Source organism: Rana temporaria, chromosome 1 (genome assembly GCF_905171775.1).
Source record: "Rana temporaria chromosome 1, aRanTem1.1, whole genome shotgun sequence".
Taxonomy (NCBI): domain Eukaryota; kingdom Metazoa; phylum Chordata; class Amphibia; order Anura; family Ranidae; genus Rana; species Rana temporaria.
This window is the reverse complement of record NC_053489.1, coordinates 385,140,750-385,212,838: the sequence shown is the minus strand read 5'-3', so window position 1 is coordinate 385,212,838 and position 72,089 is coordinate 385,140,750.

Genomic DNA, 72,089 nt, shown 5'->3' with positions numbered 1-72,089 from the left:
TGTGGGGCTTCTGACTCCACTAGCAGACTATACATACATGACAATCCATGTCTCATTGGTTCGCCCTTTAAACATACTTCCTCGAAATCCGATAGCCTTCGAATCGCTCCCTCTTGCGGTTTCATTGATCGGTTAGCGGCTTTCAATTGCATTTGTCTCATTGGATCTAGTTCCCTCCCGAATGTCTCCTCTATTTCCCCGCTAGTCATTACTTGGTTATCTCTTGAGAAGTGTATTAGCCTACTAATTCCCTGGCGTCTTAAATGATTAAAATGCAAATCTGTAGGGCCTATCCCAAACCTCGGGTTACCAAGGACCGGGATCAAAGGACTTGGGTATTTCGAGATCTTAGTTTTCCTGAGTATCATTTTTATCGCTCGCATCGTGGCACCCACTGTGGGGTGTTTCTTTACCCCTTGTGAAATATCCGCGTCTAAGAGCCATGCCATTCCTTCCAGAGGAATGTTCGTCATTTTTTGTTCCAAATGTATCCAAGGCTTGTCCTTCTGATGAGCACACCACTCTACCACCCGTGCCATATGAGAAGCATCATGAAAACCCATCGGGTCTAGAAATCTCACACCTCCTCTCTCTTTCGGTAGGGTCAAAATGTCCCTCCGTATTCTCGCTGGTTTCCCTGCCCAGATAAACTTTACAAATCTAGATCTCAGATCTCTCAAGAATCCTAGGGGGATCTTTACAGGTAAGGTCTGGAGCAAATAAAGCAGTCTCGGCATTACGTTCATTTTAATAATATTGGGCCAGATTCTCGTAGAGCGGCGCATATTTAGTTCGGCGTAACGCATGTCTATTACGTTACGGCGGCTCAATTTTGTGACGTAAGTCCCGTATCCACAGAGTATTTGCGCCCAAATTTGCGCCAGCGTAACGTAAATTCTTAGTGAGATACGCCCTGTGTATAAATAGGCCCAGACAAACGCCCTTCCATTGCAAATGTACATCCCTGTGTTCCCCTTCCTGAAAGCGAGGTGCTTTTGTTCTGTTGTCTGTGGCTGTGTGTTGGTTTGTGTAGGAGTGTTGTAGGAAAGATTTATTGGAGAGTGTTAGAGGAGTTTGTATTAGGTGTTTTTTTTTGCTGAGTGTTTTTTGTGTCTGTTTTTTCTGTGTGGTTTTTGGAGTCTGTATTAGCTGTCTGTTTGTGGTTTTTGTTTTTTTGCTGTCAGATTTTTGTCTCTGTTTGTTTTGTTTCTTTTTGTGTCTGTTTGTTCTGTGTGATTTTTGTGTCTGTTTGGTGCTGAGTGCTGTGTGGTGATATGGCACCAAAGAGGAGAAAGCTCAACTTCTCGGTGCGTGAAAAGCAAATCCTTGCTAGGGCCATCACCCGATATGGGCGTTTTTTACATGGCCCTGAGAGCCGGGACACCACCCCGGCCAGGAAGAAGGCAATCCTTCAGGAGATTACTGATGAGATCAATGCGGGGGGGGGGGAGAGGAGGACCCCCAGTGGGATCGCAAAGAAGATCAATGATCTGAGGACCCTGGTCCGTGATGAGCTGGCCAAGGTTACAGCACATGCCAGGGGCACTGGCGGGGGCCCACCTTGCACCATCAGGTGGACTGAGGAGGAGCGTGCGGTGGCCCAGTGCTTCCACAGCCAGCAAGTGGTGGGCCTGCCTGGCTTTGACTCCGATGAGGCCGTGAGGACAGGTAAGTTAATTTTTTTTTCTATCTGGCGAGTAGCATGTGTCGGGGGGGGGAGGGAATATGTGCCAAGTGTGTGGATCCTCCAACCTGTGTATGTTTTGTGTCATCCACAGATGGCCAGGAGAGTGCTGGGCCATCTGGCCAGTCTGCTCCATCCCCCGGACAACAGGCTGCTGAAGAGCCCCAAGAAAGGCAGGAGTCTTCAGGGCAGGGGAGTGGCCACACCTCACCTCATGAGGAGGTTGAGGGGGGAGGAGGAAGAGGGGGGGAGGTTGAGGAGGATCAGCTTGACCTTGCCAGGGAAATACTTGGGCTTTTGGATGATGCTCCCCCTGAGGCTGGCAGCAGTCAGGCCTCCATCAGGGGTAGCCCCTCCCACTCCTCCCCCAACAGGGCTGCCCCCCCAGGGGGCTCCCCTCCTCCCAGGCCCCAAGCCTTATCTGCAGGCAGGAAGGCCACCCAGAAGACCAGGGGGTGGCAGACTTTCTGCCTGCAAATCTGCGGAGGGACCAGGCCTGTCAGACCCAACATCTGGGTCAGGTCACCTGGACTTTGGCCCAGATGGAGGACAGCCTGGGCTCAATAAAAGACTCTGTCAATGATGTGAGCACCAAATCATTGGCGATCATCACCTGCTTTTGTGACCTGCAGACCGCCACAGCAGGCGTGGCCCTGGAGGTGAATGCCCTGACCCAGGCTGTCCAGGACAATACCCAGGCTGTCCAGGCCAATATGGCAGCCCTCACTCTGGGCCTGAACAGAATAGCCGTGGCCTTGGAGGACAGGCCAGCAGGTGTACAGACACCAGGGGAGGCTCCTACTTCCCCTGCTCCGCCCCCCCCCATGAGTCTCCCCTGAGTGGCCGTGGCCGGCCCAGGCGTAGCTCACACCGTCGTTAATGTGGTATGTGCTTTTGATTTTTTTTTCATATTTTTTGGGGATTTGTACTGTGATTATGATTTGTTTTATGTGTGTGAATGATGTATGAATGTGGGGGTGACATTCCTGCCAGAAAAGGGGTGTCACCCTAATTTTTGGTGGAGTAGGGATCCCCAGGACCAGGGAGAAGTGATCCCAGGTCCATGTGAATGGTGTATGAATGTACAGTGACATAATTGGAGCCTTGGCGGGGCGTTGCTGCTCCCTAGTATCATGTGGTGTACTTCGGTCTAATCCAATTAGATGAGGATGTGGGGTGTGTGTGCTAGGGACCACAGTGGGTGTGCATGCATGCATTCTCATTGTGCCATGATTAATGTGTGTGTTTACTGTGCAAATATGCCTTCTGCAAGGCGTCTCCTGGCTGCTCTTCCCTCAGAAGACGGGGTACCCTCGGTTAGGGGGGGAATGTCTGGTTCGGGGGTCAGGTCCTCACGTATGTCAATCTCCAGGCCCCTTCTCACTGCGAAGTTGTGCAGCATGCAACATGCACCGATAATCTGGCACACAAAGTTTGGGGAATACAACAGGGTACCCCCAGACTTATCCAGGCATCGGAAACGGGACTTCAGGAGGCCAAAGGTGCGTTCCACCACTGCACGGGTACGTATGTGTGCAGCATTATATCTTTCCTTTCCTGGGGTTTGGGGGTTCCGGAATGGAGTCATGAGATGGGGTCCCAGTGCATATGCAGAGTCACCTGGAAGGGAAAAGACAGGAGGATGTTAGTCATGCATGTGCCCCTCGTGATGTCTGCATCATGGAGGGGGACAGTCATGCCTGACACCCATGTCACTCACCAACCAGCCAGCTGTCCTTGTACACGTTCTGTTCAAATTCTCTTGGGATGTTGCTTTTAAGGTATATGTAGCTGTCATGGCTGGATCCTGGGTGTTTGGCACGCACGTGCCATATGAGGTATTGGGCATCGACTATCACCTGTACATTGATTGAATGCCAATGCTTCCGATTGCGGTACATGTGCTCTGTCTCATGGGGGGCTGTAGTGCCACATGTGTGCAATCAATGGCCCCCACGGTGCGTGGGAATCTGGCAATTCTATAGAAATCTGTCATTGGCTTTAGCCGCAGGTCCTCCTGGGTGGGTTTGATGATTTGGTTGGCCAATGCGTCTCAGGATTGCAGGGACAACCTGGTGCACACATCTACTAATGGAGGATTGTGCCATCCCAGCCACCACTCCACTTGTGCGCTGAAAAGAGCCAGTGGCAAGGAAATGGAGTGTTGCCACGACCTTGACCAGTGGCTCCAGTGCATGTGAGCGGTGTGTTGGGCTGGTGATGTCATCTTCCAGGGTTCTGTTTAATTCCATGATAGCTTCAGGGGTGAATCTGAAGTTGCGATACACCTCAGAAGCAGCCATGCCAAAGACATCTATGCGTCTGTGGTATATCCTCTCCTGTGCCCTCCTCCTCCTCCTCCGTTCCCTCCTCCTTCTGCGTGCCTCTAAAGTCACTAGTATAGCTATGAGCATGGATGCCCCAGGCATGTTGGCATACAGATTGTTGTCCTGCAAGTGTGTGTGCTCAGCTCGTCTCTAATAGTGTTGCTTTAGCTGACCTGCACATGTCTGGTGTAAAGTTAAGGCAGCTTTTATAAGGTGTAACTTTACACCGGGAAAAAAGCAGATGCGCACACGGCGTAGCCTGCGCTGCACAAGCGTACTTTTGTGGATCGCCGTATCTCCCTCATTTGCATCTTTGCCTAGCAAATCAATGGTGCGTCTAGCGTATTTTGCGCTCCAAGATGCGCCGGTGTAATCGTTTTACGTCGGATGGAAAAAAATGGTTTTCAGGCGTATCTCGCTTTGAGGATACAACGCATAGATACGCACGGCGCATTTTTCAATTACGCCGCGCATCTCTAGATACGCCAGCGTAAGTGCTTTGAGAATCTGGCCCATTGATTCTATCGAACCATGTAAAGATCTCCCTATCCCATCGTTGAAAGTCCACTTTGATCTGTCTTACTAATGATGCAAAATTCAGTTCAAAAGTTCTATTTAGATTTTTCGGTATCTTAGTTCCCAGATAGCATATGTGAGAACCTGTCCACTTAAACGGAAAATAAGCCGCCAATTGCTGCTGCATAGGCGCATTCACCTCCACACCCATTGCCTCCGATTTACTATAATTCACCTTGAAATTGGACAGGTCTCCATATTCCCTTATCTCCTTTAACAGGGATGGTAGAGATGACGCTGGGGACGTTATCGAAAACAATAAATCGTCTGCAAATGCAGCAACTTTATATTCGTCCCCTTTTACAAGGATACCTCTAATATCCGTGTTCGCCCGAATGGTTCGAGAGTGAGAATAAAAATAATCAGGGAGAGTGGGCAACCTTGCCGTGTTCCATTCCGTATTGGGAAGGGGTCAGACATCACATCATTTATCTTCACCCTAGCCGTTGGACATGAATACAGGCTTGTGATCCAATTCTGCATCCCCTTCCCTAATCCTATATATTGTAATATGGCTCTCAGGAATCCCCAGTCCACCCTATCAAAAGCTTTCTCTGCGTCAGCCGACATTAGCACTAATGGGTTTTGTTGAAGTTGGGATAAATATATGTCACTGCGTTCTTGACAGTCGAAAGTTCAGAGAACTTTTGTGTGACCGTGTGTATGCAAACCAAGCTTGAGCGTTATACCGTCGGAAAAACCGTTCATGTGTATACGGCATAAGGCTACTTGCACACTGGAGCGGCATTGGTGGTAAAGCGCCACTTTACCGTTGTTTTTGCATCGCTTTTCGCCACTAGCGGGCGCTTTTAACACCCGCTAGTGGCCGAAAAAGGGTTAAACCCACCCGCAAAGCGCCCATGCAGCTACGGTTTGGAGGTGCAGCCCATTGATTTCAATGGTATGGGGCGCTGTTGGAGCACTGTATTCTCAGGGTGCTTTGCAGGTGCTATTTTTAGCGCTATAGCGCCTGCAAAGCGACCCAGTGTGAAACTAGCCTAATGCAGCATACACACGATCGTTTTTCGGCATGAAAAAATAGAAGTTTTTCAGCATGTCCAAAAAACGAAGTTTTTCTAACTTCATCATTAAAAACGATGTTGCCCACACACCATCGTTTTTAAAAAATGATGAACAAAGCACGGTGATGTACAACATGTACGATGGCACACTAAAGGGGAAGTTCTATTCGCCTTTGGGCTGCTTTTAGCTGATTCCTTGTTAGTAAAAGACGATTCATGCTTTTTTGTCTGTTACAGCGTGATGAATGTGCTTACTCCATTATGAATGGTAGTTTTACCTGAACGAGCGCTCCCCTCTCATAACTTGCTTTTTGGCATACGTGGGTTTAAAACGTCGTTCTTGCCCACACACGATAATTTTTTACAACCCGAAGAACGATTTTTTTTTCAGAAGCCGAAAAACGATGTGAAGCCCACACACGGTAATTTTGAATGACGTTTTTAAAAACGTTGTTTTTTTTCATGCCGAAAAATGATCATGTGTACGCGGCATAAGAAACAGGCAGTATGGATTCATGAAATACAGAAGTTGTCAAACAAATATGATTTCTTCTTATGAGGAGGCGAGCAAAACCTTGGACAGAGGGGTATCTGTGGACGTAGTATATTTTTCGATTTTTTGCCAAAGTGTTTTGACACCATTCGCCACACATGGCTAATGTATAAGATAAAGTCCACAGGCTTGGAAAAAACAGCTTGTAAATGGTTAGAGAACTGGCTAAAACACTATATTCAGAGAGTAGTGGTTAATGATTCTTACTCTGAACGGTCTAAGGTTATTTGTGGAGTAGTGTTGTTAATATATTTATAAATGATATAGGGTCTGGGATCAAAAGAACCATTTCAGTTTTTCTGGATGACACCAAGCTTTACAGTGGAATAATGGAAAATTGTATCAAATACTTACCGTAATTTTCCTTTCCTGACGCCAAGACATGGCAGAATACATATGATATAGCCCCGCTATAAAGTACAAAGATCAGAGGGAGGGTTCGTATGCTGCCATGTCTTGGCATCAGGAAAGGAAAATTACGGTAAGTATTTGATACAATTTTCCATTTTCCTGACGCCAGACATGGCAGCATACATATCATAAATGATGAGCTTTTTAGAGGGAGGGTATAATGCTGTAAACTTAATCTTTATTCAACGAAAAAGACATAGAAGCTTGGATAGACTTCCTCCCAAACTCTACTGTAGTAAGAGCTGCTAGATCCACCCTGTAGTGTTTTAAGAACATATAATGTGATGACCAGCTAGCCTCTTTGCAGACTGTCTCCAGAGACAACCCTGCCTGTGCCGTCCAAGAAGATGACATCACCCTGGTTGAGTGATGAGCGCTAACCACCTCTGGAGGATCCTTCTCGGCTCTACAAGCCCTGTGAATATTTTCACTATTCAGGCCGAGATGGTTCTGGCCGAAGCCCCTTACTCTTTAAATCTTCACGATTCAGAATGTAGAAGTAGCCCGAGATAGGCTTTGAGGACTTTTGGAATGTCCAACTTGTGCAGATCAGCATCTGATTCCGCTGGGAAGGCTGGAAGCACCCATTCACTGGAAAGATGAAATATGGATGCCACTCTTTGGAACAAAATGATCCAATAGTCTCAGCATAACCCTGTCTGGGAAGAACATGGAATAAGGTTCTGCCGCCCCAAATTTTTGGAGTCGACACACTTTCCCCTGAAATTATGGCTAATAGAAAAGCCGATTTTAAGGAGATCTCCCATAAAGAACAGTCTGTCAGAATACGATGAGGGTTTGCTAGAAAACCAAGTACCTTTCTCATGAAGAAGTGATCCATCAGCAGGTTTGCTGCCCATTTCTTTTGGGTAAAAGCCAAGATGGCTGAAATTTGCACCTTAAGCAAACTGAGCCCCAAATCCAACTCAGATTGTAGAAAAGACAGGATTTGAGATACATTTGGGTCACTAGGGTCAAACTGATGTCCAGCTGCAAAGCTTGTGAACCTAATCCATATTCTGGAGTAGATGGCATTGATTGACCCCTTCATAAAACTCTGTAAAGTTCTAATCCCCTCTGGAAAACATCCTCACTCTTGTAGCCTCTGCCTTACAATTTCCAGGCTGCTAAAGTTAGTCGTGATGGTTGCCGATGTAGTGCATCTCCCTCAGATAAGAGGAGATGAGAAGTCACCGGCAGAGTGATCGGTGTTCACACGCTGATACCCATTGCCAGAGAGACCCAAGGTCTGTGAGGCCAGTAAGGAAAACCTGTGATGACTGTCAAATCTCATCAGGAATTTCAGAATTAAAGAAATTGGAGGGAAGGTATAGGCCAGTTGCCCAACCCAAGGATTGGCAAAGGCATCTGTCCCCTCCATTAATGGATGAGGGTAGCATGAGAGGAATCAGTTCCCCTTGTAGTAGGCCGATGAGGCAAAACAGATCCAGTTGTGGGAACCCCCACTCGTGGATGATCCTTTGGAACACTTCGGGGTGAAGGGACCATTCGTTGGGATCCTTGAATTGTCCAGATAGACAATCCGCTTCCAAATTCTGATAGGCTGGGAGATATATGGCCCTCAAATCTGGGAGATATTGCTGGGCCAAAGTCATGATTGGTTCTACCTCTCTCAGGAGGGATTGGCTGTGCATGTCACCTTGTCGCTGTATATAGGACTGCTGCTGTGTGGTCCAGACGGAGTAGGACTGGCAGACCCTATATGTGTGGCAGTAAAGTGTTCAATGTCAATGCTGGTAGGAGTTCCAGAATATTGGAAACCAGGCCCCGAGTGGGAAATTCCCACCTGCCCTGGATCCTGAGATGCTCGCAGGTGGAGCCCCACCCTGCTGTGCTGGCATCTGTGGCAACAATGATCCATGGCTGCAGCCCTAACAGACCAAGCCATTTAACATTTTTTTTAAATCACCAGAACTCTGGAGCCTCCGGATGGAGATCCTGATTGGCTGGGCTAGACAAACTCTTCCATTGCATCAGGAAGCCTTGTTGGAAAACTGAGTTTCCAGTGAACCCAGAGGATCATCGGAATACAAGAAGCCATTGTCCCGAGAGGACTAATGCACTGGGATGCTGACATCACCAGTGCAGCCAACGCCTGTTGGAACATCTCCCTGACTTCAGGGAGTTTGAGGTGGCAAAGAAACTGAGGCCGCCTGAGTATTGAATCGGGCCCCTAGGTAGAGCATATTCTTCATAGGCGCCAGCTGGTTTTGGCAATGCTTGCCCCTCAACTCGAAACTGCTGGTATGACTGAAGGATCGGGACATGCTGATAGGTATATTGCAGGTCCACTGAAATCCTCTAGTAACCTGGTTGAATCACCTGGATTTATGGTATGTAGAGACTTCATCTTAAATCTATCCGTATAAATTGATTCAGCCTCTCTTGAGGTAGTTCTGGAGGCTGCCATTTGAACAACCAATAACAGCCTTGCACAAAATGAATGTGTGAAATGCGTCTATGTGACTTTGTGTTGGTGTCATCACTTTGAACAATAAAAGGCAATAGGAATGCCTGGATGTGCAGTCATTTATTTTCTTACATGGCCTTGCGCCACTGTGGACTGAAACCACCATTTTTCGGCAGTGGTTTTACCGGAACTGGGTCACTTTGAGCCACTTGGCTCCAACTGCCTTCTGGGCAGGCCTGGCATTAAAAGGGCTTCTGGATATCTTGGGAAGCCGCAAGGGTCTTGGCTCCCTGCAATCTTACGATGGTTGACTCTGTACCCCTCCAACGCCTTCTGAAGCCCTTGGATGGGTGAAAGCCTCCGAAATCCCAGTACCTGTTTGGCGCTCCTCTAGATGGTTGCCCCCTCTGGCTTGTTGATCTTGGGACAGAAGATCTGATTTTCCTCCTATGACCCTGGAGATGATAGTTTCTATTTTTTTTGTTTTTTTTTGGCAAAACAGGGCCTTCCCATCAAAAGGCAGTTTACAGCAATTCTGCTTTGAGGATGGGCCAGCCGTCCAGGATTTTAGTCGCAGTGCTCTTTTGGCTGTGACTGAGCCGAGCATGGCTCTGTATGACCATCGAATGATGTCTATAGCTACCTCACCTGTAAAGTCCACTGAGAGTTTTCTCTCATCAACCGCCAGGGTACCTCCGCTACCAGGCGCCCGATATCAGCGTACCAAGGACACCGAGGTCAATCTGGAGCGATTAGAATCATCGGGATCTCCTCAGCCTCCACTCTGTGGAGCGGCCGAGGAAGCAACAAAAAATCACCGATACAGACCCCACAGGGCCACCAGTGCGACTGACGCGTCTGTACCAGATCACTAGACCTGGCCACTAACTTTGACACCCTTGCGGCGGAGACGAGCGGCCAGGAGATCCATGCCCTGTGAGGCTCACCTCCTGCAAGGGAGCCGAAACACCCCAAGCACAAAGACCAGTCGCACTGGTCCAGCATATGGCGACTCCAGTAGTCCGCCTGCCACATACCTGATGGTAGACCGAAGCCACGGCCGTGGCGTTGTCCGGCTGGAACCAGATCGGTTGACCACAAGGAGATGCATAGCCTGATCGCCTAAAATAGTAGGACAATGAACAGTAGACAGCACCTGGTATTCCCAGGCGGTCTCCCACCAGGCACTAGCCAGGCCTGAACCTGGGTAGCTACCGAGACCAGACACATTTAGGGATGTGTGGCCGTAGGTCCACGCAAGTCCAGCGACTCAGGGCCGACTGGACCCCCCAGTTTTGTGAACCCCCCAAGTTCACAACCCGTGAGCTGGCATCTGTCGTAAACGCCGACCACTGGAAGGAAGAAACAACTTCCTGGACCGAAGAGTCAGGGATCTCTGTCACCAACTCAGAGAGACTCTGACTAGGTGGCACACAGGAATCTAATGATTTCAGAGACAAGAGATTTTTACCACCTGGACAGTATTTCCCCTGGAAAACCAGAGTGTGGAACTGGGCATACAGTACCGCCTTGAAGTAGGCTACCCACAGGCCCCGAACCAGCAGGCGCCCGGAGAGAAGACCGATTGCGTGATGCCAATACCTTCACCGCAGACTGAAGAGTCTGCAATTTCTCCAGGGGAAGAAGGACCTTTGCCACGAGGAGTCTGGATCAACACTAGATACTCCAACGCCGAGTCCGAACCTAGCATGCCCAGGATTTGAACCCTGGGTCGCACACATGGAGGGCAGGCTTGCTGCCACTGAGCTACACCTTCTGACCTAAACGTTTAACACCCTTCTATCAGTCAGATCCATACAAGCGGGGGTTCCCGCCCGGCGGTGAGGGACTACAAAAGCCCTCAGCGGCTTTTCTCATTCCGCATCTCAGAAATTATCAAAGAAGGGCACAGAAGGAAAAAACCTACACAGCGGTCTGATTTGTGTGATCCAAAAAAGACCGAGCCCTCGGCAGAAACCCAGCTGCACTATGCAGCTTAGGAGAGTCCCTTGCAGCAGTAAAAAGCGCACCCATAAATGCCTTATTCTGCTTTTTTTTTAACTAGGTACCTGGTCCATGGCTTCATAACAGAGCATTCCCCAGGGGATAACGGGGGAAGGGGGCACTCTTTTACCACCCGCCGTCCACCCCCACCCTGGCACAAACGTGTCCAGGACCAACAATAAAAACTCTGTGGGAATCCCAGGTGCTAACACCTGCTGCCACCACCAGCATGTGGGGAAGGACCCAGATACTGACTCCAATATTTACATAGTGTGTATTATAATATGCACACCTGTCCATACAAATAGACATAAGCTCCTAGAGCCCCATTAAAGGGCCTCTCATTTACTTGCTGCGCTGACCAGGGGGACCAGGGGACTCCCTCAGGAGGAGACTGCCCAGCGCTGCCTGTGAGAGGAAAAGAACCGTGAGGTAACATCTGCAGGGACCTGTCTTTAAACAGACAAAGCCTCCTAGGGCTGTTTTATTTAAGGATAAGTCACAGATACAGCATAAAAAGCAAAACCGTTACAGGTGTCACCAATCAGTCAGCGTCTGCTGAAGTATAATCATAAACATCTGTGCTCATCACAGGGCTTTTTAACAGTGAAAAACCCTCACAGGAAAGCCCAATACAAAAAAGAAAAAACAGGCCAGATAACAGTCCCCTCAGGAAGGCCCCCTCCCCCCTGACAGCGGCAATGTTGGCAATGCAGCAAGGGAGAGGAGCAGGGAAGGGAGGAGAAGGGACCCCCGAACCCCAGGAATGCCCAGCTGTACCAACCCACCGAAGCAGGAGGGACTGTACTTACCCGTCCAAGCGAGGACTCGCTGACGCATTCCTGACAGAACTACAACTGAAATGGAGGTAGCTGTCGGCCCGGTCCACTGTGAACGAGACAACACCACAGCCCAGTCATATGTGAACCTCGGAGCAAAGCTCACCGGCCCCCCCAGGAGTCATGGGGTATGGCGTGGCAGACCAAGCCTCTTTGCTAAGGTGTGCCCACGCTTGCTGGTCGGGCTGAGTAGACTAAAAGGATCTATATTATCCAGTCTGTCTCTCAGCCGAAGGTTGAAAGAAGATTTTTCAAGAAAAAGTAAAATAAAATTTCTCCTCAGGGCTCTGGGCCCAAAGGGAGCCATACGTCCTTCTCCTTGCTAGGCAGAATGAAACTGAGGCTGCAAGCTGCAGTGAGGAGGGTTATGTCTGGAGGGACCGCCCCCTGGGCGGGGCTATTCAACTCTGTTAATGTAACATGTATTTAACTATTTAACATGTTTCTGCCTAGTCCTCTCCTGTAAACAGGGAACATAACCCACTTGTCAAGATTTAAGGAGCTGTGTCCGTCCATGGACGATAAAAGAAAAAACGTTTTATAGAAATTGACAGACCTGGAAAGGGTTCCACAGAAGAGAAGGCATCATGCAGTCCCAGCTTGCTTAAATCAGACTCCATCGCAGGGAATACCAAAGGAGGACTGTCGTCTCTGATTAGAGAACACCTCAACCTCAGAAGACCACCAGAAGGGGTTCCCCACATTGTTGGTGCATTTAGCGTGCCTAAGATGTGGGACCTCGCACTGGGAGAGGCTGAACCCAGCCGGAACTTCAACATAGTGGGTAGGTAAGGGCTTATCCTAAATGTAACGGTCTGTAGGTTGATCTTTGAGGACAAAAAGGAGAATGGGGATGTAGCTCTCAGTCAGACTTTTATAAGAGAGTTAAATGTGTCCTGTGGGTGGATTTAGGGGCGGGGCTATATCATATGTATGCTGCCACGTCTGGCGTCAGGAAAACATCCTTACAGGATGTCTCCAACTTACAAGACAAGCTCAATGCACTGTTTCATTGGGCAACTGTGTGGCAAATTAAGTTTAATGTTGATAAATGTAAAGTTATTCACTTGGGGGCTAGAAACATGCACAAATTCTATATACTAGGAGTAGAACAGATGGCAGAGTCAATGGCGAAGAAGGATCTGGCTGCAGTATTCGCTGGTGAATAAGGTGCAGAAGGCAAAGTGCTGATATCCGGCAAACACACAAGGTTATTTACGAAAGACAACTCCACTTTGCACTACAAGTGCACTTGAAAGTGCACTTGTAAGTGCAGTCACTGTAGATCGCTGTAGATCTGAGGGGAATTTCTGAAATTAGGTGAAGCTCTGCTGATTTTATCATCCAATCATGTGCAAGCAAAAAATCTATTTTTTTTTCTTGCATGTTCCCCTCTTGTAGTGCAAAGTGGATTTGCCTTTCGTAAATAACCCCCACAGTGTTATGCCGCGTACACACGATCAGTCCATCCGATGAGAACGGACCGATGAACCATTTTCATCGGTTAACCAATGAAGCTGACTGATGGTCCGTCACGCCTGCACACCATCGGTTAAAAAAACGATCGTGTCAGAACGCGGTGACGTAAAACACGACGTGCTGAAAAAAACTAAGTTCAATGGTTCCAAGCATGCGTCCACTTGATTCTGAGCATGCGTGGATTTTTAACCGATGGTTGTGCCTACTAACGATCGTTTTTTTACTATCAGTTAGGAATTCATTGGTTAAATTTAAAACAAGTTGGCTTTTTTTTTAACCGATGGCGCTCACACACGATCGGTTTTGACCGATGAAAACGGTCCATCAGACCATTCTCATCGGTTTAACCGATCGTGTGTACGCAGCATTAGTGTGATGTGTAAATAAATGGTGTTCCTTCTTTGGTGTGATCACACCTCAGAGTGAAATGGCTCCTTACCATATCACTGTAAGGTTACAGTGTAAAATTAGCCAGTGGTACTCCGGGGTACTGTAAAAGGTCACCCTAGGTCTGTCCTATAGATGGTGGTGTCCTGGTATTTGCTCCTCACTGGGATACATCCCCTTTATATAGATCAGGTGGCAATGGATATCCTCCCCAGATAAGCACATCAAATCATATAAAGGGAAAGAGCGGGGGATCCAATAGTGAAGTATGCAACATTAATAGTTTATTTAAATCTCAGCCAAAACTTCCGGTACCTGTGTATTCTGACACGTATTGTCAGTCACGTGACTTCATCAGGGAATAGTTACTAACACTGGAAATGTCCTTAAATAGGTTTAGTATTGTATCCTAACGAGCGGCCTTTTTCCTTTAGATCTATGGCAAAACATAGTATAGCGGTCATTTACTAGTAGATGTTGCTGGACAGACCACAACCGCGCCCATTAACTTGTAGTCTACAGTTAGTAAACAAAGTGCAGCCATTTTCTGGCTGATCTTGCAATATAGTAAATGTCAGAGAGTGTGAATACACAGTCCAACACAAGGCTCATGGATAATGGATTAAAAATAAATTTGAGTGTAAATGACACGCATAATAGATAATAAAATAACAAATGTTTAAGACAATTTAAAAAGATTAAAAAAAAAATCGAGATATAGCTAATGTTGAACAAACAAGTGTGGGAAACAAAGGAAATTATGTCGGAGGCTGTATATAATATCAACAGTATAGTGTGTGTATATATATATATATATATATATATATATAAATAAATAAATATAATCTTAATAAAATTTAAAAGCTAATCAGTATAATTAAAACCAAAAAAACTGGAGAAATATTAGAATTATCTTATCCACAGAAGAGTAAGTTTAGTTAAATTGTACTGGTGAGACAAAAATGTATAAGACAAGAAGGGTGAAGTAAAATATTTGGGCTTGTTAACCACTTACCCCCCGGACCATATTGCTGCCTAAAGACCAGTGTACTTTTTGCGATTCGGGACTGCGTCGCTTTAACAGACAATTGCGCGGTCGTGCGACGTGGCTCCCAAACAAAATTGGCGTCCTTTTTTTCCCACAAATAGAGCTTTCTTTTGGTGGTATTTGATCACCTCTGCGTTTTTATTTTTTGCGCTATAAACAAAAATAGAGCGACAATTTTGAAAAAAATGAATATTTTTTACTTTTTGCTGTAATAAATATCCCCCAAAAATATATAAAAAAACATTTTTTTCCCTCAGTTTAGGCCGATACGTATTCTTCTACATATTTTTCGTAAAAAAAAATCGCAATAAGCGTTTATTGATTGGTTTGCGCAAAAGTTATAGCGTTTACAAAATAGGGGGTATTTTTATGTCATTTTTATTAATATATATTTTTTACTAGTAATGGCGGCGATCAGCGATTTTTTTTCGGTACTGCGACATTATGGCGGACACTTCGGACACATTTTTGGGACCATTGGCATTTTTATAGCGATCAGTGCTATAAAAATGCATTGGATTACTATAAAAATGCCACTGGCAGTGAAGGGGTTAACACTAGGGGGCGGGGAAGGGGTTAAGTATGCCTCGGTGTGTTCTTACTGTGGGGGGTGGCCTCACTAGGAACACTGATCCTCGGTTCATACATTGTATGAACAGAAGATCAGCATTTCCCCTGCTGACAGGACCGAGAGCTGTGTGTTTACACACACAGCTCCCGGTCCCCGCTCTGTACCGAGCGATCGCGTGTGCCCGGCGGCGATCGCGCGGCCGCCAGGCACACGCACGGGAGTCGCCCTAGTGGCGGCTGAGAGAGAGGACGTTATACTACGTGCTCTCGCCCAGCCGAGCCGACCTGCCGACGTAGAACGGCGGTGCGCGGTCGGCTAGTGGTTAAACTGCCTAAAAATCACTGAGAAAACAATTCAGATCGCATTCGATGTTCAATTCCCAGGGTGCAAATCTAATCTAATATAAAAATCCATTTGGACTCTAGTTGGCTGAGGGTCGTTACTTTATGGCTACCCCGCCAATGTTTTTATATGGTTCTATCCCCCGAAATCTCAAATGGGTGGGATCTTTCTTGCGGTGAATAAAAAGAGAAAAGGAGAAGGGAACTTTCATTTAAGTGGCATACCACTGACACAAGAAGAAATTGTAGGTCTGGACAAAATATGTACTGATTAAAAATTTGGATTAATTCCATACGTACATAGGGATCCAAAAATACATCAGAAAACTGAATATTAAAAAATACCAATCCAGTTAAAGTCAGACCCGCAGGAGAAAATCAGGAGACCATACAGTACAAAGTGAACTTAGAAACAAATCAATCTTCAATCCCCCTATCAATAATAATAAACACATCGATGTGTTCAAGATAGTAGTATTACAAGACTTGAAGATAAAGAAAAAAGAAGAACCTAACTACGGTATATAAAAAGTGGCATAAAAAAACTCATAAAAAGGAAAGATGTGGTCATCCAGTGGATAAAGGAGGGGTATTGTGTTCCTCTCCAAAGATCAGTATAATGAGAGCATGCTTAAACTTTTAGAGAATAAAACTACCTATAGCTGATTACCTAGTAACCCCATGTTCAAATGATGATTAGAATTGCCATATCCCTCATTCTGCTTCGAGAGTCTTGGGCCTCGTACACACCACCGGATCTATCCGCTGGAATTGATCCACGGATCAGTTCCAGCAGATAAATCCGGTCGTCTGTACGGCCTAGCGGATATTTATCCGCGGAGATTTGTCGGCCGGATCGATTTCAAGCGGATATAAATTTCTTAGCATGCTAAGAAATCTATCCGCTTGAATCGGGTCCAGCGGATTGATCCCGTGGTCTGTACAGACTCACCGGATCAATCCGTCCGCTCCCCTCCCTCGCATGCGTCGTAATGATTCGACGCATGCGTGGAAGTACTTACCTTCCAGCGTCGCGCACGTCGCCGCGTCATCATCGTGGCGACGGCGCGACACGTCACCGCGGAAGAATTCCGCGCGGATTTTGATCCGATGGGGAGTACAAGCCATCGGATCCAAATCCGGAGGAGGAATCTCCGCTGGAAACGGTACGCCGGACCGTTTCCAGCGGAGATCCCCTCGTGTGTACGGGGCCTTGGAGTTTGTACTCTATTTCTGTCTATCGGATCATTGTGTTGATGAGATCTATTAGGTATATTGCAATCAGATTCTTTGTTTACATATTGAGGAAGGACTCTAATGCCGCGTACACACGATCAGTCCATCCGATGAGAACGGACCGATGGACCATTTTCATTGGTTAACCGATAAAGCTGACTGATGGTCCGTCGCGCCTACACACCATCGGTTAAACGATCGTGTCAGAACGCGGTGACGTAAAACACAACGACGTGCTGAAAAAAACGAAGTTCAATGCTTCCAAGCACGCGTCGACTTGATTCTGAGCATGCGTGGATTTTTAACCGATGGTCGTGCCTACTAACAATCGGGTTTGTCCTATCGGTTAGGAATCCATCGGTTAATTTTAAAACAAGTTGACTTTTTTTTAACCGATGGTTAACTTAGCAATGGCGCCCACACACGATCGGTTTTGACCGATGAAAATGGTCCATCAGACCTTTCTCATCGGTTTACCGATCGTGTGTACGCGGCATAACAGTTTTTTCTGGTGGAGATGGGATCCAGATGTCCCAATTGGCTATGCCATTTGAACACTTGGTCATTGGTAAAAAATCTATTTAAAATCAGTGGGGTAGATTCAGGTATCTCCGCCTAAAGTTACGGCGGCGCAGCATAGTGTATTTACGCTACGCCTCCGCAACTTACAGGAGCAAGTGCTGTATTCAGAAAGCACTTGCTCGGTAATTTGCGGCGGCTAAGCGCAAAAGGGGTCGGGGTAAGTGTGCGTAATTCAAATGATCCGGTAAGGGGCGTGGATCATTTAAATTAGGCGCGTTCCCGCGCCGAACGTACTGCGCATGCGCCGTCCCTAAAATTTCCCGACGTGCATTGTGGTAAATGACGTCGCAAGGACGTCATTGGTTTTGACGTAAACGTAAATGGCGTCCAGCGCCATTCACTGACGACTTACGCAAACGTCGTAAAATTTTCAAATCGCGACGCGGGAACGACGTCCATACTTAACATTGGCTGCGTCTCCTAATAGCAGGAGCAACGTTACGACGAAAACGACTTACGCAAACGACGTAAAAAACTACCGCCGGGCGCACGTACGTTTGTGAATCGGCGTAAGTATTTAATTTGCATACTCTACGCTGACAACTACGGAAGCGCCACCTAGCGGCCAGCGTGAGAATGCACCCTAAGATACGACGGCGTAAGAGACTTATGCCAGTCGTATCTAAGGCCTCGTACACACCACCGGATCTATCCGCTGGGATTTATCCCCGGATCAGTTCCAGCGGATAGATCCGGTGGTGTGTACGTCCGAGCGGACATTTATCGGCGGAAAAAATTTCAGCCGACGGATTTCCAGCGGATAAAAATTTCTTAGCATGCTAAGAAATCTATCCGCTGGAATCCTGTCCAGCGGATTGATCCGGTGGTCTGTACAGACTCACCGGATCAATCCGTCCGCTCCTCTCCCTCGCATGCATCGTAATGATTTGACGCATGCGTGGAAGTCTTTATCTTCCAGCATCGCGCACGTCGCCGCGTCATCATCGCGGCGACACGTCACCGCGGATGGATTCCGCGCGGATTTCGATCTGATGGTTAGTACAACCATCAGATCAAAATCCGCCAGAGGATTTATCCACTGGAACGGTCCGGAGGACCGTTTCCAGCGGATAATCCTCTCGTGTGTACGGGGCCTTAGGCTAATGTCAGCGTATCTAGCTTTCTGAATACAGAAAATAGATACGCCGGCGTAGCTTTGAATTTACGCAGCGTATCTATGGATACGCTGGCGTAAATCGTTCGTGAATCTACCCCATATGATTCTCAAGCAGAGAAAATAGGACACAAATTCACCAAAAAAGGCTATGATAATAAATACATAAAAGACAAAATATCAGAAGTAGCAGAAATGAACCGCAATGAACTGATCAGAGACAAGATAAAACATGGACACAGGTTGGACTAAAATGTACAATATAAAAAGATAAAAATCATCAAACGGCATTGGCACATATTGCTGACGGATAAACTATTCCAAGAGGTTCTACCTCGTAATCCTAAATTTGTCTATAAAAAAGCTCCTACGATACGGAATAAGATTGTGAAAAGCATTGCGGATCCACCAGTGGCGGCCCGTCCATAGGGGCGCCCGCGCGCCGCCCCCCATCCCACAGTCAGTAAAAAAAAAAAAAAAATTTTTAAATCTGTCCCTTTAAGATTTTTTTTTTTCCGAAAAACGGGCCTTATGTGCTCTGTGTCCGCGCGCCGGACGCCGGGAACAGTGCTGTAGGAGTAGCGCCACGTCTGTGCAATCACGGGATTGCAGACGCGGCGCTACATTGGCACAAAAAAAATGCCTTTGTGGCGTTCTCCATCGCGCCACTCGCTTCCGGCGCGATGGAGTCTATTGTTATGGCCGGGCGGGTGCATACACTGTGTGTCGGTGACTCATAGTGCGCTCAGCCTATCAGCGGCCGCAGCAATGTCCCGTCGCGGCCGCTGATAGGCTGAGCGCACTGTGAGTCACCAACCCCCAGGAAGTGGAAGAGACCGGGACCGGAGAACGGGACGGCGATATCGGAACAACGGGGGATCGTAGGCAGGTAAGTGAAAGTTTATTTTGTATAGTTTTACAGCCCGGGCACAGCGGGGGTTAAAAGTTTTAGCTTAGAGAACTCCTTTAAAGCAATGCCTGTGTATTCTCGAGGTCTACGGACCTCAAGTTGCATCAAAGTGGTATTTTATTATTTCCGTGGTAAACAGAAGAGCGACAATTAAAAAAAAAAGCAGGGGCCCAGATTCAAGAAGCAATTGCGCCTGTGTAACCATAGGTTACACAGCGCATATGCTTACTTGCTCCGGCGTTACGAATGCTCCTGATTCAGGAACATCGTAACGCCGACTGCAGCCTAAAATCTGCGTGGCATAAGGCTCTCATGCCACGCATATCTTAGGCTGCATTCTTGCGATGGCCGCTAGGGGGCGCTCCCATTGTGCTCAGTGTATAGTATGCAAATTGCATACTAACACCGATTCACAATGTTGCGCGAGCCCTGCGTACGCAATTTACGTCGTTTCCGTACGGCGTGTTTAGCGTAAGGCTGCCCCTTCTAATAGCAGGGGCAGCCAATGCTAAAGTATACCCGTCGTTCCCGCGTTGCGACGTTCGAATTTTACGTAATTCGCGTAAGTGATTCGTGAATGGCGCTGGACGCCATTCACGTTTACTTTGAAGCAAATGACGTCCTTGCGACGTCATTTGCCGCAATGCACGTCTGGAAAGTTTCCCGACGGAGCATGCGCTCTACGCTCCGCGCGAGAGCGCGCCTAATTTAAATGATTCCCGCCCCCTACGGGATCATTTACATTAGGCGCCCTTACACAGGGCAAGTTTACACAGCGCACACGCAATTTACGGAGCTACTGCTCCATGAATCGCGGGTAGCGCAGTAAATTTGCGGGGGCGCAGGGCAAAAACGTTGCCCTGCGCCTCCGCAAGAAAGGGGCAAATCTACCTGAATCCGGGCCAATATTTTTTACTTTTTGCTATAATAAATATCCCCAAAAATATATATAAAAAAAAACTTTTTCCTCAGCTTTGGCCGATACGTATTCTTCTACAAATTTTTAGTGAAAAAAAATCGCAATAAGCATATATTGATTGGTTTGTGTAAAAGTTATAGCGGCTACAAAATAGGGGATAGATTTATAGCATTTTTATTTTTTTTACTAGTAATGGCGGCGATCAGTGGTTTTTATCATGACTGTGACATTGCGGCGGAGACACCGGACACTTTTGACACTATTTTGGGAACATTCACATTTATACATCTATAAATTTGCACTGATTACTGTGTAAATGTGACTGGAAGGGAAGGGGTTAACACTAGGGGGCGATCAAGGGGTTAAATGTGTATCCTAGTGCGTGATTCTAACTGTAGGTGGAGGGGGCTGACTGGGGGAGGTGACCAATCTGTTTCCCTATGTACAAGGGACACAGCATCGGTCTCCTCTCCCTGACAGGACGTGAATCTCTGTGTTTACACACAGAGACCACGGTCCTGCTCAGTTACTGGGCAATCGCGGGTGCCCGGCGGACATCGCGGCCTAGTGGCTCTGCAGGGCAAGGACGTCCTCTCAGAACAAGAGCACTATCATGCTGCCGTCAATTGACGGCGGGCGGTAGTAAAGTGGTTAAACAGTTAACATTTAACTCTATAACATTCAATTCAGCAGCTGCAGCATAATATAAGGGGGTCTTCAAAAAGTTTCCGCACTTTTATATTTGCGCTGGAAATGGTAAGGGGGAGCAGTAGTGATGTCGCAAACCTAAAATTTTCGGTTCGCTAATGGCGAACTTCCGCAAATGTTGGCGAACCGGGCGAACCGCCATAGACTTCAATGGGCAAGTGAATTTTAAAACCCACAGGGACTCTTTCTGGCCACAATAGTGATGGAAAAGTTGTTTCAAGGGGACTAACACCTGGACTGTGGCATGCCGGAGGGGGATCCATGGCAAAACTCCAATGGAAAATTACGTAGTTGTCGCAGAGTCCGTTTTTAATCCATAAAGGGCATAAATCACCTAAGATTCATAAATTGTTTGGAATAACGTGCTTTAAAACATCAGGTATGATGTTGTAACGATCAGGTAGTGTAAGGGTTAGGGTTAGGGTTACAGACAGGTTTAGGGTTAGGGTCAGTGTAACAGATAGGGTTAGGGTAACAGATAGGGTTAGGGTTACAGATAGGGTTAGGGTTAGGGTAACAGACAGGGTTAGGGTTACAGATAGGGTTAGGTTTAGGGTTACAGACAGGGTTAGGGTTAGGGTTACAGACAGGGTTAGGGTTACAGATAGGGTTACAGACAGGGTTAGGGTTAGGGTTACAGACTGTAACCCTAACCCTATCTGTAACCCTAACCCTGTCTGTAACCCTAACCCTAACCCTGTCTGTAACCCTAACCCTATCTGTAATCCTAACCCTAACCCTGTCTGTAACCCTAACCCTAACCCTATCTGTAACCCTAACCCTATCTTTTACCCTAACCCTAACCCTATCTGTAACCCTATCTGTAACCCTAACCCTGTCTGTAATAGGGTTAGGGTTCACAGTGAAAGACCAAACTCTGACTATGTCCTCAGAACTTTTCGAGTTCAGGGTACGTGGCCTCTGAACACTGGGCATTATTCTACGGCCAAAGGGAATCACAGCACCATGACCACGATGGCCCCTGCAGGGTGGTCTGCCTCTGCCTGTCATTTTTGTTAGATTAGTTTAGTTGTACTATGCGTGCAAGCTACTGTGCCACCAGATATGAGATGTGGCACTGGACAAGTGAGGCAAAGACACCCTGGCAGACAAATGACTACTATTATATATAAAAACAAAATTCACTGCAATACATATCAACTGTGCCAACACAATATAGATGAGATGTGGCACTGGACAGATGGGCACAGTTTACGCTGTGAGCCTGGGCCCCTTATATTACACAGCACCCCACAGCTCTGGACCCCTTTACATAGCACCCTGCACCACTGGACCCCTTTATATTACACAGCCCCCTGCACCACTGGGCCCCTTACATTACACAGTCCCTTGCACCTCTGGACCCCTTTACATTGAACAGTACCCTGCACCACTGGACCCCTTTACATTACACAGCACTGCACCACTGGACCCCTTTATATTACACAGCACTGCACCACTGGACCCCTTTATATTACACAGCACTGCACCACTGGACCCCTTTATATTACACAGCAGCTTGCACTACTGGGCCCCTTACATTACACAGCACCCCACAGCTCTGGACCCCTTTACATAGCGCCCTGCATCACTGGACCCCTTTACATTACACAGCACCCTGCACGTCTGGACCCCTTTACATTACACAGCCCCCTGCACCACTGGGCCCCTTACATTACACAGCACCCTGCATCACTGGACCCCTTTACATTACACATCACCCTGCACCTCTGACCCCTTTACATTACACAGCACTGCACCACTGGACCCCTTTACATTACACAGCACTGCACCACTGGACCCCTTTACATTACACAGCACCCTGCACCTCTGACCCCTTTACATTACACAGCACTGCACCACTGGACCCCTTTACATTACACAGCACTGCACCACTGGACCCCTTTATATTACACAGCATTGCACCACTGGATCCCTTTTTATATTACACAGCACTGCACCACTGGACCCCTCTATATTACACAGCAGCTTGCACCACTGGGCCCCTTACATTACACAGTACCCCACAGCTCTGGACCCCTTTACATAGCACACTGCATCACTGGACCCCTTTACATTACACAGCACCCTGCACCCCTTTACATTACACACCCCCATGCACCACTGGGCCCCTTACATTACACAGCACCCCTGCACCTCTAATCTAACTAAACTATAGAGTGTAAAAATATATGTACAACTCCTGGTGATGTGTATATATATCCTCTACACACTGTAACATTAACTGACTAGCCTGCCTGCTCTATCTAACGCCAAAAAATTACACACTCTCTCTCTCTCTCTCTCTCTCCCTGTAAACCACGCAGCACAGATTACAGAGAAAAAAAAGCAGACTGATTAATTAGCCCTAACAAGGGCTGTTTGGGGTGCTGTTCTAACAGCAGAGATCAGATGAGTCTTTCAGGACTGGAGTACAATGCCCTAGCTAGCGCTTTACCTATGAAATCTGCAGCAGCAACGCTGTCCCTCCTTTCACTAAGAATGCAAGTTCAGAATGAATCTAAAATGGATGCTGCCTGAGGGGTGGGAGGGTCAGGGAGAGAGGGTATGCTGCTGATTAACTAGAATGTGTCTGCTGACTGTGAGGTAGAGGGTCAAAGTTTGCTCAATGTTAATTAATAGGAGGCGGATCGAACATCGCATATGTTCGCCCGCGGCGGCGAACGCGAACAAGCAAAAATCGTTGCAAACTATTCGCCGGCGAACAGTTCTGTACATCTCTAGGGAGGAGTAGTAATTGGTCATTGTCTGAGAGTCATGTCATGTGACTAGTCTATTTGGCAAGCCGGCTGACCTTGCCATTTAGTAGAAGAGTTGTCACGCTCTGGTGAAGATGGCTGCAAATTTTTTATTTTTTTTCTATATATAATTTATTTATTTAAGTTATCCAGCATACAGAAAGCGACCAATTCATTTGGTCAGATACAGCAATCAAGTGAGCACCAAACAAGTCTATACAAAATCCAATATACAACATTAATCATGATTAATATAGATGTGTGGGCAGCCATATTGGAATGCCTAATAATACTAATAATTTCATCCAAACTTGATTATTTTGGAATAGTCCACATTCTAAACTCAGTTAATCATTCCCATCCTGAGTGCACGGATAACATACTTTCCTTTAACACCTTTAAAGTAAACCAGAAACCCAAACCCCCCCAAAAAAGGAGAGGGGGTGTGTTACGTACCTGCCGGGTGAGCCTGACGTGCAGTGGGAAGGCCTTCTCGTACAACCCCGACTCAAGGGCCACCGATGTTGCAACAGTGGCCGCAAGAGCCTGGCGGTGTATGGGTGCCTGGTTTGTCTTGTTCTTGTCAGTCCAGCTGGTGCAGCAGGAAACAGGAAGCAGGATGGTAGATGCAGGGCTGGGGAGACACTGAATGCGTAGTCAGACAAGCCGGGTTTGGTAACAGACGATCAGATGTAGGCATAGACGACAGGCATAGAATGGTCAGGATACAGGCAAAGTTTGGCAACAGGATATCAAGCAGGGTAGAGCTGAGAGTGGTCACAAGGCAGGCTGGGATCAGGATAACAGAGAGCAATCGTAGTCAAACAAGCCGGGTCAAACACAGGAAACAGATCAGATCACAGGAACAGGAAGTCACGGGAAAAGGTATGAACTGCAGATCATGCAGTGAAGACACAGTGCTGCTGAGGTGTTTAAATTAGGCAGCCTGTTGCCAATCACTGGAATCAGTCTGCACTATTAACTCTTAGGTGGCAGGTCCATGACAGAGTGAATACAGTCTCCGGAACCAATGTAACTGTCGGCAGGGGAGATGGGGGACCCAATAGGCCCCCTCTTCCCGCTCTATATCTAGTAACCTCAGGGTACAAAAAGGGCCTTCCCTTCCTCCGAGAATTTAAATGTGTTCCATTGGGCCCAAGTTTCGGAGTAAATCTCATGTCGATTTTGAGACGATAATGGCAAGTCCTCCATCCTATTTACCTCTTCAATTCTTGTAAGCCACAAAGAAATTGTGGGATGTCTTGTGTCTCTCCACTGCCGGGCAATGCACGATCTGGTAGTATTGATAAGATGACGCAAAATTGATTTAATATATGTTTTTTCAGGTATGTCCGAAACATGTAACAGAAATAAAGCCGGGTCTTGTGTAAGGGTATGCTTAGTGAATTTCTAAGCTATCTGATGTACCTCCCTCCAAAAGTGCTACAGTCTCGAACAAGATCAGAAAATATGAAGTAAGGTCCCCCTCTCTTCCTGGCACCTCCAACATTTGTCAGGGATCGAGGGGGAATATTTATTAGTGAGGGTGTGTGGGAACAGGGACCGTCTACTCACATAGTTGTTCTAAGGGGGTCGTTGGTCGTTCAAATCTATCCGGGGGTGTGAGAGTATTAAAAAAATGTTGCAACTGCACTCCACTCCAGAGGTCAAGACAGAAGCGATCATTTGGCGAGGTCAGCACGGACAATGAAGGCCAAGTCGTATCTTGTGCAAAATGCGAGACCTGATAGCATTGCAAGTCTAAAAGTGTTCTAAATGGTGCCTCCTGTAGTCCCGGGGGGCAAGCGGGGATTCCCCACATTAGGATACATACAGGGGGGAATGAACTGGTGATATTGAGGTAGTAGAGCATACAGTGGGTGACCGCGATATTGTGTCAATCTCGCTCCCTTCCTCGGCAAAATTGACCACCTACGAGCCCCATCGCGGGAGCCAGTGCCGAGCTGGCTTGCCGCGATGGAGACAAAGCCGTCATAGAAGCGACAGGAGATCCGACTTGGATTCCCGCCAATTCTAGCTGCAGCGTTTGGTATGCATCCTGAGAAAGAACTCCACGCCAAATTTTAAATAAAAAAAACGGCATGGGTTCCCCCCAGGAGCATACCAGGCCCTCCCCTATGCTGAAAAACCTACGTGGGGGGTCCCCCCACAATCCATACCAGACCCGTATCCAAAGCACGCTGCCTGGCTGGTCAGGAATGGGGGTGGGGATGAGCGAGCGGCCCCCCTCCTGAGCCGTACCAGGCCGCATGCCCTCAACATGGGGGGGTTGGGTGCTCTGGGGCAGGGGGGGCGCACTGCGGCCCCCGCCCACCCCAGAGCACCCTGTCCCCATGTTGATAAGGACAGGGCCTCTTCCCGACAACCCTGGCTGTTGGTTGTCGGGGTCTGCGGGCGGGGGGCTTATCGGAATCTGGGATCCCCTTTAAATACCAGATACCGGCCCCCACCCTAAGTGAATGAATATGGGGTACATCGTACCCCTACCCATTCACCTGGAGACAAAGTGTAAAAGTAAATAAACACACGACACAGGGTTTTTAAAATAATTTATTAGTCTGCTCCGGGGGCTCCCCTGTCTTCTATAACTCTTTTAGCAGGGGGGGCTTCTTCTTCACCGCCATCTGGTTCTCTTCCGCTCTCCGGTGGGTCTTCTCCGCTCCCGGGGGTCTTCTCCGTTCTCTGGGGTCTTCTCCGCTCTCGGGGGTCTTCTCCGTTCTCACGTGGGTAGGTACCGGAGCATGTGACTGTGACATCATAAGAGAGGCCTATATAAATCGGATGCAAACTGCGCACCCGTCATTGCAGCGCGAAGAGGCATTGTGTCAACATCGGAAGAAGGCAGAAGAAGAGAAGAAGACGTCACAGAAGAGCGTGCTGGCCACCGCTAGTAATTGAGCTAACACACGAAGATAGCGACGGCCAGCCCTGAAGGAGAAGGCACCGGAGAGCGGGAGAAGAATCGGGGAGCGTCAAGTCAACAGCGGAGAGCGGAGAAGATAGAAGAAGACCCCCGGAGAACGGAGAAGACCCCCGGAGAGCGGAGAAGACCCCCCGGAGAACGGAGAAGACCCCCCGGAGAACGGAGAAGACCCCCCGGAGAACGGAGAAGACCCCCCGGAGAACGGAGAAGACCCCCCGGAGAGCGGAGAAGACCCCCCGGAGAGCGGAGAAGACCCCCCGGAGAGCGGAGAAGACCCCCCGGAGAGCGGAGGAGAACCAGACGGCGGTGAAGAAGCCCCCCTGCTAAAAGAGCTAAAGAAGACAGGGGGGCCCGCGGAGCAGACTAATAAATTATTTAAAAAACCCTGTGTGGTGTGTTAATTTACTTTTACACTTTGCCTCCAGGTGAATGGGTAGGGGTACGATGTATCAGAAAAAAGGATAGAAAATATCCTCACATGTAGTGTACATGTGGATATTTAGATGTAAAAGTGTGCTACGTCCTAGTGTAAATGATAAAGGAAATAACTAGGGGCGTGTTGATTGATCTTTTTAGGCACAATTGGTTGGTCGAAATATAGTCAATACAGAGAATAATTTTCTCTAAAAAGTTTTTGGTTTATTAAGACATAAAAGGAAAATTATAGTACACATTAAAATTAGATTGCCATTCGCAGCAAGACTATCTGATGAACCAACTTGAAAACTTAGCAAGCCTCTCTAGACAAAGTCACAGGAATAGTAAGAGAATAACAGATAACAATATATCCAAATTATGGTTGTAAACTTTCAAAACACGAAAGGCAACCTATGGGTACAAATAATAATAGTGGTCCTGTGTAGTTTGTGGAGGTGCAGGCAGAGAATGTTTGCAGTCTCTCGGGAGACTTGCGGAGGAACTTGCCGCCATCACCACTACCCAGGTTCACTTTTGCCATAACAGCCCCTATAGGCTGATATCCAGGCATGTTTACCAGGTGTACTTGATACCCTATTTACTAGGGATCTTAACAATAATTTTTCTGATATTCGGTGGGATTCTTTATTATCCCTCCCTCCCCCCAGGCATTATTATCCTCCATTGAAGACTTATTGCCCTCATCCAGGGTTTTTACTATTTGCTTAAACGTCCAGCAGCCCGGACATAGCTAACCTTTTTGTGCTGGGAAATTCCTTCTCTATGCCCAGTGTCTACATTATTTGGATTATCACCCTTGCTCCAAATACTATCTCCAACCATACTTAGACTCCGCAAGGAAGCGCTGTAAGTTAGCGCGAAACCGGTCGAGTCAACTAACCGTGCAAGTCATACCATCGCAGACATTCTCTGCCTGCACCTCCACAACTACACAGGACCACTATTATTATTTGTACCCATAGGTTGCCTTTCATGTTTTGAAAGTTTACAACCATAATTTGGATATATTGTTATCTGTTATTCTCTTACTATTCCTGTGACTTTGTCTAGAGAGGCTTGCTAAGTTTTCAAGTTGGTTCACCAGATAGTCTTGCTGTGAATGGCAATCTCATTTTAATATGTACTATAATTTTCCTTTTATGTCTTAATAAACCAAAAACTTTTTAGAGAAAATTATTCTCTGTATTGACTAATTTCGACCAACCAATTGTGCCTAAAAAGTCCAATCAACTCGCCCCCAGTTATTTCCTTTATCAGGGGTACGATGTACAACATATTCATTCACTTAGGGTGGGGGGGGCGGTATCTGGGGGCCCCCTTATGTAAGGGGGCTCCAAGATTCCAATAAGCCCCCCACCCGCAGACCCCGACAACCAACAGCCAGGGTTGTCGGGAAGAGGCCCTGTCCTTATCAACATGGGGACAGGGTGCTCTGGGGTGGGGGGGGCCGCAGTGCGCCCCCCCTGCCCCAGAGCACCCAACCCCCCATGTTGAGGGCATACGGCTCAGGAGGGGGGACGCTCGCTCGTCCCCACCCCCATTCCTGACCGGCCGGGCAGCGTGCTTTGGATACTGGTCTGGTATGGATTGTGGGGGAACCCCCCACATCGGTTTTTCGGCGTAGGGGTGTCTCCTTACAATCCATACCAGACCTAAGGGCCTGGAATTTTCCTGCAGGGAACCCATGCCGGTTTTTTATTAAAAATTTCGGGTGGAGTTCCTTCTCAGGATGCATACCAAACGCCGCAGCTAGAATTGGCGGGAATCCAAGTCGGATCCCCGTCGCTTCTATGACGCGCTCGCTGGAATGTGCTTTGTCTATTCCAGCGAGTGTGAGATGTCAGCACCCTGTCGCCGAGAATCAGCGCTATGCTGTCGTGCTGGAAACACATTCTCGGCAACAGGTACAGTATTCAAGAGCAAATACGCAGCGTAGGGCCCAGGTTGGGTGCTTTTTAAGAGCAGGACTGAGATCTCTACAGCACAAAACTGCACGGCGCAATAGGACCCCACATTGTGATTGCTCAATCTTTGGCCATATTTTAAGACTTGCATGCCTGCACCAGTCTATTAATCTCGCCATATGAGCCGCCTAGTAATATTTCTGCTTGTCCAATACCGCTACCCCGCCGTGATGCTTAGGCATGGTCATTAGACGGCGTTGTAGTCTAGGCCTTTTCTGGGCCCAAATGAAATCAGTTATTAACGCATCAATCTGTTTAAAAAAATTCTGGAGGTATGTGAAGGGGTAATGTTTGAAAAAGATAAAAAAATTTAGGCAGAATTTACATTTTAATTATATTACATCTACCGAACCAAGAGTAGAAGCCCTGATGCCAGATTAAAGTGCTTACTCTACTAAGTAGAGGTGGAAAATTCAACGTGTAAGTTTGATCCAGTTTAGGTGGAATAAACATGCCCAAATATTTGAGGGCCGTAGAAGTCCACCTAAAGTTAAAATTCGCTTTTAAGGCATTAATTTGAGTCAACAATATGGATACACCCATTGCCTCTGATTTAGGCATGTTTATTTTTAAATTGGAAAGGGCGCCATATAACTGGTTTAGTAAGTAAAAATAAAAGGTCATCCGCATATGCGGATACCTTATGGCAGGCATGTCCAAAGTCCGGCCCGGGGGCCAAATGCGGCCCCCCTGTTGTTTTAATATGGCCCCCTGGGGATTTGGATAGATATATTGTTTGTGGCCCCCAGGGATATATACTGTATTTATTGGCATTGCCTTGGAGGGGACAGGGAGGGGGCAGGACGAGCGCCATCAGATTACATGAAAAGAATCTCCTGTTTACTCAGCAGCGTCTCTATTGGAAGTCCCGTCACCTGGGATGCCATTGGACGACTGTTCTGTCTATCATAGGAGGCGGGACCTTGTATTAAAGAGGCCACAGGGTAAACAGGAGATTTTCCTGTTTGTAATCTGTCGGCACTTGTCCCGCCCCCCTCCCGAAGTCTGTAGCCAGAGACGGGGTGGAACAAAGCCGAGGATCAGGAACCAGGAGAAACATCCGTAGCCGGGTCGGTAACCAGGAGCAAACAGCACGATCACAGAAGGGGTATCAGACGAGAGGCCCAAGCAAGGAACTGCTGCAGCTGCCGTCATATATATATGCTGAGCAGCCAGCTCCTCCCAGTGGGAAGGAGGAGCCGCAGTGTGAGGCAGGTTACAAGAACCCCATGAAGCAAGATGGCTGCCAGCACATGTCAGTGATGAGAAGCCTGCAAAGAGGTAAGACCATGACAGTACCTCCCCTTCAAGGGCCCCTCCTCTGCGGCGCAAAATACGGCTTCCGGGGCAGGAGCATGGACATCTGCGGAGGGAACCCAGGAACGCTCCTCTGGACCATACCCACGCCAGTGGACCAAGAACTGCAACCGGCCACGGACCAAGCGTGAGTCCAGGATATCCATCACCTCGTATTCTTCATGATCGCCCACCTGGACAGGACGAGGCCGAGGAACTGAGGAAGTGAAACGATTGCATATTAGTGGTTTCAACAGGGAAACGTGAAACACATTGGAAACCCACATTCCAGGTGGAAGCGCAAGAGCATAGGCAACCGGGTTCACCCTGCGGAGCACACGGAAGGGACCAACAAAGCAAGGAGCCAGCTTAGGAGTAGGCACTCGGAGTTTGAGATTGCGAGTGGACAACCATACACGATTTCCGACCTGGTAGGAAGGAGCAGGCAACCGTCTGCGATCAGCCTGGAGCCTCTGGCGCTGGGCAGAGACCCCGAGGGACCTCTGGATCTGTACCCATGAAGCACGTAGGGCAGAAAGATGGTCCTCCACAGCCGGAACATCTTGGAGAGAATGACTCCGGTAATACGGCAGGTTGAAATCCATAATTGCCCTATTTATGGAGACATCCCAGAGGAAGAGTTAACCGCCGTGTTCCTGGCAAACTCAGCCCATGGCAGAAGGTCAACCCAATTGTCCTTATGATCGGAGACATAGCAACGAAGAAATTGCTTCAGGGCTTGATTGGATCGCTCTGCGGCCCCATTGGACTGGGGGTGGTAAGCCGAAGAGAAGGAGAGTCGAATACCCAACTGAGAGCAAAAGGCACGCCAGAACCTGGACACAAACTAGCTCCCTCGATCCGAAACTATCTCTTTAGGCAAACCGTGCAACCGGAAGACCTCCCTGGCGAAAACCGTGGCCAACTCCTGTGCAGTGGGTAACTTCTTGAATGGAACACAGTGGCACATTTTGGAGAACCGATCCACAATCATGAGAATGACCGTATGGCCTCGGGACACAGGAAGGTCCACAATGAAGTCCATCCCTAGGTGTGACCATGGGCGCTCCCCATTGGGAATGGGCTGTAGAAGTCCCAACGGAAGGTGCCGGGGGGGATTTATTCTGGGCACAAACAGAGCATGCCGCTACATATGCAGCAATGTCAGACCGTAGAGAAGGCCACCAGAACAAACGTGAGACAGCCCAGGACAGCTGATTCTTTCCAGGATGACCCGTGGTCTTGGCGTTATGGTAGGTTCGCAACAACCGGGTACGCAACTCCTCAGGCACAAAGCACCTACCATTGGGTCTCCCAGAGGGAGCACCGGATTGGGCCGCCAGAATCTGCTCTCCAAGGGGAGAGGTCAGGCTGGTGCGGATGTCGGCCACGATCTGATTTGGAGGTATGACCGAAGTCGGTATCGAATCCTCCTTGGGCAGCTCGGGGAATTGACGTGATAAGGCATCCGCCCTGATGTTCTTGGAACCGGGTAAGTAGGAGACCACATAATTAAAGCGTGACAGGAACAGGGCCCATCTGGCCTGATGGGGTGTCAATCTCTTGGCTTCCAAAAGGTACGTCAGATTCTTGTGGTCCGTCAGGATGAGAACCGGAACCACAGAACCCTCGATCAAGTGCATCCATTCTTTGAGAGCCTGCACGATAGCTAACAGCTCTCTGTCACCAATCTGGTAGTTGCATTCCGCGGGAGACAGTTTCCTGGAGTAGAACCCACAAGGAAGCAGAGGACCCTCTGGTGTCCGACGCTGAGACAGAAGGACGCCTACTCCCGTCTCAGACGCATCCACCTCAAGGACAAAGGGCAACCCAGGATTGAGATGAGACAGTATTGGAGCCGAAGCAAAGGTAGTTTTTAGAGCCTCAAAAGCCAGGATGGCCTCGGCCGGCCAATCATGGGAATTACTGCCCTTCCTGGTCAGATCCGTGAGAGGCTTGGCCAGCATGGAGAAGTCCCTGATGAACTTCCGATAATAATTGGCGAAGCCCAAAAATCGCTGCAGGGAACGAAGACCAGTGGGCTGTGGCCACTGTAGGACTGCCGAAACCTTCTCAGGGTCCATGGAGAACCCTTCCGTGGAAATGATGTAACCTAAGAAGGTTACCTGGGACCGGTGAAATTCGCATTTCTCAAGCTTACAGAAAAGCTTGTTCTCTCGTAATCGTCCAGAATGTGGACCTCCATGGATTCAGAGTACACCAAGATATCATCCAAATAGACCACTACACACTGCTGCAACAGGTCACGAAAAACATCATTGATAAATTCCTGAAAGACTGCGGGCGCATTGCACAACCCAAAGGGCATAACCAGGGATTCGTAATGACCGGTCCTGGTGTTGAACGCGGTCTTCCACTCATCACCCTCCCTGATCCTTACAAGGTTATATGCAGCCCTCAGGTCGAGTTTGGTAAAGACCGTTGCCCCCTTGAGACGGTCGAACAACTCGGAAATCAATAGAATCGGGTATGCATTCTTAATCGTGATGCGATTTAGGCCCCTATAGTCGATGCAAGGCCTCAATTCTCCGCCCTTCTTCTTTACAAAGAAAAATCCAGCCCCCGCTGGGGAGGAGGATTTGCGAATGTGCCCCCGGGAAATCGCCTCCCTCACGTACTCCTCCATGGCTTCATTCTCGGCAACCGACAGTGGATACACCCTGCCACGAGGAGGAATGGCACCACAATCGTATGGGCGGTGTGGAGGCAGGGCACCAGCGCGCACCTTATCGAATACATCTAGGTACTCCCTGTATTCAGAGGGCAACACGGAGTCCGAGGAGGCACACAACACCTTGATAGGCCCATGGATGCAACTAGCCCCACACTGTGGGGACCACGAGAGGATCTCAGCCGATCTCCAATCGAAAGTCGGATTATGCCTCTGGAGCCAGGGGTACCCCAAGACCACCGAGTAGTGAGGAGACAAAATTACTTGAAGGCAGACCGATTCCCTGTGAACGGCCCCAATGGCTATCTCCACTGGAAGGGTCTCATGAGTCACCTGCGGTGGCTGAAGGGGTCTGCCGTCAATCACCTCCAGAACCAGCGGAGAAGCTCGAGCCTGCAGAGGAATAGAGTTTGCGGCAGAAAATCTACTGTCGATGAAAAGACCACCAGCGCCCGAATCCACCAACGCCTGGGCCGCCACCGAGCCCCCGGCCCAGGAGAGGACAACGGTGAGCAGTGGTTTTCAGCACGGAAAACCGGGGACGAAGAAACTCCACCCAAGATCTGTCCCCGACAGGATCTCAGGTGCGAGCGTTTCCCGGACGGTTCGGACATGACAACCGAAAATGCCCACTGAGGCCGCAGTACATGCAACGACCCTCAGGTCTCCGAAGTGCCCTCTCCCCCTCAGACAGACGAGCAAACCCCAGCTGCATGGGCTTGCCCCCAGACACGTCAACACCAGGAGGCGTGGGAGGAGAGGGAGGCACGGGTGGGACAGCAAACGTAGGCGCCAATCTGTTGGGAGGCCTCCGCAGGCTCTCCCTGGAGGAAGGTCTCTCCCTGAGTCTGGTGTCAATCAGAATCAGGAAGGAAATGAGAGCCTCGAGCTCCACGGGTAGGTCCTTAGCCGCAATCTCATCTTTCAAGGTGTCAGAGAGACCATGGGTGAAGGCCGCCACCAGGGCCTCATTATTCCAGCCCACCTCTGCTGCCAGGGTACGAAACTCAATGGCGTATTCGGCTACCGATCGTGAACCCTGTCTGATGGACATGAGGAGCTTCGCAGCAGAGGCAGAGCGAATCGGCACAAATCGAAAGCCCTCCGAAGGGAAGCAACAAAACCGGAAAACTCGGCAACCACTGGATTATTGTTCTCCCAAAAAGGACTTGCCCATGCCAAGGCCTTGTCCGAGAGCAGAGAGATCAGGAAGCCCACCTTCGATCTCTCAGTAGGGAAAGCATGTGGCAGCAACTCGAAATAAATGCCCACTTGGTTAAGGAAGCCTCGGCACTGAGTTGGCTCGCCCCCAAAGCGCTGTGAGAGGGGGGGGAGAACTGGTCATACCCCGAGACACCGCAGGCGCAACAACGGGTGCCGGGGTAGACTCTGGCGCAACAACCGGAGCGGCAGTAGGAGCGACAATCGGCCTATCAGCAGCAGGAGCGAGATGAGCGGTGCGTGCAAGCAGGGTTTGCAACGCCTGAGCGAACTGACCCAGCAGGCGATCCTGCTGATCAAGTCTGGCAACCAGCATAGGTAGCGAGGATGGCCCTGTACCGTCAGGATTCATGGCTTGGGCCTAATGTCACGGAAGCATGAATCAGACGTACAAAACAGATAACAGTGTTAGGCACTGTTGGACCAGGTGACGTAGCCAGGTGATGTGGACAGTGGAAAATCCACAACTTGTGGCAGGTGGTGTGGCCAGGTGACGTTGCAGGTGACATGGCAAGTAGACATTCCACAACTTGTGGCAGGTGACGTGGCCAGGTGACGTGGTCAGGTGACATGGCAAGTAGACAATCCACAACTTGTGGCAGGTGACATGGCCAGGTGACGTGGCCAGTGGAGAATCCACAACTTGTGGCAGGTAATGTGGCCGTGTGACGTGGCCAGGTGACATGACAGGTGACGTGGCCAGGTGACGTGGCAAGTGGACAATCCACAACTTGTGGCAAATGATGTGGCAAGGTGACGTGGCCAGTGGACAATCCACAACTTGTGGCCAGGTGACGTGGCAAGTGGACAATTCACAACCTGTGGCAAGTGGACAATCCGCAAGCTTGTGGCAGGTGATGTGGCAAGTGACATGCTAAATACAAGTACACTGCTGCTCTCTCAGCTGCTACTCACTCTGGTCTCACAAAATGGCTGAAATGGTTAATTAATACTTTTTTTTGAGCTTAGGGATGGTCTTATGATCTTTCTTAACCACTTCCATACAGGGCACTTATACACCTTCCCGCCCAGACCAATTTTTAGCTTTCAGCGCTGTTGCACTTTGAATGACAATTGCGCGGTCATGCTACACTGTACCCAAACTAAATTTTTATCATTTTGTACCCACAAATAGAGCTTTCTTTTGGTGGTATTTGATCACCTCTGGGATATTTATTTTCTGCAATTTTTTTTTTTAAATGATCGAAAATTTAGAAAAAAAAAACGTTTTTTTTTGTGTTTCTGTTATAAAACATTGTAAATAAGTAAGTTTTCTCCTTCACTGATGGGCACTGATGGTACTGCACTGACAGGCACTGATAAGGTGGCACTGATGGGCACCAATGAGGTGGCACTGATGTGGTGGCATTGATGGGCACTAATATGCGGCACTGATGGGCACTGATAGACAGCACGGATAGGCGGCATGGGTGGGCTTGGATAGGCGGCACGCATGGGCACGGATAGGTGGCACAGATGGGCACAGATAGGTGGCACGGCTGGGCATGGATAGGCGGCACGGACGGGCACAGATAGGCGGCACGGAGGGCACGGATAGGCAGCACGCATGGGCACGGATAGGTGGCACGCATGGATAGGCGGCACGGATGGGCATGGATAGGCGGCACGGATGGGCACTGATAGGCGGCACGGATGGGCACTGATAGACGGCATGGATGGGCACTGATAGGTGGCACGGATGGGCATAGATGGGCACTATTGTATGTGTTGTACTAATGGATGCCAATCAGTGCCAAACAATGCCTGCCAATCAGTGATGCCCATTGTGGGCACTGATTGGCATCCATTGTGGCACTGATTGGCATCCATTTTTTGTTTTTTTCCTCATCCCTGGTGGTCTAGGGTGGCATCCTTTTTTTTTGGTGGTCTATATGGTCCAGTGGGCATCCCTGGCATCCCTGGTGGTCCAGTGGGCATCCTCGGGGGGGGCTGTGCTGATGATCAATCAGCACAAACCCCCCCCTGTCACAGGAGCAGCCGATCGGCTCTCCTCTACTCGCGTCTGACAGACGCGAGTGAGGAAAACCCGATTACCGGCTTTTCCTATTTATATTGTGAACAGCCATGATTGGACACGGCTCACCGTGAGAGACTCTTTACCTTGATCGGTGTTGCGGGGCGTCAGACTGACACCCTGCAACAACGATCGCCGCGATGCGCGCCCCTGGGGGCGCGCAGCGGCTCAGGATCCTGAGGACGTCATATGACGTCCGGTCAGGATTCTACAACCACTTTGCCGACGTCAATATGTCATTGGCGGGCGGCAAATGGTTAACCAAACGCTTATAAACGCAAACGCGGCAAAATGGGCGTTTCTAAATGCCGGTTTTATCCTTTAAAAACTTGTGTTCAACAGAGTTTGCACCGGCGTCCCGTGTGCACGGGGCCTTATACTAGCAAGGCCGTTTATTTGCAACGGAGAGAAAAAAAGGACAGGAGTTATTCCTGAAGCGATTCCCCCTAGGTGGACTCTACCGCATCTCCCGCTGGGGGGTTGGTTCTCGAGCCTGCGATCTATATCTCGATCTACTGGTGCGGGACTGTGACCCCATTTGTTGGGTCGAATAATCTGGTCGTTGGTCACGCTGAATACGGGATTGTAATGGTTGCAAACAGTCTGGTACCGGGAAAGGTAGAATCTCCAGGAAAGAATGTAATGTAAAAGGAGATGTTCCCTTCCGGATGGGCAATGCAAATGGGAATCTCCACCGGTATGTATGTCCCAGTTGATCCAGAATTGATCCAGCAGTGGTCATAGTAAGGCTTGGCGCTGTAAATTCACCTTAGACAAATCTGGTAAATTTGTTATATTTGCTCCATTAAAGTCAATGGTTTCCATCTTCCAGGCCTTGCGCACAATGTGGTCTTTGTAAGCATATTTATGTAAGCAACAAATAATATTACAGGGCTTGTTCAAATCTGATGACCTGGGGCCAAGTGCCCTATGCACTCGGTCTAGTTCCAGCGATTCCAGCGGGGCCGGGTCCAGGACTCGCCTGAATATGGTGACCACAGTGTCCTTCAGATCCTCCGGTCCAATGGTTTCTGGGAGACCCCAGAGCCGCAAGTTGCCCCATTGGCTCCGGTCCTCAAGGTCCTCTATTTGTAGCTGCAGGGTCGTAAAATACTCTACTTGTTGTGCCAGCTCCTGTTCAATTGCCGCCGTCCTCTTTTCTACTGTCTCCGCTGAGGATTCCCCCTCTGCAATACATACAGTGAGTTGCTGAACTTCGGACCGGACCTCTTGTAAATCCTGTTGATGTACCTCGGTCACCCGGAGGATCGTGGCTTCTATGTCCGCCCTTATAGGTAATGCCCGTCGCAGCTCCCTGATCTCTGCATCCTTTCGAGTAAGTCGCTCCGGCTGAAGGCCCGATCCAGGATTATGAATATCCGAGGATGTGGATCACCCAGAGCTTGCTTCAGAGGAGTCGGGCAGACCCGTGGAAACCATTGCCACAATGCAGCAGTGCCTCAACCAGCAGGTCGAACACATCAAGGCCATCTGTGACTGCATGCAGGAGGTCAATGCTAATTGTGCAGCCATGGCCACATGCCTGTGTGATCAGTCACAGACCCTGGATGCCATGTATCAACACATGGTAGCAGGGGGTCCGGCAATATCTGAGGACCAGGGATCAGACATGGACATGCAGGTGACCCAGGAACGCAACACCACGACTATCGAGGAACTGCAAGCAACAGCAGCAGGGATCGTGGCGGAGGTTAGGAGCCTGGGCAGGATCGTGCAGGCCAACACTGCTGTCATACAGTTTGAGGGACGCCAGAACAGGCGCCTGCAGCGCCAACACAATGCCAGTCATATGCAGTTGCAGGCAGAAAGAAATGGCGTGCTGACCCGCATTGCCATTGCCTTGGAGGGGATGCAGGCAACATCTCAATCCATATCCAGGAGCGTCAGCCCAGGGGATGAACCGCCACAAGATGCCCCACCCAAGTCATCGCCACGACACCTGCGGAGCAGATCCCTGGGCACGAGGCATGGACCGCCAGAGGGCAAGTGACTGTCCCGAGGACAATGGCACCACGAGTGCAGCTCAGAGTCTGAGTTTTTTTTTGGGTGACGTGCACAGAGGCATGTGCCGTGCACCTGTAAGGGCTTGCCATGGCAGACAATGGCATGGTCCAAAAAAAAAATTCCTTTTCACAGACCCAGACCGTGGGACATGTGAGTCACCCTCACTGATGTCACAGCAACATCGGACTGCACACAGTCAGGAGTGCAGAAGTGTCAATGGTGACTGGACACCGGTTTGCAGGGGCAGGGTTTGCCCGGTGATGTCAGCGCTACGGTGTGACTGGTGTGTGAGTGTGTGTGGCCAATGTGTCCAGACAGGCACAAGGCCATTTCTGCCAGCACTGCGTGTTAACTGGCAGGGGTCACCTTGGATCGTCGGGGAGAGGTTATCCCCACGACCGTGTGGATGTGGTATGAATGTACAACATCATTGGTGCCTTGGCGTGGCGTTGCTGCTCCCAAGTCCTGCACGGTGGACTTGGGCGAAACCAATGTGAGGTGGATATGGTGTGTGTGAGCTAGGGACCACAGTGGTGTGCATGTGTGCCATGATGAATTTGTAATCAGAGTCTTCAAGTCTTCGAGTAAGGGATGCGATAACCCTAATAACCAATGGCCTGGAGTGTGCCTTTGGCCCGCCGTAGGTACGCCTGAAAGAGGGCAAAAAGACCCATATTTAGGTGGATAGGGGTAGATGAGCGACCAAGAGTAAAGCAGCACGCACCCGGATGGCAACCGTATGCATACCCGATAAGTAGCCGTTACGACCGGGGAAGGTATTGACTCATGACCTGTGAAAGAAGGAAGCCCCTGCCGAACGCGTGAAGCAGCCCCTGAACTGACCAATGCCCCAAGATAGATTGGTTCGAGCCTGCTACCTGCAACAACCCAGCCGAAAGCCTGACGCGTTAATGATACGAGGATACTTAGGGGCAACTGAACCAGAACTGGCCCGAGACGCCCCTGCAACCATGCCTAACAATGAATACTACAACCGGACGCCAGACTTAGCTCCGCGAGGAAACCCCCCCAACCCCTGGCCTACCCATACTTGATATGGAAAGTGAGCGGGTGAGTTGCAAAAATTGACAACTGACAGGAGCCTGAAGTGCTGGATACCTAATGGATACGTTGACGGAGCAGAAGGACGAGGCCCATGCGCTGCGGCAGCAACAACCTAACATGGAACCATGTCGACACACAAAACCCGTTCCTACCTGATAGACTTGACTGAAAGTACCCACAGAAGGGACGTCAGAGAATCGGGGATGGGAGACTCCACCACCACCTCCGACAAGAAACACCCATGACACAGACATAAACCAGGTCTGCTAGACCGGACCCAAAGGGATGATGCCATGGCCGGCCGAACTGAAAGAAGAGCAGAAATTGGGGGAGCGCAGACACAACCTAGACAAGACAGAAGACAGACATGCAACAACAACACCCTATGAACCTACCTATATATGAGCAGAACATCAAGACCGCTGCGCATGAATGACCCCGATGACACCCCCACCCAGTGTGACTGGCACGTGAGCCTGAGTAACCTGCCACGAAGAGACAGGCAATTTAACTGAACACTCAAGGCTAGTGTACCCACGGACGGTGGTGGGTAATCGTATAGGTGTATGAATGAACGTGCACGTATGACGTATGGTATACAGGCGAGAAGATTGTGGTCAACAATCAATTAAAAACGAAAACCTCAGCCCGTAAGAATCTGAAGACGTGACAGATCCTGAGATGCAAGCACTAGCTAATCAACCCAGATGCAACGTGGACAAAGTACAATGAGACATGGTCACCACTGAAACGACAACGCCAAGACAAACAAACACAGACAGGAATCGTGGGGCAGCAACGCTAAAACAGAAATCGTGGGGGCAGAAATGTTAAGACAAATTTAAGGGGGACAGAAAAACGTGGGAGCAACAGTAACGCTGAGACTGAAAACTTATGGCAAAACCTGGGGCAGAAATGGTATGGGAGACCCACTGAACCTGAATGCTGAGGCAAAAATAAATAGGACAAAAACAAAAACCTGGGGCATAAATAGTATGAGAGCGACACTGAGCCTGAAAAGCTGAGACAGAAACGCAATGACAAACAGAAATAAGACAAAACGTGGGGGTCGAAGTGCCCAGACAGAAAACATGGGGGCCGTAGTGCCCAGACAGAAAACGTGGGGGCCGCCGTGCCCAGACAGAAAACGTGGGGGCCGCCGTGCCCAGACAGAAAACGTGGGGGCCGCCGTGTCCAGACAGAAAGCGCGGGGGGCGCCGTGCCCAGACAGAAAGCGTAGGGGTCGTAGTGCCAAGACAGAAAATGTGGGCAGAAAGCTATGGCAGAAACGCTAAGACAGAACCAGGTGCAGAAATCCTGTGACCGAAAACCTGGGGCAGAAACCCTAAGACCGAAACCCTGGGGCAAAAAAACCCTATGACCGAAACCTTGGGGCAGAAACCCTATGACCGAAACCCTATGAGCGAAAACCTGGGGCAGAAACCCTATGAGCGAAAACCTGGGGCAGAAACCCTATGACCGAAAACCTGGGGCAGAAACCCTATGACCGAAAACCTGGGGCAGAAACCCTATGACCGAAAACCTGGGGCAGAAACCCTATGACCGAAAATCCTGGGGCAGAAACCCTATGACCGAAAATCCTGGGGCAGAAACCCTATGACCGAAAATCCTGGGGCAGAAACCCTATGACCGAAAATCCTGGGGCAGAAACCCTATGACCGAAACCCTGGGGCAGAAACTCTATGACCGACACCCTGGGGCAGAAACCCTATGACCGAAAAAACCTGGGGCAGAAACCCTATGACCGAAAAAACCTGGGGCAGAAACCCTATGACCGAAAAAACCTGGGGCAAAAACCCTATGACCGAAACCCTGGGCCAGAAACGCTATGACAGCAAAACCTGGGGCAAACGTAATGACAAAACCTGAGGCAGAATGGTCTGACAGAAACCCCAGCCTGAAACGCTGAGGCAAAATCTGGCAGAAACCTGGGCATAAATGGTATGAGAGAAAGCTGCGCCTGCAACACTGAGGCAGATATGTAAAGCCAAATGTTGAAACAGAAATCGTGCGGCCCGAACACTATGACAGCAAACCTGGGGGCAGAAAGGCCTGATACTAGCTATGTAAAAGCATGAGCGACTACCATGAGAAATGTCACCGAATGACTGCCTACCATGCGAACCGTAACGTATGCGAAAATGCCATGAGCCACGTGAATGCATGAGAAACGTCATCGCATGAGCAACCACCATGAGAAACGTCATTGCATGAGAAACGTCAACGCATGAGAACATCATGAAACCAGGGACAGAAACGTAATGGTCGACATGAATGTACCCCCCCCCCCCCCCTGAGAACCGTAATCGCATGGGAACCGTAACGCATGAGCAACTACCATGAAACGTAATTGCATGAGAACCGTAATTGCATGAGAACCTACCATGTGAAAGACGATCGCATGACAAAATCGCATGAGACACAAAATCGCATGAGACGCAAAAAACGCATGAGAAATACCATGTGAAACGTGATCGCATGAGAACCGTAGCGGCATGACAAAACGCATGAGACACAAAATCGCATGAGAAAATAACATGTGAAACGTGACCGCATGAGAAAATACCATGAGACACGAGATCGCATGAGAAACGTAACCGCATGAGAAAATACCATGAGACACGAAATCGCATGAGAAACGTAACCGCATGAGAAAATACCATGAGACACGAAATCGCATGAGAAAATACCATGAGACACGAAATCGCATGAGAAACATGGTCGCATGAGCACCATATTCGCATGAGCACCATAGTCGCATGAGAAACAGTCGCATGAGAAACAGTCGCATAAGAAACATAGTCGCATGAGAAACATAGTCGCATGAGAAACATAGTCGCATGAGAAACATGGTCACATGAGAAACATGGTCACATGAGCACCATAGTCGTATGAGAAACAGTCGCATGAGAAACATAGTCGCATGAGAAACATAGTCGCATGAGAAACATAGTCGCATGAGAAACATGGTCACATGAGAAACATGGTCACATGAGCACCATAGTCGTATGAGAAACAGTCGCATGAGAAACATAGTCGCATGAGAAACCTAGTCGCATAAGAAAAAGAATGGTATGAAAAATGTAACATTGCGAACATGACTGCCTGAGAAACGTAATTGCATGCGAACATGCACGGCATGAGAAACGTAACCACTTGGACGCATAACTAAGCCAGAGAAACGCAACATGAATGCATAGTGAACCTGACCCCTGACCTGAGTAAAATGGTTGGACAGCCCATCCCCCCCTCAATGCCACTAGCATGACCCCAGAGATGCGGGAGGGCAGCCCCCCCCCCAAGTAGCCAACATGTGACCCCTGGGAAACAACGCCCTATGATCACTTCCTAAACACACACTTCAACATATCTCCTTAAGCAGCTCAGAGAACAGGACACGAAAATTGATATGAGGTCAAACATCTGAGTTAAAACAATGTGCACCAGCCAGATACAGTAAATGAATGAAATGAGTCCAGGAGAAGGAGTGAGTGAATGGATGAGCGGGCGACCCTGCAGATGCTGCCGGCACGCACCCGAGGGAGTGGGTGGATGAATGGATCGGGGATCGCTACTCGGGGAGCACGTGGACGACAAGCGGGCTGACGGTACGAGAGGAGGACCCGGACGAGCACCGGTGGAAACACGTGACCGCCGGCGGCGGGAGAAGGTGGCTGACCGGCTAGAGCGACAGACAGGCAGGTAGGGTGGGAAGATGTGGAACCCCGGGGGAAGGAAACAACCTCTAAACAGACCTGTGGTGCATGGAGTGGTAAGGGGATGGATGGACGGCTATTCTCTCGCCTCTGGTTTGGGGATTCCGGTATGGAGTCAGTAGATAGGGCCCAAGTGCATATGCCGAGTCACCTGGAAGGGAAAGACAGGAGGATGTTAGCCATACATGTGCCCCTCGTGATGTCTGCATCATGGGGTCGGACAGACATGCCTGACTCCCATGTCACTCACCAAGCAGCCAGCTGTCCCTGTACACGTTCTGTTTGAATTCCATTGGGATGGTGCTTTGACGGTATACGTAGCTGTCGTGGCTAGCCCCGGGGTGTTTGGCATGGACGTGCCATATGAGGCATTGGGCATCGGCTATCACCTGTACGTTGATGGAATGCCACTGCTTACGATTGCGATATATGTGCTCTGTGGCACGGGGGGGTCGTAGTGCCACATGTGTGCAATCAATGGCCCCGACGGTGCGTGGGAATCCGGCAATGCTGTAGAAATCCTGCATTGCCTTCTGCCGCAGGTGCTCATGGGTGTCAGGAACGTTACTTACCGAGGCCGAGATGCCAAGGGCGGCTCACCTTTGCGACTCGATGCGATCCACCCGCTGGGGTTTGAGACAGAAGGAAGGACGCACCAAGAGGCACCGGGTCCAGTGGCAGGAGGGAATCCAAGGTGGACCGGGAACTGGATAGCCGAAGCTCACTGGAGGCTGTTCAGAAGCACACAGGAAATAGTCCAAACAGAAGGTGCTCAAACAGGAACAAGGCTGAAGAATAATCCAGAGAACAAGCCGAGGTCAAGGGGTTGGAGCAGGTAGGGTATCCGAAGTTCAAAGCCAAGGTCAGGGGTAGAGAAGTCAGATAGTCCAAAGTTCAAGCCGGGGTCACAGGGTTGAGGAGAGCAGCAATCCAGAGAGCAAGCCAAAGGTCAGGTAAACAGGATATCCACAGATAAGGTTTCCAGTAGCAAACACTGACAACGAACCAGCAATTAGCAAAGAGGAAGGGGCTGGCTTAAATAGGCCGCACTGGCCACTGATTGGTCCAAAGTAACATAGGTTCAGCACCAGGCTCCAACGGACAGCAAGCAAAGTAATACTTGAGCAGTGGCTCAGAGGCAAAGAACTGGACTTATAATGGATAGGTCCTAGGTTCAATTCCACCCAGAGCCAACTGGGGAATGTGACCGTAAAAGGTCTGTGCCCTGACAGTGCCCCCCCCCCTAGGGGCGGACTCCAGACGCCCAAACTGTCCATTAGTTCCGGATGCTCCTGATGGAAGCTCGGATAGAACAGGGAGCATGTAGATCTTTACTTTTTCTTTTTGGACTTAGATGATCCTGAAGTTCTGGTAGGGGGTGCATTCCTCGCTTGTAAAGCTTGTTCAAATATCTCCAGATCCCGTTTACAAACCATGGTACCATTTGAGCCATATGTGCAGTCTGGAGGGAGAACTTCATTTGGGGAGATATGATCTGGAATTTCAACTGGGGACACAGGAACCAAAGACACTGGAACTGGGGACACAGGAACCGAAGACACTGGAACTGGGGACACAGGAACCGAAGACACTGGAACTGGGGACACAGGAACCGAAGACACTGGAACTGGGGACACAGGAACCGAAGACACTGGAACTGGGGACACAGGAACCGAAGACACTGGAACTGGGGACACAGGAACCGAAGACACTGGAACTGGGGACACAGGAACCGAAGACACAGGAACCGAAGACACAGGAACTGGGGACACAGGAACCGGGGACACTGGAACTGGGGACACAGGAACCGAAGACACTGGAACTGGGGACACAGGAACCGAAGACACTGGAACTGGGGACACAGGAACCGAAGACACTGGAACTGGAAAGGTAGGTACAGATTCTGAGGCATAGAAAAAACTCCCAATAGTACCCAGCTGAAGAAGCTTTGGCCGAGGTGGGCGAGTTGGGCAGAGCGATATAAGGTGCCCGCTAGCACCACAATAAAAGCAAAGTCCATGGCCTCTCCTCCGCTCTCTTTCTACCTCAGATAGGCTGGACCGGATAGCCCCGATCTGCATGGGTTCTTCCTCCTCCAAGGTGGGCGTGTGTGCATCCACAGAAATGTCAAGACCTTGTGATGGGGAAGCTTCCAGGCTGGGCACATACGGAGTCTCATAATTTGGCACACACTGGGCTGGCTGGAGGTCATAACCGTACTGGGGCTTCCTATCCCTGGGTATCCGTAGGCCCCGTGAACTAAGAGCAGACCTGGGAGCGCTGGTCTTCTTGGAAGCAGGAATATATGAGTCCAGAGCAGACATGAACGTCTCCCAGCTGTCCAAGACTGGACTTTTTTCCTGCAGCAGCAGGTGAGCCCACGATTTGACCTGCCCTGTTAGCAAGTTGACGGAGGCTCTAACCTTAATATAGTCCGTGGCATAGGTCCTAGGTTTAAGGGTGAACAATAGCTCACAGTCGGTTTTAAAGCACAAGAAGGATGCACGGCTACCATAAAAATTTTCTGGCATGACGACAAATGGTTCATAACATGCTGGTTCCGGGGCTGGGCGTGCTGTCCCTTTAAATATTTGAACTTCTTGTTGTAGTTCCAGAATGGTATGCTTCAGGCTGGAGACTTGCAGAGCCAGGGAGGTGAGCATTTTGTACAAGTCCGCGGACTCCATGTTATTGGTCAGTCCATTATGTAAGGGCTTACCTTCTTGCAGTTTTTGAACGGCATCAGTCAACACAGACACCTGTTGACACAGGGCTTCAAAGGGTGAGCGTGCCCTGTCGGCCTCGGACATCTGGCTGGTTCGTAATGTCAGGAACGTTACTTACCGAGGCCGAGATGCCAAGGGCGGCTCACCTTTGCGACTCGATGCGATCCACCCGCTGGGGTTTGAGACAGAAGGAAGGACGCACCAAGAGGCACCGGGTCCAGTGGCAGGAGGGAATCCAAGGTGGACCGGGAACTGGATAGCCGAAGCTCACTGGAGGCTGTTCAGAAGCACACAGGAAATAGTCCAAACAGAAGGTGCTCAAACAGGAACAAGGCTGAAGAATAATCCAGAGAACAAGCCGAGGTCAAGGGGTTGGAGCAGGTAGGGTATCCGAAGTTCAAAGCCAAGGTCAGGGGTAGAGAAGTCAGATAGTCCAAAGTTCAAGCCGGGGTCACAGGGTTGAGGAGAGCAGCAATCCAGAGAGCAAGCCAAAGGTCAGGTAAACAGGATATCCACAGATAAGGTTTCCAGTAGCAAACACTGACAACGAACCAGCAATTAGCAAAGAGGAAGGGGCTGGCTTAAATAGGCCGCACTGGCCACTGATTGGTCAAAAGTAACATAGGTTCAGCACCAGGCTCCAACGGACAGCAAGCAAAGTAATACTTGAGCAGTGGCTCAGAGGCAAAGAACTGGACTTATAATGGATAGGTCCTAGGTTCAATTCCACCCAGAGCCAACTGGGGAATGTGACCGTAAAAGGTCTGTGCCCTGACAATGGGTCGGTTTGAGGATGTGGTGGGACATGCGTGTGAGGATTGCGGGGACAACCTGGTGCACGCATCTGCTCATGGTGGATTGTGACATCCCAGACACAACTCCACTTGTACGTTGGAAAGATCCACTGGCGAGGAAATGGAGTGTTGCCAGTACCTTGACCAGTGGCTGCACTGCATGTGTGCGTTGTGTCTGGCTGGTGATTTCATCATGCAGGGCTGTGGATAATTCCAGGATGGCATCAGGGCTGAATCTGAAGATGCGGTACACTTCCAATTCCCCCATGCCGAAGACGTTCATGCGCGTTCGGTATATCCTATCCTGTGCCCTCCTCCGTGCCTGTTGACGCAGTAGTGCTATGACCATGGCTTCCCCTGGCATGTTGGCATACGGATGTGTTGTCCTGCAAGTGTGGTTGCTCTGCTCGTCCGTAACGGTGCTGCTGCAGCTGCTCTCCAGCTGACCTGTGCATGTCTGTTGCCGGGTTGCACCTCATTTATGGGGAATAACTTAACGTCGGACGTACAACTTACGCGCATCTCGCGTAGCATGCGCCGGGCACACGCACGTTCGTGAATCGGCGTATTTCCCTCATTTGCATGTTTGAATGGCTAATCAATGGGAGCAGCACCATGTGCCCAGCCCATATGTGCGCCCACCCTACGCCGGCGTGTGCAAGCTACATCGGCGGGGTGTAGCCTGTTTTTAGGCGCATGTTGGTTCGTGGGTCTGCCGCACACATACGCCGGCGCACATTGGCACTTACGTTGGCGTAACGTGTTATACGTCGGCGTAAGTGCTTTGTGAATCTGAGCCAATATGTTTATCCATTTCCTGGGTCCAGTCCCCCATGGAAGGAGGGTTGGGCGACACCCAATGAGAGGCTATCAACTCACAGGCCATATAAAGTGATCTTATAATGGCCACTACCTGATCCTATTGGATTTCAACCTCTGGGCCAATTCCCCACAAGACCCCGTTGCCGACGCCTGTATTGACCATCTGGAAGGTTTAGGGCTACAACAATTAGTATGTGGACCCACACTCAGGTCACACACTCGATCTTATTTTCAGACAAGATCTGGAAATAAAAATCTTGGAAAATGAACCGTTGCCATGGACTGATCACCATGCAATTAAATTCATTATTTCGGAAATCCCCCCCCTAACAAAAACATCAAAACCAGTGACAACACACTGGACTAGATGTCAGAAGAAGCTCCACTCGGAACTCTTCAAAACCACGTTAAGGGAAAAAATAAAAACAATACAGCCACATCAAACGGCCGAAAAAACACTGGATGCCATAAACGCAGCCCTAGTACAGTCCGCTGACTTAATAGCGCCGAAACGTAAAACGTGCATCCGAAAAAATTCCTCCAGCTGGTTCAACAACCAACTGGCATTACTGAAGCAAGAGCGCAGAAGGGCGGAAGCCGCCTGGAAAAGAAGCACTTCAGAGGAAAACCTCTCCCTCTACAAAGCAATAACAAGAAAATACCACAAAGAAATTTTCAATGCCAAGAAAAATTATTTTTCCAAGGCTATCAACAGCGCCCTCAACCGCCCCCGCAAACTCTTCAAGCTGGTCACTCAGACCATGAATCCAGGTTGTCTTGAAGTCCCCAATTCGGACACCCAAGAATTTTGCAATGATTTATCGGATTACTTCATTAATAAAAATCGGGGAAATCCGAGAAAGCATTCAGCAAAACAATACCCCCCTCAACTCCCCTCGCAATTATTCACACTATACCCACAACAATCCACCACAATCAGGTAAGTTCACGCTGGAGCCCATCTCTATCCATGCCACAAAGAACATCATCGGTGCTTTGCGTAACGGCACAGCACCGAATGATATCATCCCCACTAAACTGCTGAAGGAATGCGTCGACATCCTGGCACCTCCCATCACGCAGCTTATAAACCAATCTTTCAAGGAGGGCATAGTGCCCTCCCAGTTGAAAGAGGGCATAATCAAACCCATCTTGAAGAAACCCACACTAGACCCCAAGGACCCTCTCCACCGCCGTCCCATAACATGCCTAAATGTACTCTCAAAGATAATGGAAAAAGTAGTGGTACAACAGCTGCAACAGCATCTAGATACCCACAACCTACTTGATCCATTTCAATCGGGTTTCCGACCAGGACATGGGACGGAAACAGCATTGCTTAAAATATGGGACGACGCTCTCGAGGCCGCAGACGAAGGAGAATCTTGTCTTCTGGTTCTGTTAGACCTAAGAGCAGCTTTTGACACTGTAGACCACAAACTATTATTGTCAGGGCTAACTGAAGTAGCCAGAGTTGCAGAGGGCGATTTATCTTGGTTCTCCTCTTTTTTGGAAAACCGATCTCAAACAGTGAAGTTAGGACCCTTCACTTCTGAGAAACGCACAGTATCGTGCGGAGTCTCTCAAGGATCGCCTCTGTCGCCGGTGTTATTCAACATCTATCTTCGTCCTCTTTTTGAAATCATCAGCAGCCAAAAAATGCTTTATCACTCATATGCAGATGACACGCAACTATATTTCCGCATTTGCAATAGAAAGGATCACCACCTCAAACTAGAGACATGCCTCTCTTTGATAGAGAACTGGATGACAAAGAGTTACCTTAAACTCAACGGAGCAAAAACAGAACTTCTCCTGTTTCACGCCAAACGGAGGAATCAACATGCAACACCGTGGATAGCCCCGCCCATTCTGGGCAAAATCATTTCCCCTAGCGCCAAAGTCTAAAGTCTCGGGTTCATCTTTGACTCCGACATGACAATGGACGCACAAATAGGGTTGTAGTCAGCGGATCTCACCATCTGCTGCGCCTACTACGCAGACTGACTCCTTTTATTCCCAAAGAAGACATAGCGGTCGTAGTGGGATCAATTGTGAACTCCAGACTGGACTATGCGAATGCCCTTTACCTCGGACTCCCAAAGTACCAAATCGTTCGTCTGCAAGTCGTTCAAACTACGGCCGCCAGACTAGTGACCGGGAAAAAGCCCTGGGAATCAATCTCACCTTCACTGAGAACCCTTCATTGGTTGCCAGTAAAAGACAGAATTGCTTTTAAAGCACTGTGTCTAACCCATACATGTATCCAGGGGAATGCTCCCCATTATCTATGCGAAAAAATAAAAGCCCATAATCCCAATCGCATTCTGCGATCCACCAATCAAAATCTTCTTCAGATACCGAAAGCCAACTACAAAACCAAAGGAGATAGAAGATTTGCGGTCCAAGCTCCCAGACTATGGAACGCTTTACCAACCAGCGTTCGGTTGGAGGAGAACCACTTAGCCTTCAGGAAAAAGATCAAAACTCACCTCTTTTGATATCAAAAGAGACAGGAACAACAAGCGCCCAGAGGCGATTAAGTTCGCATGTGTCGCGCTATATAAGTTTCTCATTCATTCATTGTTAGAAAGCAGTGTTGTAAACAGAGTTTATCACATCAATTACATCCTGCCAATACCTGTGTAATTTTGGACATCTCCAAAACAAGTGAATAATAGAGCCAGGAGATTGAGCACATCTTGAACAATCAGGATTATCCTTCCTACCTATCCCATGCAACAGTTCTTGGGCCGGATTCAGAAAAGAGATACGCCGGCGTATCTCCTGATATGCCGTCGTATCTCTGAGTCCGGCCGTCGTATCTATGCGCCTAAATCATAGAATCAGGTTACGAATAGATCTCCCTAAGATCCGACAGGTGTAAGTGACTTACACCGTCGGACCTTAGGCTGCAATTCCAGGCCGGCCGCTAGGTGGCGCTTCCGTATCTTTTACGCGTCGAATATGCAAATGAGCATTTACGCCGATTCAGAAACGAACGACCGCCCGGCACATTTTTTTTACGTCGTTTGCGTTCGGCTTTTTCCGGCGGAAAGTTACCCCTGCTATACGAGGGGTATGTGCGGCGTATCCTATGTTAAGTATGGCCGTCGTTCCCGCGCCGAGTTTTGAAATTTTTACGTTGTTTGCGTAAGTCGTTCGCGAATACGGCCGGATGTAATTTACGTTAACGTCGAAACCAATGACGTCCTTGCAACGTCATTTGGAGCAATGTACGCTGGGAAAATTTGCGGACGGCGCATGGGCAGTTCGTTCGGCGCGGGGACGCGCATGATTTAAATTTTACATGCCCCCTAGCCGCGGAATTTGAATTCCGCCAGGGGATTTACGATACGCCAACGCAACTTTACAGGCAAGTGCTTTCTGAATAAAGCACTTTCCTCAAAAACTTGCGGCGGCGTAACGTAAATCAGATAGGTTACACGGATCTGAATCTGGCCCCTTGGGTTTAATAGGACCTTATGCAAGATGAAGAGTTCAGTTACTTTATGAGCTGGAGACAGCGAGACCAATTGAAATTTTTTTATTCTTTGACCCCATTTGCCTCCTAGAGCCACATCGTCCAACTGCGATTTCTGCCTACATATTATAGAAAATTTAAGAAGCAAATTAGATAGCAATCGCGTGTAAACTTTAGAAATGAGGCCCTTTGTTTTTCTAGCTTAGACTACATTGTCTAAGATGGGAGTTGCGTTCGGGACCACACCGTGGAATTTCAGAGCATGTCTTGGCTGTAGGTAGGGATGAGCTTTGTGTTCGAGTCGAACATACGTTCGACTCGAACATTGTCTGTTCGTACGTTCGACGAAATTCGAACAAAATGGGTCGTTCGCGCCAAATTCGAGTGATGCGCAACGGCCCATAATTCACTGCGGCATTGCGCGCTGATGATTGGTCAAGCATGCACTATGACCCTGCATGCTTGGCCAATCACAGCGCGCAAAAAACGGAGAACGATAATTGGCCAAAGCCAGGGTGGCTTTGGCCAATTATGGCTCAGGGGGTTTAGTACACGCCCCACACTATATAAGGCCGCCTACAAGGCGGCCGCGTTTAGTTTGTTGCGGCGTTGTTACAGATCAGACAGTCAGTCAGTTAGAGAGAGAGAGATAGAGAGAGACACCGTGGCCCGGATTCAGATACATTTACGTATCTTTCGGCGGGCGTGGCGTATCTCAGATACACTACGCCGCCGTAACTTAGGGCGTAAGTTCCGTATTCAGAAAGAACTTGCACCCTAAGTTACGGCGGCGTAGTGTAAATGTGTCGGCGTAAGCCCGCCTAATTCAAATTTGGCTAGTAGTGGGCGTGTTTTATGTAAAACTATCATGACCCCACGTAATTGACGCTGTTTTCGAACGACGCATGCGCCGTCCGTGGACGTATCCCAGTGCGCATACTCAAAATCACGTCGCAAATAGTCAATGCTTTCGACGTGAACGTAACTTACGTACAGCCCCATTCACGGACGACTTACGCAAACAACGTAAAATACGACGCTGTTCGTACATTTCCGATGTCCATACCTAACATGACTTACCCCTGCTTTATGAGGGGTAACTTTACGCCGGAAAAATCCTTACGTAAACGACGGTCAGGCAGTAGATTGTGCTAGCTGCAGTGCTTTAACGTGTTGTATTGCCTGTGTGCTGTTTAGTTTACACCTAAACGTACTCGGTGTTACTGCACGTGTGCTGTTTAATTGCACATAAATGCAGTTGCTGTTACTGCACGTGTGCTATTCAATTGCACATAAACGCAGTTGCTGTTACTGTACGTGTGCTATTTAATTGCACATGAACGCAGTTGCTGTTACTGCACGGGTGCTGTTTATTTGCCCATAAATGCAGTTGCTCTTACTGCACGTGTGCTATTTAATTGCACATAAACGCAGTTGCTGTTACTGCATGTGTGCTATTTATTTGCACATAAACGCAGTTGCTGTTACTGCACGTGTGCTATTTAATTGCACATAAACGCAGTTGCTGTTACTGTACGTGTGCTATTTAATTGCACATGAACGCAGTTGCTGTTACTGCACGGGTGCTGTTTATTTGCCCATAAACGCAGTTGCTCTTACTGCACGTGTGCTATTTAATTGCACATAAACGCAGTTGCTGTTACTGCATGTGTGCTATTTATTTGCACATAAACGCAGTTGCTGTTACTGCACGTGTGCTATTTAATTGCACATAAACGCAGTTGCTGTTACTGCACGTGTGCTATTTATTTGCACATAAACGCAGTTGCTGTTAGTGCACGTGTGCTATTTAATTGCACATAAACGCAGTTGCTGTTACTGCACGTGTGCTATTTAATTGCACATAAACGCAGTTGCTGTTACTGCATGTGTGCTATTTATTTGCACATAAACGCAGTTGCTGTTACTGCACGTGTGCTATTTAAATTTGCGGACTGCGCATGCGCAGTTCGTTCGGCGCGGGGACGCGCATGATTTAACTTTTACATGCCCCCTAGCCGCGGAATTTGAATTCTGCCGGGGGATTTACGATACGCCAACGCAACTTTACAGGCAAGTGCTTTCTGAATAAAGCACTTTCCTCAAAAACTTGCGGCGGCGTAACGTAAATCAGATAGGTTACACGGATCTGAATCTGGCCCCTTGGGTTTAATAGGACCTATGCAAGATGAAGAGTTCAGTTACTTTATGAGCTGGAGACAGCGAGACCAATTGAAATTTTTTTATTCTTTGACCCCATTTGCCTCCTAGAGCCACATCGTCCAACTGCGATTTCTGCCTACATATTATAGAAAATTTAAGAAGCAAATTAGATAGCAATCGCGTGTAATCTTTAGAAATGAGGCCCTTTGTTTTTCTAGCTTAGACTACATTGTCTAAGATGGGAGTTGCGTTCGGGACCACACCGTGGAATTTCAGAGCATGTCTTGGCTGTAGGTAGGGATGAGCTTTGTGTTCGATTCGAACGTATGTTCGACTCGAACATTGTCTGTTCGTACGTTCGACGAAATTCGAACAAAATGGGTCGTTCGCGCCAAATTCGAGTGATGCGCAACGGCCCATAATTCACTGCGGCATTGCGCGCTGATGATTGGTCAAGCATGCACTATGACCCTGCATGCTTGGCCAATCACAGCGCGCAAAAAACGGAGAACGATAATTGGCCAAAGCCAGGGTGGCTTTGGCCAATTATGGCTCAGGGGGTTTAGTACACGCCCCACACTATATAAGGCCGCCTACAAGGCGGCCGCGTTTAGTTTGTTGCGGCGTTGTTACAGATCAGACAGTCAGTCAGTTAGAGAGAGAGAGATAGAGAGAGACACCGTGGCCCGGATTCAGATACATTTACGTATCTTTCGGCGGGCGTGGCGTATCTCAGATACACTACGCCGCCGTAACTTAGGGCGTAAGTTCCGTATTCAGAAAGAACTTGCACCCTAAGTTACGGCGGCGTAGTGTAAATGTGTCGGCGTAAGCCCGCCTAATTCAAATTTGGCTAGTAGTGGGCGTGTTTTATGTAAAACTATCATGACCCCACGTAATTGACGCTGTTTTCGAACGACGCATGCGCCGTCCGTGGACGTATCCCAGTGCGCATGCTCGAATTCACATCGCAAATAGTCAATGCTTTCGACGTGAACGTAACTTACGTAAAGCCCCATTCACGGACGACTTACGCAAACGACGTAAAATACGACGCTGTTCGTACATTTCCGATGTCCATACCTAACATGACTTACCCCTGCTTTATGAGGGGTAACTTTACGCCGGAAAAATCCTTACGTAAACGACGGTCAGGCAGTAGATTGTGCTAGCTGCAGTGCTTTAACGTGTTGTATTGCCTGTGTGCTGTTTAGTTTACACCTAAACGTACTTGGTGTTACTGCACGTGTGCTGTTTAATTGCACATAAATGCAGTTGCTGTTACTGCACGTGTGCTATTTATTTGCACATAAACGCAGTTGCTGTTACTGCACGTGTGCTATTTAATTGCACATAAACGCAGTTGCTGTTACTGCACGTGTGCTATTTAATTGCACATGACCGTAGTTGCTGTTACTGCACGGGTGCTGTTTATTTGCCCATAAACGCAGTTGCTCTTACTGCACGTGTGCTATTTAATTGCACATAAACGCAGTTGCTGTTACTGCACGTGTGCTATTTATTTGCACATAAACGCAGTTGCTGTTACTGCACGTGTGCTATTTAATTGCACATAAACGCAGTTGCTGTTAGTGCACGTGTGCTATTTAATTGCACATAAACGCAGTTTCTGTTACTGCACGTGTGCTATTTAATTGCACATAAACGCAGTTGCTGTTACTGCATGTGTGCTATTTATTTGCACATAAACGCAGTTGCTGTTACTGCACGTGTGCTATTTAAATTTGCGGACGGCGCATGCGCAGTTCGTTCGGCGCGGGGACGCGCATGATTTAACTTTTACATGCCCCCTAGCCGCGGAATTTGAATTCCGCCGGGGGATTTACGATACGCCAACGCAACTTTACAGGCAAGTGCTTTCTGAATAAAGCACTTTCCTCAAAAACTTGCGGCGGCGTAACGTAAATCAGATAGGTTACACGGATCTGAATCTGGCCCCTTGGGTTTAATAGGACCTATGCAAGATGAAGAGTTCAGTTACTTTATGAGCTGGAGACAGCGAGACCAATTGAAATGTTTTTATTCTTTGACCCCATTTGCCTCCTAGAGCCACATCGTCCAACTGCGATCTCTGCCTACATATTATAGAAAATTTAAGAAGCAAATTAGATAGCAATCGCGTGTAAACTTTAGAAATGAGGCCCTTTGTTTTTCTAGCTTAGACTACATTGTCTAAGATGGGAGTTGCGTTCGGGACCACACCGTGGAATTTCAGAGCATGTCTTGGCTGTAGGTAGGGATGAGCTTTGTGTTCGATTCGAACGTATGCTCGACTCGAACATTGTCTGTTCGTACGTTCGACGAAATTCGAACAAAATGGGTCGTTCGCGCCAAATTCGAGTGATGCGCAACGGCCCATAATTCACTGCGGCATTGCGCGCTGATGATTGGTCAAGCATGCACTATGACCCTGCATGCTTGGCCAATCACAGCGCGCAAAAAACGGAGAACGATAATTGGCCAAAGCCAGGGTGGCTTTGGCCAATTATGGCTCAGGGGGTTTAGTACACGCCCCACACTATATAAGGCCGCCTACAAGGCGGCCGCGTTTAGTTTGTTGCGGCGTTGTTACAGATCAGACAGTAAGTCAGTTAGAGAGAGAGAGATAGAGACACCGTGGCCCGGATTCAGATACATTTACGTATCTTTCGGCGGGCGTGGCGTATCTCAGATACACTACGCAGCCGTAACTTAGGGCGCAAGTTCCGTATTCAGAAAGAACTTGCGCCCTAAGTTACGGCGGCGTAGTGTAAATGTGTCGGCGTAAGCCCGCCTAATTCAAATTTGGCTAGTAGTGGGCGTGTTTTATGTAAAACTATCATGACCCACGTAATTGACGCTGTTTTCGAACGACGCATGCGCCGTCCGTGGACGTATCCCAGTGCGCATGCTCTAAATCACGTCGCAAATAGTCAATGCTTTCGACGTGAACGTAACTTACGTACAGCCCCATTCACGGATGACTTACGCAAACAACGTAAAATACGACGCTGTTCGTACATTTCCGATGTCCATACCTAACATGACTTACCCCTGCTTTATGAGGGGTAACTTTACGACGGAAAAATCCTTACGTAAACGACGGTCAGGCAGTAGATTGTGCTAGCTGCAGTGCTTTAACGTGTTGTATTGCCTGTGTGCTGTTTAGTTTACACCTAAACGTACTCTGTGTTACTGCACGTGTGCTGTTTAATTGCACATAAATGCAGTTGCTGTTACTGTACGTGTGCTATTTAATTGCACATGAACGCAGTTGCTGTTACTGCACGGGTGCTGTTTATTTGCCCATAAACACAGTTGCTCTTACTGCACGTGTGCTATTTAATTGCACATAAACGCAGTTGCTGTTACTGCATGTGTGCTATTTATTTGCACATAAACGCAGTTGCTGTTACTGCACGTGTGCTATTTAATTGCACATAAACGCAGTTGCTGTTACTGCACGTGTGCTATTTATTTGCACATAAACGCAGTTGCTGTTAGTGCACGTGTGCTATTTAATTGCACATAAACGCAGTTGCTGTTACTGCACGTGTGCTGTTTATTTGCTCATAAACGCAGTTGCTCTTACTGCACGTGTGCTGTTTAATTGCCCATAAACGCAGTTGCTCTTACTGCACGTGTGCTGTTTAATTGCACATAAACGCAGTTGCTGTTAGTGCACGTGTGCTATTTAATTGCACATAAACGCAGTTGCTGTTACTGCACGTGTGCTATTTAATTGCACATAAACGCAGTTGCTGTTACTGCATGTGTGCTATTTATTTGCACATAAACGCAGTTGCTGTTACTGCACGTGTGCTATTTAAATTTGCGGACTGCGCATGCGCAGTTCGTTCGGCGCGGGGACGCGCATGATTTAACTTTTACATGCCCCCTAGCCGCGGAATTTGAATTCCGCCGGGGGATTTACGATACGCCAACGCAACTTTACAGGCAAGTGCTTTCTGAATAAAGCACTTTCCTCAAAAACTTGCGGCGGCGTAACGTAAATCAGGTTACACGGATCTGAATCTGGCCCCTTGGGTTTAATAGGACCTATGCAAGATGAAGAGTTCAGTTACTTTATGAGCTGGAGACAGCGAGACCAATTGAAATGTTTTTATTCTTTGACCCCATTTGCCTCCTAGAGCCACATCGTCCAACTGCGATTTCTGCCTACATATTATAGAAAATTTAAGAAGCAAATTAGATAGCAATCGCGTGTAATCTTTAGAAATGAGGCCCTTTGTTTTTCTAGCTTAGACTACATTGTCTAAGATGGGAGTTGCGTTCGGGACCACACCGTGGAATTTCAGAGCATGTCTTGGCTGTAGGTAGGGATGAGCTTTGTGTTCGATTCGAACGTATGTTCGACTCGAACATTGTCTGTTCGTACGTTCGACGAAATTCGAACAAAATGGGTCGTTCGCGCCAAATTCGAGTGATGCGCAACGGCCCATAATTCACTGCGGCATTGCGCGCTGATGATTGGTCAAGCATGCACTATGACCCTGCATGCTTGGCCAATCACAGCGCGCAAAAAACGGAGAACGATAATTGGCCAAAGCCAGGGTGGCTTTGGCCAATTATGGCTCAGGGGGTTTAGTACACGCCCCACACTATATAAGGCCGCCTACAAGGCGGCCGCGTTTAGTTTGTTGCGGCGTTGTTACAGATCAGACAGTAAGTCAGTTAGAGAGAGAGAGATAGAGACACCGTGGCCCGGATTCAGATACATTTACGTATCTTTCGGCGGGCGTGGCGTATCTCAGATACACTACGCCGCCGTAACTTAGGGCGCAAGTTCCGTATTCAGAAAGAACTTGCGCCCTAAGTTACGGCGGCGTAGTGTAAATGTGTCGGCGTAAGCCCGCCTAATTCAAATTTGGCTAGTAGTGGGCGTGTTTTATGTAAAACTATCATGACCCACGTAATTGACGCTGTTTTCGAACGACGCATGCGCCGTCCGTGGACGTATCCCAGTGCGCATGCTCTAAATCACGTCGCAAATAGTCAATGCTTTCGACGTGAACGTAACTTACGTACAGCCCCATTCACGGATGACTTACGCAAACAACGTAAAATACGACGCTGTTCGTACATTTCCGATGTCCATACCTAACATGACTTACCCCTGCTTTATGAGGGGTAACTTTACGACGGAAAAATCCTTACGTAAACGACGGTCAGGCAGTAGATTGTGCTAGCTGCAGTGCTTTAACGTGTTGTATTGCCTGTGTGCTGTTTAGTTTACACCTAAACGTACTCTGTGTTACTGCACGTGTGCTGTTTAATTGCACATAAATGCAGTTGCTGTTACTGTACGTGTGCTATTTAATTGCACATGAACGCAGTTGCTGTTACTGCACGGGTGCTGTTTATTTGCCCATAAACACAGTTGCTCTTACTGCACGTGTGCTATTTAATTGCACATAAACGCAGTTGCTGTTACTGCATGTGTGCTATTTATTTGCACATAAACGCAGTTGCTGTTACTGCACGTGTGCTATTTAATTGCACATAAACGCAGTTGCTGTTACTGCACGTGTGCTATTTATTTGCACATAAACGCAGTTGCTGTTAGTGCACGTGTGCTATTTAATTGCACATAAACGCAGTTGCTGTTACTGCACGTGTGCTGTTTATTTGCTCATAAACGCAGTTGCTCTTACTGCACGTGTGCTGTTTAATTGCCCATAAACGCAGTTGCTCTTACTGCACCTGTGCTATTTATTTGCACATAAATGCAGTTGATGTTACTGCACGTGTGCTGTTTAATTGCACATAAACGCAGTTGCTGTTACTGCACATGTGCAGTTTGTTGAGGGTCTCTTTAGGAAATTGTGCAATATGCAGGAGCAAAGTATGACATGGTTCAGATTCTACTTAATAAACCTACAGTCCTTATCTTGTTTGCAACGCCTGCATACTGCTGTTCAAAGTATATAGGGCCAAAGGGTCTGGTCAGGGCCGATCCTCGCTATAGGCTCACTATGCAAGCCGATTAGGGTCCCGCAAAGCTGCAAAGGGCCCCCAAATTACTAGAGGCCCCAGCTGGTGAGAAGTCATTTTCGCACCCTCACCCCGAGTCATTTACGACAGCAGAACACACCCTCCCCCCGCTTCTCAACTTTCTTTAATGTGACATGTCACTGTCGTCAGCGCCCCCCCCCCCCCCCCCCCGATTCTCATTTTTAATGTGCCATGTCATTTTGTTTAGGGCCACAGGGAGGTCAGGATCGACACTGGGTCTTGTAATGACCTGGGGGGAGTGGTGGCGGCGGAACTCATGCTATTTTTTTCAATGATTTTTATCCATATTGCAGGGGCCAAACATTACATTAAAGCCGCAAGCAGTATTAAATTACTTTTTTTCCTGAGAGTAATCTCATGTTGTGCAGGGACATTTCTAAACACGTGCCACTACTATAGACACCCAACAGGTATGATATTTAAAGGATTTTTTTTTCCACTTTAAGCATCATTAAAATCGCTGCTCCAGAAAAAACTACAGTTTTTAAAAGTTTTTTTTCCATTGATACATGTTCCCTGGGGCAAGTCCCGGGTTCTAAAGGTTTGCGCGAATGTTCGGTCCGTTCGAAAGTTCTGGTGCGAACCGAACGCGGGTATGTTCGGCTCATCCCTAGCTGTAGGTACTGAAAAAAACACCTCCAATCCTGACTATAATCCATACAGAGCAGCTAATTTTTTAGCACTTCCTTAGAGTACACTACACTTCCAGCCGGGAAACTTCAGAGAGCACTCTGTTTGATCATAATGGTGGAAATCTTGTATACCCTATAATACTTAGCAATTGGTTATTGGATTGCCAGACCTTAGAATGTAGGATTAGTATGCTGATTAAAAGACGGAGTAGATAAAGGGCTGCCTTTGTGAAACAACTTAGTATATTATAAGAGGATATATGAAGACCACCTTTGCCTGCAAGATGTTGGAGTTGGGCCGCCAGAAAATATCATTAGGAACTTGGTGCCGAAAGCCCCTCTTGATCGTTTGGATATTGTAAATATTTGTATATAATTTTTGTGGTCCTATTATCTCATATCATAGAAGAGGAACCACCATGGAGAGTAAAAAATCTCCAGTTTTGTGTTGCATGCCAATGTAGCACTACCCCCGAAAGTATGGATGACCACAAGAGCCCCAATGCCCGCTTCCCATTACCTGCCTCCCACCTGCCTAAACCCTGCCAGTACTACTCTGGACACCTCTGAACCCATGCAACTCGGTCTTATGCGACCAGCCTTGCCACCCAAAGAACGAGCACGCCGCCGCCAACTAAACCTGTGCCTCTACTGCGGTGAAGCAGGTCACTCCTGTTAAGATGTGTAAGTGTCTTTCTTCAGTTCCTGTTAACCTTTCAGCCCTATCTGCCAACGCAACCCACCTTGCTCTCCCTCTCTCGTTGCAGCTCCAGGAAAGGACGGTTCCAGTCAACGCCATCATTGACTCTGGCGCGTGTAGCTGTTTTATTATTTCCACCTTTGCTGATCTACACAACATCCCCCTACAAGAAAAAAAACTCACAGATTTTCTATTTACCTGGCCAATGGCTTCCATATAAAATCAGGACAAGTGACCCAGGAAACCCTTCCTCTGTCTACCACAATCACCTCCCAACATAAGGAATTGCTGACCCTGGATGTTATCTCCTCTCCCCTGTTTCCCGTGATCCTAGGCTCCAGGCTCACAACCCTCAGATTAACTGGGTATCTGGAGAAGTGTCATTCCTGTCTCCCTACTGCCAGAAGTACTGTCTACCTGGACCCCCCTGCTCATCCACTAACCTGTTATGTATGGACTCTGAACCAAACCTCTTTCAGTCTGTTCCGGAACCTTATCATGAATTCATTGACGTTTTCAGTAAACAGGGGCCGACTCCCTTCCGCCTCACCGCCCCTATGACTGCCCAATCAAGCTTCTTCCTGGGGCCGAGATCCCATTTGGGCACATCTTCCCATTATCAGAAAAGGAACAAGAGGCCCTAAAGATATACATTGATGAAAACCTGAGCAAGGGGTTTATTCGCCCGTCTACCTCTCCAGCGGGTGCTGGAATATTCTTTGTCACCAAGAAGGACCAGTCCCTCCGCCCGTGTGTGGACTACCGTGAACTAAACAACTTAACGGTCAACCGTTATCAGCCACCCCTGATACCCAAGCTCTTCCAAAAATTAAGGTCTGCCATCATCTTCACCAAGTTGGATATGAGGGGGGCCTACAATCTGGTCCGCATCCGGGACGGGGATGAGTGGAAAACAGCTTTTTGTACCCGATTCGGTCACTATGAATATTTGGTCATGCCCTTCGGTCTGTGCAATGCGCCTGACACCTTTCAGCACTTTATCAATAATGTATTCAGAGACTTTCTTGACATCTTTGTTATTGTCTATCTAGATGACAATCTAGTCTTTTCCGAGTCACTGGACAGACATTGGGAACACGTCCGTAAGGTCCTAAGTCGCCTCCGCCTACACGGACTGTATGCTAAAGCGGAGAAATGCGAATTTGAGCAGCAAATCATCACCCACTACGCAGTTAACCAAGCAGAATTCACGCTTCCATTGGAACCCAGAAGCCCAAAAGGCCTTTGATACACTTAAAGGACTTTTTACATCAGCCCCGATTCTCAGTCATCCTGACCCGGCACTGCCTTACCTCCTTGAAGTGGATGCATCCAAAGTGGCAGTGGGGGCTGTCATCTCCCAACGCCAAGGGAGCAAAGATCTAATGCATTCTGTTGGGTTCTTTTCCCGGAAACTCTCTCCTGCGGAGAGAAACTATGATGTGGGTGACCGGGAACTACTTGCCATCAAAGCCGCCTTGGAGGAGTGGAGGTATCTACTGGAAGGCGCTGCACATCCAGTATTAATTTATACCGATCACAAAAATCTGGAATATTTAAGATCCGCTAAACAATTGAAACCTCGGCAGGCTCGCTGGGCCCTATTCTTATCACGCTTTTGTTTCCACATCACTTACCGTCCCGGTTCAAAGAACGTCAAGCCAGATGCACTATCACGGATGCACGACAACCCCAAGGATATATCTGTTCCCGACACCATTTTTACCAGCAGGTAATTTTCTACTCTTAGGCCCCATACACACGAGAGGATCCATCCGCTGAAAAATCTCAGCGGATCGGTTTCAGCGGATAGATCCCCTGGTGTGCACGTTCCAGCGGATATTTATCCGCGGATATTTCCGATTTCCACCAGATAAGAAATTTGTAGACATGCTAACAAATCTATCTGCTGGAATCGGCTCCAGCGGATCGATCCGGTGGTCTGTACAGACTCACCGGATCGATCCGTCCGAACCCATCCCTAGCATGCGTCGTAATGATTCGACGCATGCGTGGATATCCTTATATGACAGCGTCGCGCACGTCGCCGCGTCATCATCGTGGCGACGGCGCGACACGTCACCGCAATGGGAATTCGGCGCGGATTTTGATCCGATGGTGTGTACACTCCATCGGATCAAAATCCTCAGAGGATTTATCCGCGGATACGGTCCGGCGGACCGTATCCGCGGATCAATCCTATCGTGTGTACCAGGCCTTACAGACTGATCTCCTCTCCAATAAGGGAGACATCCACAGACTCTTCCAAGCCTCCTGGTATCACCTTGACACCCAGGGATGGGTTATTCTGGAGAGGGAGCCAAATTTTTGTTCCGGGAAGCACTCGAGTGGAAGTCCTGAAGCTCCTTCACGACCACCCGCTGGCAGGGCACTTTGGAGTTCGTAAGACTCTTGAACTGGTACGTCGTACCTTCTGGTGGCCAGGCCTGGAGGAAATTTGCAAATCATATGTCAGTGCATGTCATATCTGTAACCAAAACAAGACAACAAGGAACTGAGCCTGGGGATAACTTAAACCCCTACCTGTACCTGATAGACCATGGAAGATTGCCATGGATTTTATAGTAGAGCTTCCATGTTCCGAAGGGTGTACAGCAATCTTTGTGGTCGTAGACTGTCTGTCTAAGATGGCCAATTTCCTTCCATTGAAGAGCACCCCATCTTCTGCTGAGACTGCCTGTGTCTTCATCAAGGAGATTGTCAGACTACATGGAGTCCTTTCAAACATCGTGTCAGATAGGGGGGTCCAGTTCATGTCACGTTTTTGGCGAGCCCTATGTGAGACCTTGAAAATTGAACTTGCTTTATCCTCAGCCTACCACCCCCAAACCAACGGGCAAACTGAGAGGACAAATCAAACTCTTGAGCAGTACATTAGATGTTTCACATTGTTTTCTCAAGATGATTGGGTTTCCCTGCTGCCTTTAGCAGAGTTTGCCTATAATAATGCCAACCATTCGACCACTGGACAATCCCCCTTCTTTGCCAATTATGGCTTCAATTAAATTTTTTTACCTGATTTTCTTCCAGAATCTTCAGTTCCGGCAGTACAGAGCACGGTGGATTTTCTCAGCCGCAACAACCAGGTGTTGCAGGAAGCAGTGACCAAAGCCCAAGCCGATTGCAAGAAGTCCTTTGATAAGAAGAGGAGAGGGGAGCTGGACCTTCAACTGGGTGATCAGGTATGGCTCTCTACGAATAACCATCAGTTGCAGCCAGGAGGGCTGGTGAGAGACATGGGCAGTTGGGAGGACTTGAGAGGCATGCAAGAGAGGACTGAGAGGAAGCAGTGCAATGTCTACAAATGTTTAAGCTACAAACATTAGTGTCAGACCCACTTTCTGATGACGCATGCTGGAACGCAAAATGCATAAAAGCTAGGTCTGACACGCACTTTACGTCACTTTTGCTGGGGGGTTGCCTAATGCACAACATACACCGCTGGTCAGAAAGCGCTGTCTGAACGGACTTCCACCGCACTAGGTTGTTCCTTACATGCTGTTGCACTCCCCTGATGGAAAAATTGTAAGTGACATTTTTAACAATAAACAAACGATACTACACTATATCTGCCTTCCCTGGCTCTTTTTGGCGGAGCTTGCTTTGCAGATGTGGGTGATTGAAGCGGCGGATAGATACTAACGATTTGATCTCTCTGTTCCCGGGCTCATTCGACCTGGTTCACCACACATGTGAACGATCGTTTGGGAGGAGATCATTGAATGGTTTCCAGGGATTGAGGAGTAACTTCATGCTTTATGGTCACTTGCTGGCCAGAGCCATCTGGTGAGCGCAATTTGTTGTCACTTTGGGTGAAAAGTCACAAATTTTATCTGGAACACGGATTCTATTTTTCACATGGTGTTTGGAGCAGAATCATTCAAAAAGATTTCTGGAGTTGCTTTGAACTTTTTATGACATATTTGTTTTGAGTAATTATAAACGATATATATTATTTTTTTTAAACATTTGTGCACATGTATAAAGTGAAGCAATTCACTAATACACATCTAAATGAGGTTATAAATGTATACATATTATTTGCATAGATCACTCTTTGCACTTTCAGTGATTGTATTGGGAGCGCCCTTTATCACATCATCATTCCTCATTAGTTTTTCACTAATTTAAGGTGCAGCAACCCTTCTGTTTTTAGTTTCACTATTGGCGCCAGTATCCATTTATATATTATAAGAGTGGAGAGCAGAGTGATATCATCTGCACCCCGCCTCTCCCTGTAGCAGAGCGGAAGTTCCTGTGAGAAAGTGCCGTGTGGCGTCCTGCCCTGTGACTCCTTCTCACTGCCTGAGGTAAGTACATTGATTTTGGTAATTATTAAAAACAATGTTGCTGCTGGATGAATATAGGGGATGCCTGGCTGTCTAATAATGCTGCCTGGATAGGGGACTTTGTCTTGCTGTATATGGAGGACTGTCTCTTGCTGTATATGGAGGACTGTCTCTTGCTGTATATGGAGGACTGCCTCTTGCTGTATATGGGTGAATGTCTCTCTCTTGCTGGACATTTGGGACTGTCTTTTGCTGTATATTGGGGACTGTCTCTTGTTGGATATGGGAATATCTGCAAGTGCACCTGAGATTACTTTGGTAAACACTGAATATTTCTAATGTTTTTGTACATTTAACTGAATTGCTTTCTATTAACAAATTCCATACAAATTTCCTTGTATATCCACCCAAATTATACTTCCATTTTCTTAAAAGGGGGTGGTGGTAGGTGTGTAGGGGTGGTCCTATGGGCGGCTCTAGGGGTGGAGCCAAGCGTGGAGGGGGAGCGAGTTCCTGCATCTTTTCCCTAGGGGCCATAGGGGCCCACGGTCCCTGTCTGCAAAAGGCTAATGCTAAGGCCTGGCTGAGTTAGTGTCAGGCCTAACCACCATGTGCTAGCTGTTCCTGGAACCTCTAAATAGGAAGCGACATCCAGGAGGGATGGAGCGAACCACTAGATAGGAAGTGAAAAGTTGTGCTGAAGGAGTCTGGAGAAGTGTACATAGTTGTCCTTAGCAACTTTGCTATTATTCCACTGGGCATCCCATAATGCCCATCCAAGTTGAATTCCCACAATGAAACAACAAAAACAAAGCCAGTGGACTGTTCATTGTCTTGGAGTGTCAGGGAATTGAATACTGGGTCGGGCAGGGTGACAGGTGGGCCACATCACTTAGCAGCCCCTATGGGGGTACCGCTACATGTGTCTGTGTGTGTATGTGTACATATGTCTCTCTGTGTGTGTATGTTACGTATGTGTCTGTATATATGTGTTTGTGTGTGTCTGTGTGTGTCTGTGTGTTGTTCAGGCCAGTTGTGCTGTTTAAGGGTTTGTTGACCCACTTTTATTAAAAGAAAGAAAAACCGTGCATCCAGAATTTCCCACGCAGGGGGTTTCAAGTTGCTACAGCAATAAAGTAATATAGTCAACCGAAAATGCCGAGCCACCTGGCTCTCTTCAGAAATACAGCCCCTTAGGCTTTACACTTCAGCCCTCTTGGTCACGTACAAAAAGTTCCCGTACAAATCACTGTACTTTCTCTCAGCTTCTGTGCTGCTCAGCCCACAGCTTTGGGTCCTCTGTCTATACCATGCAGACATGCATGCTTCTCCCTTGCTTGCCTGGACTCCTCGGGAGGGTGGAGTCCAGAACACTGGTCCTGACTCTACCATAAGCCCAGGAACCACCTGTTCAATCAACCAGCCAGACTTCTGGCTGTTTCCAAAACCCGGTCCCAGGATTGGAGATTCCATCCCACCCATATCACTATGGAATCTCCGGGCTCCAGGTCCCCAAGTGGATTTTTATAAACTTTGAAGGAAACTGATCAAACAGATTCCTCCACATTAAATAACCCTGGAGCCTCTCAACCAGCCTATTTGAGAATCCTGGGCGACCGATACCAGGACAGGGAACTGTACTATCACATACCCCCCCCCCCTTTGTTTCGATCCGGAGGGAGGAACACCAGCACCCATCATCATGGTTGGGACACCTCTGTGCTGGCTGTCAGCCACGTAGGCCCAACCTTTTTTCCGGGTGCGCTTCCAGATACTTCCCACCCTGGATCTTAACAAGCTATACTCAGCCTTCTCCCTCTTTTGTGGTTCCATAAGCACTTCCTCTTCTGAAATTTTAACAGGGCACCCCTGGTCTTTCTACCAACCCTTCTGCCTCCACGCTTCAGGTTCCCAGGTTTCCCAATACCTTTGGACACTATACTGTCATGTACCTTTAACAAATTCTTTGGTTCATCATTGATATACATATTCAAACCAACTTTACACCTCTCAATGTTGCACAAGTCACCAATGACTTTTTTTTTCAGCATTTGCTAGGGCAGAGTCTGCAGAGGGTACGCATACCAGAGGGTTGCCATCACCCACAGAAACCTTGCAGGACGTCACCTACCCGGGGTTCACCCTCTCTGCAGGCCAATGTCCTAACACTTGACCTGTTCTAAAGCCATCTGTATTTTTATCCACCTGAAGAGACAAGCTCTTGTCTGATCCACAAACAATTTTTACTGCACTTCTTATCTGTTTGTCACCTAAACCAAACATTGGACTGGGGACGCCAGTCTCTTTAACCACTTAAGCCCCGGACCAAAATGCAGCTAAAGGCCCAGGCCAGGTTTTGCGATTCGACACTGCGACGCTTTAACAGACAATTGCGCGGTCGTGCGACGTGGCTCCCAAACAAAATGTATGTCCTTTTTTTTCCCACAAATAGATCTTTCTTTTGGTGGTATTTGATCAACTCTGCGTTTTTCTTTTGGGCTATAAACAAAAATAGAGCGACAGTTTTGAAAAAAATGCAATATTTTTTACTTTTTTCTATAATAAATATCCCCCAAAAATATATAAAAAAACATTTGTTTTCCTCAGTTTAGGCCGATACGTATTCTTCTACCTATTTTTGGTAAAAAAAAAAATCGCAATAAGCGTATATCGGTTGGTTTGCGCAAAATTTATAGCGTTTACAAAATGGGGGATAGTTTTATTGCATTTTTATAAAAAAAAAATTTTTTTACTACTAATGGATGGCGGCGATCAGAGATTTTTTTCCTGTGACTGCGACATTATGGCGGACACTTCGGACAATTTTGACACATTTTTGGGACCATTGTCATTTTCACAGCAAAAAATGCATTTAAATTGCATTGGGCCAGATTCAAGAAGCAATTGCGCCTGTGTAACCATAGGTTACACAGCGCAATTGCTTACTTGCTCCGGGGTAGCGAATGCTCCTGATTCAGGAACATCGCTACGCCGACTGCAGCCTAAAATCTGCGTGGCATAAGGCTCTTATGCCACGCAGATTTTAGGCTGCATTCTTGCGTTGGCCGCTAGGGGAGCGCTCCCATTGTGATCTGTGTATAGTATGCAAATTGCATACTAACACCGATTCACAACGTTGCGCGAGCCCTGCGTACTCAAATTACGTAGTTTGCGTACGTCGGGTTTCGCATAAGGTTACACATCCTAATAGCAGGCGCAGCCAATGCTATAGGATACCCACGTTCCCGCGTCGCAATATTTAAAATCTACGTCGTTTGCGTAAGTGAATCGTGAATGGCGCTGGACGCCATTCACGTTCACTTTGAAGCAAATGACGTCCTTGCGATGTCATTTGCCGCAATGCACGTCGGGAAAGTTTCCCGACGGAGCATGCGCTCTACGCTCGGCGCGGGAGCGCGCCTAATTTAAATGATTCCGGCCCCCGGCGGGATCATTTACATTGCGCGCACTTACGCCGGGCAATTTTGCCGGCGCGCCCTCGCAATTTACGGAGCTACTGCTCCGTGAATCGAGGGCAGCGCAAAATATTTGCGGGGGCGCAGGGCAAAATCGTTGCCCTGTGCCTCCGCAAATAAAGCGCAAATGTACCTGAATCTGGGCCATTGTTTATTGTGAAAATGACAGTTGCAGTTTGGGAGTTAACCACAGGGGGCGCTGTTGGGACTATGTGTTCCCTGAAGTGTGTTTACAACTGTAGGGGGGTGTGGCTGTAGGTCTGACGTCATCGATTGTGTCTCCCTATAAAAGGGATGACACATTCGATGCAGCCGCCACAGTGAAGCACGGGGGAAGCCGTGTTTACATATGGCTCTCCCCGTTCTTCAGCTACGGGGAGCGATCGCGAGGGGGTGGCTAGAAACGAATAGCCGCCCCCTCATCCCGGATCGCTCCCAGACGATTTCCGACCGCCGCATGTACCGGGGGGGTCCCGATCGAACCCCCGACCCACGTCTAGGCAGGGACGTACGGGTACGCCCATCCGCCTGTACATGCCATTCTGTGGACGTATATGTACATGCGGCGGTCATTAAGTGGTTAAACCCCTTCGGTTGAGCCCCGGTTAGGTTTTTTGCTGCTTTCTGGACCACACTTGGCCCTTCCATCTCATGTGATAGTACCACTGGTACAGCATACACGCCCTTCACCGACAACTGACCAGTACTATCTTGAACCATAGCAGCAGAAATGCCTTTTACCTGGCTGTTAGGTGGTGAAACCTCAGACACTTTCTTTTCGCCAAGCCTCTCCCATAAACCTCTTGTACAGGAGGTAACCTATCAGCATACCTAGAGGCGACTTTTAACACTAGTAATACAGTCATAAATAAACCATTTTTGTCTTGTCTGTCTTTGTGCTGTACCACCTGCCACTCTGGGGTCCACCCAATGGTATTCCGCAGTACCAGACTGTCTGACTGTGGTGGAGACACCCCAGTATAGACTGGCTGTACCTCCCAAAGTTTAAGCATCTCCTTTAACACTTTTGTTAGAAACCATACCCTTGGCTTCGGATTGAAGTCCTTCCTGGGGACTTTCCTGACACTGGGAAAGAAAGGCCCGGAGCAGAAGACAAGTCTGCAATAGGCGTAGGGCCGGCATGACAGGGTTAACAGAAAAACCCTTTCAAGCAGGTAGAAGTGGTCAGGAGAGAGGGCAGTGGGGAGGGGAGGAGAGGTGATAAATTCCTCCCCCCCCCCTGCCGGGCAGCACAGCGTGGGGGAAAAAGTTGTTTATGGGCTTGTTGGTATGGTGGTTATGATGGTTGGTGATAGTTGGTTTTGTTTTGGGTGCTTTCCTTTTTTTGTTTCTCCTTATGCAGGTACAAGGTTTATGCTGTCGTGGCAGTGGCGGGTGTTGGACTTTGCAGGAGAAGAAATTACCTCAAAGATGGATGCCATTACCTAGCGGTGGTATGGGTTCTGAAGGGGTGTTATTTGCCAGTTTACCAAAGTGTAGCTGGAATGTTGGTTAATGGGGGCACTGCGGTCAGTGGTCGTCTCTGAGCCAGCTTGTCGGCTTGAGGCCTATGACCAGAGGTTAGGTACCACAGTGCCAAAATGTTATAAAGTTAAAATGGTTACAAGATAGTGTTTAGTGGTGCCTGCAAAGTCCAGCACTAGGATGGATAGAACTGTTTTTCTCAGGAATATGTGGTTTATATGTTATTTATTATTTAATATTTAAAGTTATTTAAAATAAAGGAGGGTGCTACGGCCAGTTTTTGCTCCAAATTTACAGTGGTGGTCTCATTATTTATTAAAGATTAAGGGGGAGTAGAAATGGTGGGGTCTTAACAGTAAAAGGGTAAAATATGGGATACCATAGTCATGCAGACAGACTCACTTGCTGAGACGTGAGAGGTTGGCAGGTTTAATGAAACCTTCCCCCAGCTGGAGACGACCACAGCCTGGTGTTCTACCAGAGCGCTGCCAGGTGCTTGACTCACACTCAACTTCTCAGGTTCAGCACCAATGAACTGCTTCACATTACCAGTGGCAACATCGCTTTGCCCCGCCACGTCAGCATCATTTTTGTAGGTTACGGACAAAGTGTCTGCTGTGTGCTCGCCCTTATATGGTCCATATTTCTCACGAGGGTTAACCCCTGCAGCAGCCACCGCGCCCTCAGGTATAAGCTGTTCTGCCATCCCTCCTGCTGGCACAGCAGAAACTTTGTCCACCTTACTTTTATGCATGAAAGCCTCATCTATCAGGGACATTAGATTTTTACCCCAACTATCCCAATCTGTTGTAGCTGTGCTCCATTCATCGGCGCTCCTTAGCTCTGATCCATCCGCCCAAGGACACACATTAGAACAGATGGGTTTAGTTGCAGATTCATTACCCAAATTACAAATCATGGCAGACTTCGGCAACACATGTTTTAGCACCACTGGTTGCAATACACCACAACCACCACCCTGCTCGGGCGGCACTTCATAAGTCTCACACATCTTTGTATTTTTCACAGGTTGTATTAACCCACCATTTACCTGCACATTTTTAGTACTAGCAGCTTGCACTAACACATTAACATTACACGGTACAGTTCCACTCCGTCCCACCAGAGTGACATACCAGTTGTCCATGGCAACCTCCGACTTCAATACATGAAGTTCCCTGGAGATTTCTGGGGACAACTGTGCTGTCTTACCACCAGTTGCTACAGGCAACGGCCCATTTGTGACAACAGCTTTTGCTCTGAAAGAACCTGGGGTTTTCCCAACAGCAGCAAACTTTTCATTAATAGCAACACTTATAGCATTTTTAGTTTTTGCAGGCTGTCCTAGCCCACTGCTTACTTGAGACTGGCAGACATTAGACACAACACTTTTAGTCATCAACACAGGTTCTGTTTGGACTTTAACCCCTGCATTCCCACTGGGTAGGGAAAAGTCGTTTTCAAGCACACATTTAGTGGCCCCACTAACTGGGGTCACTAAGTAGATTTGTAGAGCAAAACACAGATTAGAAGTAAATAACCATCAGCAACCGAGTCCCTCTAGAGAAATAGTTTTAGAGGTATTTCCTTATCGCAGGAAGAGGTTGTGGGACTTTAATTGAAGCATGATGGATAAATGTATTCACTGTGAATACATTTATCCATCATGCTTCAATTAAAGTCCCACAACCTCTTCCTGCGATAAGGAAATACCTCTATAACTGGGGTCACTCTCACATCATCATGGACAGTCTCGTAACCAGTTATTTTATACCTGCAATCAGCAGTCCCAGCCATCATTTCATTAAAGACAGTCTTACCCACCGCAGTAGTTGGTGTCACCGTCTTCATTTGAGTATGTTGTCTTAGGAAACAGTCCTCAGCCGCACATTTACTGGCCAAGTCCCCCTGGTGGCCACGGGATGAAATCGCAGCAGGCATCTCCCACTGTTTAGCACCCCCTGCGGACACAACAGAAAACTCCTCCTTGTTGCCAGGGGTGATGGCAAATATATTTTCACAGGAATCTGGGCCCACAGATAAAGAGTTCTGCTCAGCATCATTACCTTCAGGTGCACCCCAGAATCTAGGGCAAGACAATATTTCGTGCCCCAGCTGGCCACATTCCAGACATGGAACTGAA